The following is a 72,089-nucleotide window of genomic DNA, read 5'->3' on the forward strand; positions in this document are numbered from 1 at the left end:
TGACCCATTTCAGGAAATTAGGCATATGTCGAGTCACTACTTCACAGAGCATTTTGAACGTAAATTTTTTTTTTATCAAAATGTTTTTTGTTGTTGTTGCAGAAATGCCTTCTCTAACATATGAACTTTCATGTGCCTTAATAACAAACTTGTATGCCATCTGTAAATATGAATAAAATGATTAATTTCCAGCCTAGTTGGTTTCAGCCACAGAAAAAGACAGGAACCTTCCCGCTACCCATGATTGGCTGAGATAATGAGTGGGCTGGACATGCTTGAGAGATGAGTTTGGATTGGTCTGCCAATATAGCACACTTCTGTCTATATGAGATGGTCAGTTTGTGTAGGTAATCAATGTATCGCGTAGTAAAACTTAACAAAAGACCCAACTATGCAATTATCCATTTCAATAGAACGTCACTGCAACAACTGTTTCAGAGCAATCTCGTCAGGCAGCTCAGTGAGACACTGAAATGATTTAGGTAATAAGAGGAATATAAGGAAAAAGCCTTTACAAGACAATATTAATGCTACTCAGCATCCACTAAGTAGCTATGTGTGTGATTGATATGGGAGAAAGGCAAAGGCATAGTTAAGTGCTGCATGCATATTTTAAGATCCCCATCTAATTTCACGTAATTACTGTGATTAAGAATTTAAGGACACAAAGTTCACAGTAGTCAGTCCAATACCGAATTGACAACTGTTTTTTCAGCAGTAAAAATTTGTAAGATCTTCAAACCGCATTATGCTTATGGGTTTTGAAGTGAACCCTTGGCACATTATGTAGTTGGGAGAAAGGTAATGGGTACATTGGAGGAAGGGAGAGAATCATTTCAAATGGATATTAATTGCACCAACTCATAAAAGCAGTGTAGAGAGAGCACATCTCAGATATTCATCACACAGCCCAGTCATAGAAATCTGCAACTTGCACCAGGAGGACTATCAGGGGTGAACACTAACTTCCACTTAAGTCAAATGATCACTTAGTCTCCTGGTGACATCATTGCATGACTAAGTGAAAATACTTTTGCCCCTAAATCTACTCAATGCTGTCCCTCAATATTTAATGGGCCTGAATTATTATTATTATTTTCTAATTATTATTATATTACTACTATTATATTACTGAATGACAGGAGAGGACAGTACCTGATTTGTAACTCACAGGCCACAATAGGCATTGGAGGATTCTGTCATTCTAAGTGCTTATAGGTAACAGGGATCTGAAACAACATTATATATTGTGGCAGATGTCTGCATGGAAGCCTTATAGTACCTTTCTGAGGTAGAGTTTTCTACCACCAATTAATCACAGCTAAGTGTTTAGCACTGAGGGTGTTGAGGGTGATGCTCCATCACTTAAAACCAACATCCTCCTGCTAACTTCACACTAAACAACCTCTGTAATGACAGCACATTTTTAATATGTCTTCTTGGTCCTTTAGGTTATATACAGTGCCTTCAGAAAGTATTCACACCCCTTGACTTTTTCCACATTTTGTTGTGTTACAGCCTGAATTTGAAATGGATTCAATTGAGATCATGTGTCACTGGCCTACACACAAAATCCAATAATGTCAAAGTGGAAGCATGATTCTTATAATTTTTTTCTAATTAATAAAAAATGAAAACCTGAAATGTCTTGAGTCAATAAGTATTCAAAAACTTTGTTATGGCAAGCCTAATTAAGTTCAGGAGTAAAAATGTACTTAACAAGTCACATAAGTTAAATGGACACACTCTGTGTGCAATAGTAGTGTTTACCGCACACATACAATTATCTGTAAGGTTCCTCAGTCGAGCAGTGAATTTCAAACACAGATTCAACCATTAAGACCAGGGAGGGTTTCCAATGCCTCGCAGAGAAGGGCACCTATTGTTTGATGGGTTAAAAAAAAGCAAACATTGAACATCCCTTTGAGCATGGTGAAGTTATTCATTACACTTTGGATGGTGTGTCAATACACCCAGTCACTACAAAGACACAGGCATCCTTCCTAACCCAGAGAGGAAGGAAACCACTCAGGGATTTCAACATGAGGCCAATGGTGACTTTAAAACAGCAGGTAGGATGTGATAGGAGAAAACTGAGTAGGGTATGGAACAACAACATTGTAGTTACTCCACAATACTAACCTAGATGACAGATCGAAAAGAAGGAAGCCTGTACAGAATACAAATATTCCAAAACATGAATCCTGTTGGCAATAAGGCATTAAAGTAAAATTAGAAAAAAATATGGACAAAAAAATGACTTTGTCCTGAATACAAAATGTTATGTTTGGGGCAAATCCAACAACACATCACTGAGTAACACTCTTCATATTTTCAAGCATGGTGGTGGATGCATCGTGTTGTGTGTATGCTTGTAATTGTTAAGGACTAGGGAGTTGTTTTAGGATAAAAATAAATAGAATATAGCGAAACAGGCAAAATCCTAGACGAAAACATGGCTCAGTCTGCTTTCCAACAGATACTGGGAGACAAATCAGCAGGACAATAACCTAAAACGCAAGGCCAAATATACACTGGAGTTGCTTACCAAGACAACATTACATGTTCCTGAGTGGCCTTATTAGTTTCGACTTAAAATTGCCTTGAAAATCTATGGCAAGACTTGAAAAAGACTGTCGAGCAATGATCAACAACCAACTTGACTGAGCTTGAAGATTTCTTAAAAGAATAATATGTAAATATTGTACAAGCCAGGTATTCAACAAAATGTTGAATAATTCAAGGGACATGAATACTTTCTGAAGGAACTGTATGTGACAGAATTAAGTGAATGAGTAATGATCTTTTAGAACCACACTGTGTACGAGATGGGAGTTTCTATATGTCTTGTCAGAACAAAGTGACTTCATATATAGTGTGCACACACAGATCAGCTAGTTACGATACACAACGTCCTCACATGTACAGATGAAACCTCAATGAGGACACAGCATGGCTGTTCCACTTTATTCCCTGAGCTGAATACTATCAGTAGGCCTGCCATGCAGTCGCTGTTATTTCCCTCTGACAGACACGTGTCAAAAGGTCATTCATTTATATACTGTAGGTGGGATTAGGAGGCTGGATCCCAACATAACAGTTTCTCTGGGAAGAAATCCCTAAGGAAAAATATAATTCCCCAGATCATTCTTGGCCGGCAGGAATCTCCCACTTTGATAAGCTATCATGAGCTGGTTCTGCTCTCCATCAGTGTCTATATGTGCTCGCCCGACTCCCTCACTCCTCCATTCCTCATTCTGCGCTTCATTGAGGAGCGGCAGCATCAATACTGTTTCCTCTTCTCCCTCCTGAAGTCTGAGAAAAGGTGAGTTCTTACAGGAAATCAATAGGGAATTCCAACTAAATTGAAAATTTTAAACAACTCTGAACTCATCCAAAGAATTTCAAGCCAGTGATGTTCTTTCATTTTGCTGCTCTGTGTGTCATGTCAATTCAATATTTACTAATGTCCCTATTTCTTTCAATAGCATCCAATCATATAAGAGGTTTTTGACTTATTCTGGGTAATATTCAGTGTTTACAGAATATACTTCCAGATGGGAAGTACTGGTTCCGAAATGGCCTTGATATCCAATACCTTGAAGACAGAAAGCTAATATAGCAGAGAAAGATAAATGTGTTTACTCCTGAGAAAAATAAGACCAGGGTAATCAAATACTTTAGAGATTAGGAGGGCTAGATTGTTGTCTTCTTGAACAATAGGCATGATTGTATCCATTTGGTATGCCTGGGTTTCTCTCAGGAATGTGTGGTGATGTGTTGTGTTATATGAAAACAATTAGGCGCCTGAACTGCTGCTGCTGACATCATCATAGAACACAAATGGATAATGGGAGTGCGGCTCCAGAAATAACTACATGTGTAATAAATTAGGTCTAGTGGAAGCAAGCAGATGGATAATGATATGACTTCTGAGTGCTAGAGAATGTTTTCACTCATCAAGAAAAAAAATTCCTTATTAGAAAAGACAAGACACACTGTATGTCCTAAACAGGGAAGTCTGCACTACAATTTCCCCCGGGGCCTCCATTGGGAAAGACATCACCCAGAAATACACTGCTACAAGGAGGAAGATTCAGAACTTTGATAATCACAACACACACATACACACACAGGGTGGGGCATAAATACATATTTGATGAGGACTAAAAAAGTATTAGTTAGATAGTTTAAAAAAAAGCCAACCTCAACAACGGAAAATAAATATCCTTTCAGATTCCATACCTGAACATAGTCACACCAAGATGATTTCTGGGAGAATGAGACACTGGCTGCCTCTTGACTCTAATCATTATGAATTCAGTTTCAAGCTCACGGAGGTGCAGCATAATTTCAGTAGGCAGATATGAGAAATGGTGAAAGCTGGAGGAGTAATTATCCTGGCTTTGCTTTCGGACTGTCTGATCTTGGCTGTCAATATCCACAGTAAAAGGATGGAGGTCACAATCACACTCATAAATGGTCAGAGCACTGAAGGTCCATGGGATCCACATGCTCCAAGTGTCTCTATGGACAAAATAGGGCAAAGTAGTTTGAAATTCGATATTTGAAGGATAAACATATTGATGCAGCCTCAGAGTCTCGACATAGGTTGTTCCACCTGGACCTATCTACCATCCGAGAAGATACTGAAGTCATGTAGTTACTGAAGGGATGTACAGATGGAGGATCTTAATTTGAGCCAATTTGCTACAGCAGAAAAATAATCCTGCAGCAACAGGATATGTCAATTATTTATGTGGGTTATGAATAATCAACATTTTTGTAGGGGTCGATGCATTTTTCGTTTAGGTCAAATCAAGTCTGAAATGTTGCTGTGCAGGAAATTTCTCAGCAACAAAAGAATGATCATATTAAGATCCTACATTTGTAGGGATGGAGTTTAAAGGGGCAATCTGGGATTGATACATCCAGTTTTGGACTTGTGAATTAATGATATATAGCCATTGATTCTTGAAGAATATAATGTATAAATGCCTCATGAGCTTAGAACTGTATTCCATGGATACCAAATCTTGTTTTCTCAGTTGATGGTTCAACAAATAATGTAATGTAAGGTATATTCATGTAACAATCACTATTAAATAAACAAAAGCAACATTATGTTGAACAAATTGAATTGAATTAAACCCAGGGAAAAATCAGTTAACATACTAATAGGCAAATTCTCATTATCTGATCCGCAGCAATATTATGGCCTATGTGTTCTGCTACTGGTGGTGGTCATACTTTATACTGTAGAAATAACTTCACAGAGATAGAGTCCATGATGAACTAGCACTGTGGCCTTTACAGCCTGAGCCTGAAGCAATAATGGCTAGTGAACAGAAGATCCACTTTAATTCAATATCGCCCTCTGTGATAAGAGGTCAAGCTTATATTTTATTGGGATACACACACACACACACACACACACACACACACACACACACACACACACACACACAACAGTTATCGGCAGCCAGGTCTATATTTTGCTGCCTGTCCATCAAGCAGCAGAACTATAAAGTGTTATTATTGCAGCAGGCCATCTTCTGATTAAACTGATAAAGGATCCTTGTAATCACAGTAAATGTCCATCAATATTTTGTTTAGTGCTCAATTGCGATTCACTGATCCACTGCCCATTCTTAGGAACATACTGTTCTCTGAAAGAGGATAACTGGTGGAAGACCCTGGGTGTCACACCCTGACCTTAGAGAGCCTTTTTATGTCTCTAATTGGTTTGGTCAGGGTGTGATTTGGGTGGGCATTCTATGTTCTTTATTTCTTTGTTTCAACGCTGCGCCTTGGTCTCATCCTTTCGACGGCCGTTACACTGGGATAGTTTTTCTAGTGCTGTATTGTCTCGTAAGCCACCGCAAATTTCCCAACATTATTACTTCATATCAAATACATGTCAACAAAAACTGGAAGATCCTGGAATAATCTTGTTTTTTTTGTGTTGTCGGACTTGTTAGCCTTTACCTTCAGAAAGTGCCTTCAGAAAGTATTCATGCCCCTTGACTTATTCCACCATTTGTTGTGTTATGGATTTAATCATTTTTTTCTTCACCCATCTACACACAATACCCCATAATGACAAAGCAAAATATAATTTTGAACAATTTTGCAAGTTAAATGAAAATGAAATACGGAAATATCCATCTTACATAAGTATTCACACTCCTGAGTCAATACATGTTATAATCACCTTTTGCAGCGATGTGGATATGGGTAAGTCTCTAACATCTTTGCACACCTGGATTGTACAATATTTGCACATTATTCTTTTAAAAATTCTTCATGCTCTGTCAAGTTGATTGTTGATCATCGCTAGACAGCCATTTTCAAGTCTTGCCATAAATGATCAAGCCGATTTAAGTCAAAACTGTAACTAGGCCACTCAGGAACATTCAATGTCATCTTGGGAAGCAACTCCAGTGTATATATTTCTGTTTTAGGTTATTGTCCTACTGAACGGTGAATTTGTCTCCCAGTGTCTGTTGGAAAGCAGACTGAACCAAGTTTTCCTCTAGGATTTTGCCTGTGCTTAGCTCTATTCTGTTTCTTTTTATCACAAAAATATCCCTAGTCTTTGCCAATGACAAGCATACCGATAACATGATACATCCACCACCATGCTTGAAAATATAAAGTGTTGTACTCAGTGATGTGTTGTGTTTCCCCCCCAAAATAACTCTTTGTAGTCAGGACAAAGTTAATTTGTTTGCCACATTTTTTGAAGTTTTAGTTTTGCGTGTCATTGCAAATATGTATGTTTTGTTTTATTTTTATTCTGTACAGGCTTCCTTCTTTTCACTCTGCCATTTAGGTTAGTATTGTGAAGTAACTACAATGTTGTTGATCCATTGTGACGATATGCGCTGAGAGTCGGGAAGCAGGTTCAGGGAGTGAGCGTTTTAATAAATAAACGGAACATAATGCAAAACAAGAAACACTAACAGCACACAGACATGAAGCTGAAACAATAACGCCTGCGGAAGGAACCAAAGGGAGTGACATATATTGGGAAGTTAATCAGTGATGGAGTCCAGGTGAGTCTGATGACAGGTGTGCGCCATAACGAGCAGCCTGGTGACCTAGAGGCCGGAGAGAGAGCACACATGATAGTACCCCCTCCCCTATGCGCAGGACGCAAACCAAAATGATGATCCCGGGAATCAGGAGCGGGCCGATTACCTCTTCTGAGGCGCGGGCAACCTGTCAGTCCAGCTGAGGCGCGAGAGCAGGGCGATCAAGAGCGCCGGAGAGAGCATACATGACAGTACCCCCTCCCCGGGGCGTTCGGGCTCCAGCCACAGGACGCCAACCAAAGGGATGATCCTGGGGATCAGGAGCGGACTGGTCAGCTCTGCTGATGCGCAGGAACCTGACAGTCCAGCTGAGGCAGGGGAGCCTGGCAATCCGGCTGAGGCATGAGAGCCTGACGAGCCAGTGGAAGCAGGGGAGCCTGGCGATCAGGAGAAGGCATGAAAGCCTGATGAGCCGGCTGTAGCAGGGGAGCCTGGCAATCTGGATGAGGCATGAGAACTTGACGAATCGGCGGAGGCATGGGAGCTTGGTGATTTGTCTGAGGCATAAGAGCCTGTAGTGGCTCTCGGACCCGACATCATTCCCACCAAAACAAAAAACAAAAAAACACTCCCTGATGCTTCCCTTAGGTGAGGCGTCATTCTGTAACAATGTGCCCTGAGAGTCGGGAAGCAGGTTCAGGGAGTGAGTATTTTAATAAAATAAACGGAACATAATGCAAAACAAGAAACACTAACAGCACACAGACATGAAACTGAAACAGAAACAATGACGCCTAGGGAAGGAACCAAAGGTAGTGACATATACAGGGAAGGTAATCAGGGAAGTGATGGAGTCCAGGTGAGTATGATGACATGCAGGTGCGCACACCTGATGTTGACAGGTGTGCACCATAACAAGCAGCCTGGTGACCTAGAGGCCGGAGAGCGAGCACATGTGACATCCATGCTTAGTTTTCTCCTATCACAGCCATTAAACACCTGTAACTGTTTTAAAGTAGCCTTTGGCCTCATGCTGAAATCCCTGAGTGGTTTGCTTCCTCTCCGGCAACTGAGTTAGGAAGGAGCCTGTATCTTTGTAGCGACTGGGTGTATTGACATCAGAGGTGGGACCAAGTCATTGTTTTACAAGTCACAAGTAACTCTCAAGTCTTAGCACGCAAGTCCCAAGTCAAGTCTCAAGTCAAGACCGACAAGTCTCAAATCAAGTCTCAAGTCCTAAACTTTGAGTTTAGAGTCCTAAACAAGTCATAATGTGCTCTTTACATTTACGCAAATCATGAATGCTTTTACAAATATAAATATGTATTACTTTCCAAATAAACTTCATATTTCTATGGAAAAACATGGGTAGCCATGAGAAAGACCCGCCACCCCATAGCGATCGACTATCGAGGATTGCTATGGGTCGCAATCGGGTGATGTAGGCTTGTACACAATTGCCCAACCAACCAACACACACACACACACACACACACACACACACACACACACACACACACACACACACACACACACACACACACACACACACACACACACACACACACACCCTCTCTCTGTGTGGTTACAGTATGCTAACGTATATCAATGGTTTTAGGAACAGCAGTAACATCAGGCAGTTGCAAAGGTGTCATCAAGGCAAAGGGGTGGCTACTTTGAAGAATCGCAAATATAAAATATATTTAGATTTGATTAAAAAAAAATTGGTTACTAGATGATTCCATATGTGTTATTTCATAGTTTGATGTCTTTACTATCATTCTACAATGAATAAAATAGTAAAAAATAAAGGAAAAAACTGTAATGAGTAGGTGTGTCCAAACCTTTGACTGGTACTGTATATACAGTGCCTTGCAAAAGTATTCATCCCTCTTGGAGTTTTTCCTATTTTGTTGCATTACAACCTGTAATTTAAATTGATTTTGGGGGGGATTTCATGTAATGGACATACACAAAATTGTCCAAATTGGTGAAGTGAAAAAAAAAGAAGAAAAAAACCTGAAAGGTGGTGCGTGCATATGTATTCAGGCACTTTGCTATGAAACCCCTAAATAAGATCTGGTGCAACCAATTACCTTCAGAAGTCACATAATTAGTTAAATAAAGTACACCTGTGTGCAATCTAAGTGTCACATGATCTGATCTCAGTATATATATACCTGTTCTGAAAGGCCCCAGAGACTGCAACACCACTAAGCAAGGGGCACCATCAAGCAAGCGACACCACAAAGACCAAGGAGCTCTCCAAACAGGTTAGGGACAAGGTTGTGGAGAAGTACAGATCAGGGTTGGGTTATAAAAAATATCTGAAACTTTAAACATCCCACAGAGCACCATTGAATCCATTATTAAAACATGGAATGAATATGGCACCACAACAAACCTGCCAAGAGAGGGCCGCCCACCAAAACTCACGGACCAGGCAAGGAGGGCATTAATCAGAGAGGCAACAAAGAGACCAACAATAACCCTGAAGGAGCTGCAAAGCTCCACAGCGGAGATTGGAGTATCTGTTCATGGGACAACTTTAAGCCGTACACTCAACAGAGCTGGGCTTTACGGAAGAGTAGCCAGAAAAAAAGCCATTGCTCAAAGAAAAAAATAAGCAAACATGTTTGGTGTTCGCCAAAAGGCATGTGGGAGACACCCCAAACATATGGAAGAAGGTACTCTGGTTAGATGAGACTAAAATTGAGCTATTTGGCTATCAAGGAAAAAGCTATGTCTGGTGCAAACCCAACACCTCTCATCACCCCGAGAATACCATCCCCACAGTGAAGCATGGTGTTGGAAGCATCATGCTGTGGGGATGTATTTCATCGGGAGGGACTGGGAAACTGGTCAGAATTGAAGGAATGATGGATGACGCTAAATAGAGGGAAGTTCTTGAGGGAAACCTGTTTCAGTCTTCCAGAGATTTGAGACCTGGACGGAGGTTCACCTTCCAGCAGGAAAATGACACAAAAGATCCTGCTAAAGCAACACTTGAGTGGTTTAAGGGGAAACATTTAAACGTCTTGGAATTGGCAGGTCAACGCCCAGACCTCAATCCAATTGAGAATCTGTGTTACTACTTAAAGATTGCTGTACACCAGCAGGAACCCATCCAACTTGAAGGAGCTGGAGCAGTTTTGCCTTGAAGAATGGATACAATTCCAGTGGCTAGATGTGCCAAGCTTATAGAGACATACCCCAAGAGACTTGCAGCTGTAATTGCTGCAAAAGGTGCCTCTACAACGTATTTGGGGGGGATGAATAGTTGTGCACACTCAAGTTTTTAGATTTTTTGTCTTGTTTCTTATTTTGCATCTAAAAAGTGGTAGGCATGTTGTGTAAATCAAATGATACATCCCTCAAAAGAAATGTTTAAATTCAAGGTTGTAAGGCAACAAAATAGGAAAAATGCCAAGGGGGTGAATACTTTCGCAAATCACTACCTGTACTTTAGGTCTTGTGTGGCTCAGTTGGTAGCACATAATGCTTGCAAGACCAGCATTGTGGGTTCAATTCCCATGGGGGAATGAAAATGTATGCATTCACTCTATAATAATGTATATATTTTGGCATAACCTACTGCAGTTAAATTTTTCCTCATATAAAATAACACAACACATTTATTCTGTGATAAAATAACATTTGAATGGTGTACAGTGGGGTCTGAAATTTTTGACACCCTTGATAAAGATTAGCAAAAAGGAAATTTAAATACTGAGCTATATTGTATGCTCCAAATAAAAGGGAAATTATGTATGAAGCGAGGGCCAGCCAACGAGAGCGTACAGGTCGAAGTGGTGGGTAGTGTATGGGACCTTGGTGACAAAACAGATGGCACTGTGATAGACTGCATCCAATTTATTGAGTAGGGTATTGGAGGCTATTTTGTAAATGACATCGCCGAAGTCGAGGATCGGTAGGATGGTCAGTTTTGGCAGCATGAGTGAAGGATGCTTTGTTGCGAAATAGGAAGCCAATTCTAGATTTAACTTTGGATTGGAGATGTTTGATGTGAGTCAAGAAGGAGAGTTTACAGTCTAACCAGACACCTAAGTATTTGTAGTTGTCCACATATTCTAAGTCAGAACCGTCCAGTGTAGTGATGCTGGACGGGTGGGCATGTGCAGGCAGCGATCGGTTGAAGAGCATGCATTTAGTTTTACTTGTATTTAAGAGCAGGCATTGAAGCTCGTCTGATGTTGTTAACACAGTGTCCAAAGAAAGGCCAGATGTATACAGAATGGTGTTGTCTGCGTAGAGGTGGATCAGAGACTCACCAGTAGCAAGAGCGAAATGAGAATAGATGAGCAGAAAATAACCTTCCACTTGTCCTAGGGCCCTTGTCAAAGCAGAGAAGTTGAGCCTCGCACTTCTACGCTCTTAGTTGTTGCGGAAATTGACCCACTGAAATCTACACTCAGCGATATGACATAAACAGCATAGTGGGTACATTTCCACAACAACTAAGAGAGTTGAAGCGCTAGGCTCAACTTTTCCACTGCTTTGGTCCCATAGCTACTGTACCACGCTCTAACAGCTTGAACCAAACCTGAACGCATGCACAGATACTGTGTGTGACTGTGTGAGAGTGAAATCTTGCATCTCGCTCATCTCAATATCTGCAGTGCTGTAAGTGGCAACATCATTTAGCTGAGTCTACCTTTAAGGTCAACGGCATCATGAACTTTACCAAGAACACTTAGCCAAAAACCTGGTTGCCTATGCCAGGAGGATGAAACTTGGCTGCAAGTGAATCTTCCAGCAGTACACAAACCCCAAATACACTTCAAAATCCACAAAGAAATTAAGTTCCAAAATTCAACCAATTTTTTCACATTTTCGTTTTTTCACCAGAAATGATTGCTTATGTATATTCTCATGTGTGTGTAAAATATTAGTGTTCTCGAATGTTTAATTCACAGATTTTGTGTATTAAAATGTTTGTTTTTTGCTAAATGCTATACACTGAGTGTACAAAACAATAAGAACACCTTCCTAATATTGTTTTGCCCTTTTTGCCTCAATTAGTCAGAGCATGGACTCTACAAGGTGTCTAAAGTGTTCCACAGGGATGCTAGCCCATGTTGACTACAATGCTTCCCACAGTTGTGTCAAGTTAGCTGGATGTCCTTTGGGTGGTGGAACATTCTTGAAAAACCCAGCAAAGTTGCAGTTCTTGACTCAAATTGGTGCATCTGGCACATACTACCATACCCTGTTCAAAGACACATATTTTGTCTTGACCATTCACCCTCTGAATGTGCGACAGGTAGCCTAATGGTTAAGATCGTTGTGCCAGTAACCGAAAGGTTGCTGGTTGGAATCCCTGTATCAGGCCTTGACCATAGGGAGCTTTTATTCTCTATGTTGGTTAGGTCGGGGTGTGATTTAAGGGTGGGTTATCTTGGTGAATTATATTTATATGTTGGCCTAGTATGGTTCCCAATCAGAGGCAGCTGTTTATCGTTGTCTCTGATTGGGGATCATATTTAGGTAGCCATTTTCCCATTGTGCTTTGTGGGATCTTGTCTATGTATAGTTGCTTGTGAGCATTATATTAGCTTCGTTTGCTCGTTTTGTTGTTTTGTTGTTTAAAGTTTTCTATTCCAAAAATAAAGGATGGAAACATACCACGCTGCATCTTGGTCCACTCCTTATAACGATAGTGACACCCTGGTTGAAAAAATCTGTCAATGTGCCCTTGAACAAGGCACTTAACCGTAAATGCTCCTGTAAATCGCTCTGGATAATAGCGTCTGCTAAATGACTAAAATGTAAATTAGTTTGGCACATACACAATCCATATCTCAAGGCTTAAAGATCCTTCTTTAATAACCTACCTCCTCCCTTTCATCTACACTGATTAAAGTGGATTTAGCAAGTCATATCAGGAAGGGATCATAGCTTCACCTGGTCAGTCTATGTCATGGAAAGAGCAAGTTTTCTTAACGTTTTGTACATCCATTGTTTAGCTGGAATGGAGTGTTTGTATACTGTATTTTACTGTGTAATAACGTTGTTGTAGCTAGCTATCTTAATTAAGTAAGTGTAAGTGTATAAAATGTGAAATCACTCAAATGTTTAACATTTTAACATTTTAACATGTTTAACAGATCTCATATTACTGTATTGATTAATTCTTTACAAAACATTTTGTAATAGCAGTACTATATGTTTCTCTGAGAGTGAGGTGGATTTATAGGTTTTTTCAAAGAAACATGATTATTTGTCTCTCTGAAAGTGATTTCAAACAAATAAATGTTTGTCATGAAATAACCCCATGCAATGAGTAGATAGTTTTAAAACACACCAATCACTTTCATAATATCTTGAAACAATTCAATCTAATTTACCAACATTTCTGAAAATGGATATAGCGTTTTGGAAAGAAACTCTTCAAATGGTTAATTGGCCACAAAATCAAACTTTTGCAATGGCAATCTCAGTTTCCAGACTTGAAACCCAATCAAAACCTGTGGATTGAAATGAAGATCCTTGATATCCTTCGTCTGCACTTATAAGTGCAGACGAAGGATATATATATATATTTTTTTTCACCTTTATTTAACCAGGTAGGCAAGTTGAGAACAAGTGCTCATTTACAATTGCGACCTGGCCAAGATAAAGCAAAGCAGTTTGACAGATACAACGACACAGAGTTACGGATATATCAAGGATCTGGAAATATTATCTATGGAAGAATGGTTAAGATCCCTTCAAATGTGTTCTCCAACTCATAAAACCTTTGAGAAAAATGCTCAGTGCCATTATCCTTGCAAGGTGAGGTATTAAAAGATACTGAAAACAGGGATGTTCATCATTTTGAGCCCTACCTTTTTGAGAAAAAATATTATCACTTGTCAAACAAAATCTGTTTCTCTGAGCAATTGAATTAGATATAAAATATATAAATAAATAAAATGAGCACACAATATAGCTCAGTATTTGAATGATTTATGTTTATTATTTCTCATCTTTATCAAGGGTGTTAATAATTTCAGACCCCACTGTATGTGTTATTCAATGTCTATATATTCTCATGGTAATTATTACCAATCCCCTGCTCTGTTCTGGATCTGGGATCTGAGGGTTCATTACAGGTGCACAGAATGAAAGGCTGGATCAGCTCATCAGTCATGCACACATTTCAATGAAGCAAACGCTGCAGACAAACATCTGTGAGGGAAAGGAAGGTGTTTCTCTGAGAGCAGGCAACTTCAATTAATGTGACCCGCAATAAAAAATAAAAGAGTGCTCTGTCATTGTAATCTAGCCAGATAAAACCAGTCTCATATAAAATAAGAAAAATTCAATTTTCTCTACAGGAGGAAATGATCGTTGTCTATGATTAAGAAAAAGGACAGCGAGGGTGAAGGTTCTCCGAAAAAAATCTAACAGCAATAAAATGAAAAACCTAGTCCTGAATCTTGTCTCTCTGCACCAGTGATATTTTTAATTAAAAAGTTCCAAAGGTAAACATTGCCAGATCTTTTGGGAAAGTGGCAGTAACACAGTAAGATGCTATGTTGAAACTGAGCTATATTACTTTTCCATTCCATTTCAGGATATACAGTATGAATAGAATGAGCACAAGTCTGAACATTGCTGTACGGTCAACAGACTACAGGAGTTGTGGCTGAGGCCAAAGTTCATCCAGCCCAGATATGGCAACAGAACCAGGAGGCAGACTTAGGCTCCACATAATGTAAATCTAGTAGGCTAGTGACGGAGGAAGCAGTCAGTGAGCAGCCCAGCCCTGGGGCATAGTGACAAGCCCATACGGAGGTCTGTCCAAACCAGTCAGAGAGAGTCAGGACGAGAGTCAGGACACATGCTCGGTCGCAGGGAGGAGGGTCTCTCAGCCTGTGGGCTGTTCCCAGGGAACTGCTCATCTCCTGGATGCTGCCTCCACTTCACAAACTGCAGGCTAAACAGGTGTGGGAGCGTGGTCCAGAATGGGAGATAATATAAAAAAAGAAAACATCCGTAACACATACAGTCAAAAGTTTGGGCACACCTACTCATTCAAGGGTTTTTCGTTATTTTTACTCTTTTCTACATTGTAGAATGATTGTGAAGACATCAAGACTATGAAGTAACCAAAAAAGTGTTAAACAAATCAAAACATTTTATATTTTGAGATTCTTCAAAGTAGCCACCCTTTGAATGCTTCACAGAGTTCAAGTAAAATACACATCTCAACATCAACTGTTCAGAGGAGACTGTGTGAATCAGGCCTTCATGGTCAAATTGCTGCAAAGAGACCACTACTAAAGGATACCAATAAAAAGAAGAGACTTGCGTGGGCCAAGAAACACGAGCAACAGACATTAGACTGGTGGAAATCTTTGGTCTGATGAATCCAAATTGGAGGATTTTGCTTCCAACCACTGTATCTTTGTGAGATCAGAGTAGGTGAACAGATGATCTCTGCATGTGTGATTCCCACGTAAGCATGGAGGAGGAGGTGTGATGGTGCTTTGCTGGTGACACTGTCAGTGATTTATTTAGAATTCATGGCACACTTAACCAGCATGGCTACCACAGCATTCTGCAGCGATACACCATCCCATCTGGTTTGCACTTAGTGATACTAGCATTTGTTTTTCAACCGGACCACCTACAGGCTGTGTAAGGGCTATTTAACCAAGAAGGAGAGGGATGGAGTGCTGCATCAGATGACCTGGCCTCCACAATCACTCAACCTCAACCCAATGCAGATGGTTTGGGATGAGTTGGACTGCAGAGTGAAGGAAAAGCAGCCAACAAGTGTTCAGCATATGTGGGAACTCCTTCAAGACTGTTGGAAAAGCATTCCAGGTGAAGCTGGTTGATAGAATGCCAAGAGTGTGCAAAACTGTCAAGGCAACGGGTGGCTAATTTGAAGAATCTGAAATCTAAAATATATTTAATTTGTTTTAACACTTGATTGCTTACTACATGATTCCATACGTGTTATGTCATAGTTTTTATGTCTTCACTATTATTCTACAATGTAGAAAATAGTACAAATAAAGAAAAACCCTTGAATGAGTAGGTGTGTCCAAACTTTTGACTGGTACTGTATGTTGCTGTATCATACTGTCACTAATTACATGTTTACAGCATAATCACTTAGTGCTTAGCTGAAAAAGCGCTATCTCATATTGATGATGTCTCCATTGTGTCCTCCTCCCAGAGCGCTAAGAACCTTGGCGTGATCCTGGACAACACCCTGTCGTTCTCAACTAACATCAAGGCGGTGGCCCGTTCTTGTAGGTTCATGCTCTACAACATCCGCAGAGTACGACCCTGCCTCACACAGGAAGCAGCGCAGGTCCTAATCCAGGCACTTGTCATCTCCCGTCTGGATTACTGCAACTCGCTGTTGGCTGGGCTCCCTGCCTGTGCCATTAAACCCCTACAACTCATCCAGAACGCCGCAGCCCGTCTGGTGTTCAACCTTCCCAAGTTCTCTCACGTCACCCCGCTCCTCCGCTCTCTCCACTGGCTTCCAGTTGAAGCTCGCATCCGCTACAAGACCATGGTGCTTGCCTACGGAGCTGTGAGGGGAACGGCACCTCAGTACCTCCAGGCTCTGATCAGGCCCTACACCCAAACAAAGGCACTGCGTTCATCCACCTCTGGCCTGCTCGCCTCCCTACCACTGAGGAAGTACAGTTCCCGCGCAGCCCAGTCAAAACTGTTCGCTGCTCTGGCCCCCCAATGGTGGAACAAACTCCCTCACGACGCCAGGACAGCGGAGTCAATCACCACCTTCCGGAGACACCTGAAACCCCACCTCTTTCAGGAATACCTAGGATAGGATAAAGTAATCCTTCTCACCCCCCTTAAAAGATTTAGATGCACTATTGTAAAGTGGCTGTTCCACTGGATGTCTTAAGGTGAACGCACCAATTTGTAAGTCGCTCTGGATAAGAGCGTCTGCTAAATGACTTAAATGTAAATGTAAATGATGGTGGTGACCATTGCAGGAGCTTCAATTTCTCTCACAGCACACTCTACCGTTTCAGGCACCATAGCTGCATCTCACACATCATAGCTACTTGTTTGGTTGAAGATTAGCATCAGAAACCCACTTATGGTTGAAATTTCACCTTTACCCCTGATTAGCGACGCTATAACGTGTGAAGTGGTGGCCGCTTTGTGCTTAAATGTAAAGCCCTTATGCTAATAATGGTGGCAGCCGTGTACCAAGGAAACTGAGGGGACTTGCACCTGTCAATAATAATAACACTCATATCCAGACCTGGCGGCCCTGCTGCAGACAAACACACACACACACACACACACACACACACACACACACACACGCACACACGCACACACGCACACACACACACACACAATCAGAACACACATCTACTGCAGCCAGCCCACACTGATCACACAGACATGAGGACTCCTTGACATTTGGTTATATATCTACCGACCTTTGAAGAAGGTCATTTACATTGTATTCTGAGGAGGTCAAGATCAAGAGTCACCAATACTATTGAATTGACCCTGTGACCTCAAATTATGATGACACTTACGGGTAAGGACAAGAGGACACTCAGAGGTTACTTCAGAATGTACCATTTTAGGGTTAGAATTTATTCACACATTTAGTTAACAGTAAAATGAGTGCGACATGATTGTCATGTTGGGTTGGTGGTCGAGAGATGTGTTGTTGCATAGCTCCAATAGTCCCACTCTAACTGGCCAAGCTCCAATAACAATTATTACAGCAATTTGATGGATGAATCACTTCACTCGCTACACAAACAACAACCGAGGAGTAATTTCAACTGGATGAGTCTGTCCACTTTATACATAGTCCGTCACTATGATGTGCTTTCTATTTGCTGTTATTCATAATGGATCAATAAAATTAGGATAATTCCCAATGTAGTAAAAGTTTGGCATGTTTTGTTTTACGGCATAGAAAACAGTTTAAGTATCTCTGGTTGTTTTGTTCTATGTTGTGAGAAATAAATAAATAAATCAACCTTGGAGACACACACACACACACACACACACACACACACACACACACACACACACACTGTAGACAATTGATACAATGAACAAACTCAGAAGAAAAGTGAAAGTGTTTATTTTAGAGGAGAATGACATGCTTCAGTAGAAATAAGTAATTAGTAATTTTACGTTCTCTGTAGGTAATTACCTACTGTGTTAATATTGACATCAAAGCAGTTTCATACAGTTGTTTGGATAGTGGATAGTCACAATGCAACACAAAGCAAAGTTAATTATACTTACACTGTTGTTTAACTAACCAGATAGGTCATGTGTGATTGGGGACAGAAGTTGACTGAACTTGAATTTTGAAGCCCTTAGGGGTTTATATACCACAAACCTCTCAACATGTTATTTCGATTTAAGATCTCACACACGCTGTGATGCATGCATATTGCTTTTTTATTTATTTTGATTTCATTATGCATAATCTTATGCAATATCCCCTAATTCCATGTCAACACCATGTCATTGTAGCTCCACACAGTCCCTGACCGTGTGGAGCAAGGACAACAACCTTTCCCTCAACGTGATCAAGACAAAGGAGATGATTGTGAACTACAGGAAAAGGAGGACTGAGCACACCCCCATTCTCATCGACAGAGTTGTAGTGGAGCAAGTTGAGAGCTTCAAGTTCCTTGACATCCACATCACCAACAAACTAACATGGTCCAAGCTTCCTGCCATCCAGGGCCTTTATACCAGGCGGTGTCAGTGGAAGGGCCTAAAAATTGTCAAAGGCTCCATCCACCCTACATGTAGTCATAGACTGTTCTCTCTGCTACCACACTGCAAGCGGTACCAGAGAACCAAGTCTAGGTCCAAGAGGCTTCTAAACAGCTTGCACTCCCAAGCCAAAAGACTCCTGAACAGCTAATCAAATGGCTACCCAGACTATTTGCATTGCCCCCCCACCATGTATAATATCTATGCATAGCAACTTCAATAACTCAATTACCTCAACACCGGTGCCCCGCACATTGACACATTGACTCTGTACCTGTACCCCCTGTATATAGCCCCATTTAAGTTATTTACTGCTGCTCTTTAATTATTTGTTATTGTTCTCTTACTTTTGGGGGGGGGGGGGGATTTTCTTAAAACTGCATTGTTGGTTCATTTAAGGGCTTGTATAAGTAAGCATTTCACTGTAAGGTCTACCTACACATGTTGTATTTGGCGCATGTGACAAATACATTTGATTTGATTTGTAAATTAGTTTCAGTTTGACTGCCCAGAGGGGGGTCTAGTAGACTAGAGGGGGGTCCAGTTCAGCCCACTACTTTGCCCCTTAGGACCACCTTAGCGCTCAGATCTCTGAGATGAGATTACTTTATATTGCCTACTAGGTTTTATCACCATCCATCCACCTTTGCAAATGATGTAGCCTAGTTCCAATTATTCAAATGGTCTCCTGTATCTACCTGTATTACTACTGCACCCAGGGCCGTCTTAAGGCTATTTCAATTACTCTCTCTGGCATACATCCCCTTTGATTGGCAACAAATTGAAGATGTGTGCCAGAGGCAATACTGTGTCTTTGGATATGAATCAGGCCTGGTAAATACCCCTCTCTCTCTCCCCTGGCTGGAAGGATGGTGAATTTCCCCTCATTCAACCACTGATTGAGATGAAACAGCCAAAGGACATAAACATCAGATACTGCCAGACCTTGGTCCTCTCATCAAGCCACATCTGTTCGCCATCCCATTGCTAAAATTGTCCCTAAAATTGTTCAAAAAGTGTTGCTTTCCAAACTACAGGGTCGGTCCACCCACAAGTATACACTCCCTCCCATTTCACCCCCGACAGACACACTTATCCAATCGATTCAGGCCATGGTGATGTTGTCGTGGCAACCATGCCATCCTTTTTCTTGACGTCTCTGTGACAACCCCAGCTAGGCTACTCTAGGCGGTGGCAGACCTTCATGGCACCTTCCCTTCCAGAGGCTGTAGCAGTGACACACACACACACACACACACACACACACACACACACACAGACACACAGACACACAGACAGACAAACAGGGCTCTTCACCAGCAGCGTTGCTAGCTGTCTGGTTGATATATAAATAGGTAATTATCTGACTTGTGTGAGCCGGAGAGGAGAAAGGCAGCCAAAGCACCACTTGGCCAGCCTAAAACTAAACCTTCCTCTCAGCACAGGAATATTAATTGCTTCTGTAGTCAGTGCCCGGGAGTCTTTGTATTCTTGCATTCAGTTATTTCCTCACCAAATAGCCCAAATAAGGTAATCTCCTACTCTTCCTTTATACATCCTCCCATTGATTGTTTACTTCTTTTAACAAGGTTAACATTTGAGGGTGTTTTCATCTCACACATTAATTGAGCCCCTAAAGTGACAGTGTAGTGAATGCATATTATTCTGCCTTTCTCTCAGTCTCGGTCTCTGCTGCTGTTGTGATGAGTTGTTCCTCTTTGTATTATCCTCCTGGCCAGAAATGGATCTGCCTGTCTGTGGTGCCTGGGTGCCCCCTATAGGGCTCTGCACTGAACAAGGACTAAGAGAGGAGTGCTTGGATTCAGCCATCACCACTTTCAGAATGTATTGTGGAACAAATCTAATAGGAGAGAATGAGAGAATATCAACGAGTGGTGTTTTTGCAGTAAATAATGGGGGTAAAATCTGTGTATGTTTAAAACTATTATGGTGGGTGTTGTGTTGTTAAATTAGCGAAGTAGTCCATAGGTTCTAGTTCATCTCGCATTAATAACAACAAATAATTTGTTATACAGGTCTCACGGCTCAACGCCATTCTAGTTCTCTCATTCTAGTCACGTCTTCACTACTATAATAGGTAGATAATCTCGTGAAATAGTCTAATTAACTATACTGCAATAGGGGCTTTATCAGAATTGTGCAGAGAATTTGATATTCTATCCCTTATTCTATGACCTTTTAATATTGCCTTAGCCGAGATGCTTGAGATCTCTGGACAAAGATTAAGGACAAAGAAGAATGTCTGGTCGGTTTAAACAGAAAAGTATACTTTTGCTACCTTTAAATCTAACAGAGGTACAGACAGGCAAGGATTGGGTAAATTAGAGGTATTCAGACACTGGGAGGCTGATAGAAAAACCTTTCTTCATTCTCAAAACCTTTTAACAATAACAGCAATAATGTCGAACAAAGAAAGAAAAATGTTTCTATCAACTTCCATTTGTCCTCCAACAGTGGCTGAATAGCTGTCACCTCTTCGGTATGGTCGAGAGACGCTGGCTGACTGATTGGTAACAAATGATCCTGCTTCAGGCAGCTTAGCTCAGCTTACTGCAGCAGCACAGCTGAAATAGCCTGCAGTCAGTGGCCTCTATTCAAAGGGACAATTGTAATGGGGAGGACTAGAGAGGCGACTGTCTGAAGATGAATTTCCTCTGGCCTCCACTCAAGCTTTGCAGCAACAGTTGACATTTTCTGAGAAATAAGGCATGTTTCAATTTGAGCCACTAATTAGTGCTGTACTGTATGTTGTGTCGGCTGATATTGTACTTCAGAGCCATATATAAATAAGAGAAAATTCTGTAGGCCTAAGCCAGAAGTAATAATGGAGTCTAGTCACATACAGTATAATGTGCATAGAAACTGCAAACACTCTCAGTTCAAGGACTGCTTTTGTCACAGTGTCCTGTATAAATGGGACCACAGTATTTCTTTCTAAGGATTTGTAAGTATGCAAATTGTGTTATATATATTCAGAAAGCCTGGTGAGAGTGTGTCCCCACAATGAGAGAAACGCCAGAGAAGTGGGTCCCTGATGATTAAGAGCTTCATCTTTCCCCAGGCGACTCTCTCTCTCTGTCTCCAGAGACACATCACATTCCTGATGGTTTCCAGGGTCTAATGCTGCTGCTGTGGACCTCATACAGATGAGAGAGAGAGAGAGAGACCAGGCACCTCTGGATGGATCTGGCCTTATTTATCTTACAGATGAGTTTATCATAAAGCTTCTAGATGTCTAACTGCAAAGCTGCTAGTACAGCAGAGGGAGGGAGCTTCTATGTTGCTGGGAGGCAGCTTCATGCTGTAGCTCTGTTTTCATAAACTTGCTGTAGCTACTAGCTATTATCCACCAGACTGCTTAATCTTTGTTCCAAAGGCAGAAACTACACAAACAGTGTTTGACTGAGCCTACCTCTCAAAGAAACACTACACTAATCATATTTGATCCACTATGATTTCATTTCACTGCCTATAAAAAATCATCTCTCTGTGATGAAAAGGCCATATTTCTGTTTTATTTTTAGTAGAAGAAAAACAAGTTCCTACCTCCACTAATTAGCTAACACAGGAGCTCAGAGAGAGAAAAAAGAAAATAGCTTGAATTGTCCTCTCCTCTGAGTCTGGTGTAATTAGCACCTTTTCTTCAAACCACACAACATCACAGGTTTCCTAAATAGTTGTTTCTCTGCACCCAGTGGATTTCTCGACTCTCGCCTTCTATGGAGTGACCTATATGTAAAAGAAAGGTCAAGCGTGAGACAGAAAGCAGATGAGAGAAACACAGGGAAGGTAGAGAGAGAAACACAAAGGCAAAGGCAGACCCACACCAACTCACCAATACACACTCAGATTCACTCAAGCAGGAAATGGAAGAAAAAAATCTTTGGTTTTCCCCCATGAGAATTCACCTCCTCACAGTTACATGTCAGAGCTGGTAGGTGCACGTAGGGTGTGGGATCCTCCGCTAATTTTAGCGAGATCAAAGCCCAATTACCAACCAAAGAGAATATTTAAAGCCGTGCACTACCAATGACATTATTATGTTTTCGAATTCTACCTAGTAAACAAGATAGTAGCTTTACCTCTGTGGGTTGTGCTTAGAGATTTAGATACTGAATCTGCCTTTACAAGCTACTGCTTGTGTTGCCTCAGCCTGTGAGATCCTGCTGGTTTGCTATAGTAAATTCAATAGTTTAAAGGGAAATCAAAACGTAACTTTCTACATTTACCAGAGGCTCTTATCCAGAGTGATCAGGGTTAAGTGCCTTGCTCAAAGGTACATCCACAGATGTTTCACCTAGTCATCCCGGGGATTCAAACAAGCACACTTTTGGTTACTGGCCCAATGCTCTTGGTTACCCTTGGTTGTTTAGTTTAACTCTTCATTTGGTACACTGTGGGGGAGTAGTAACTTACCATTTCTGAGCACCTCCAAGACGTATGATACCTACTAATGGTCTAGTATATACTTGAGACAGAAATTAAAGTAGGGAGGACTGGTGGGCGGAATTCGCACAGTCTAGCAATCCAAAGGTTGTATGTTCGAGTCAAGTCGGAGACAACTGTAGTATTTTAGCTAACCCTTATTTGAAAAAATAACCCAAATCACCTAACCTGCTACCTAAATTCACCAAACTGTTGTGATTAGTTCCCCTAATTAGTTCTCCCAGTAATTCTACTTTGCTGTTATGGTGTTACTGTACAGCGTTGTACGAGATCTTCAGTTTCTTGGCAATTTCTCACATGGAATAGCCTTAATTTCTCAGAACAAGAATATACTGACAAGTTTCAGAAGAAAGTTCTTTGTTTCCGGCCATTTTGAGCCTGTAATCAAACCCACAAATGCTGATGCTCCCTATACTCAACTAGTCTAAAGAAGGCCAGTTTATTGCTTCTTTAATCAGACAACAGTTTGTGCTAACATAATTGCAAAAGGGCTTTCTGATCAATTAGCCTTTTAAAATGATAAACTTGGATTAGTTAACAGAACATTATTTTACCTTTATTTAACTAGGCAAGTCAGTTAAGAACAAATTCTTATTTTCAATGACGGCCTAGTCATTGGGTTAACTGCCTGTTCAGGGGCAGAACGACAGATTTGTACCTTGTCAGCTCAGGGGTTTGAACTTGCAACCTTCCGGCTACTAGACCAACACTCTAACAACTAGGCCACCCTGCCAGACAACATGCCATTGGAACACAGGAGTGATTTGCTGATAATGGGCCTCTGTACGCCTATGTAGATATTCCATAAAAAATCAGCCATTTCCATCAAACAATATTAATTTACAACATTAACAATGTCTACACTGTATTTCTGATCAATTTGATGTTATTTTAATGGGGGGAAAAATGATTTTCTTTCAAAAACAAGGACATTTCTAAGTGACCCCAAACTTTTGAATGGTAGTGTATGTTTTACTCATCTGAAGAGATGAGCTAGAGGAAGATTTTATGAAGATGGACAACTTGTTTGCCATAGGAGTGGCTTCAGATTGGGTACAGTTTTTACATCACCAATGAAATAGGCCCATATGCATTCAAAGATGTGTCTAACTCTTTATAAGACATGACTAATGTTAGAAAATATGTTTGCCCTTCAAATGCAAACAGAGAGATGTTTACCTAGCAAATATTTATCGAAACAGATCGAGGACATTGATATCTGAAATAAAAGACACATTTATATTTTCTGAAATTATCTTTCCGTTTCTCCATAACAGTCTTTGATCGTGTGGCTTTGATGCTGAGTGTACACATTGATGTTTACAATCGCAGAAAGCTTCTGCAATAAACATTGAAACTTGTTGTACCTGTACTACCTTATATCTTACAGTGAAAACGAAGAATAACAAATGTGCAATGAAATAATCATGCGTTCTGCCTCCCCAAAATTCCTTCCTTGATCAATGTGTAATTTCTCTGGAATTCCAAACCCACAGAACATTCTATCAAAGAGTTAGTCTGGTATGTTGGTGTATGTTGTAAAATATAATAAACTAAAGTTGAGTGCCACGTACATGTTTTAATTTCGTGTCCTGAAACAAAACGTTTTATCAAAAACGAGATAAACCACATTGACAGTACAAAGCATCTTACTTATCGACAACTGGAGGCCAGTTGACGCTTAATTTCAGAGAATTCACACATGCACACTTCTTAGTGAACTTTGACCTCATATGCACTCCTCTGAGTGACCTCTGCCATATCCATTAATCAGTTTTGCCATGGTCAACCACCAATGTCACCTTTCCTCCCCTTGTGTGACACTCCAGCTACCCAGACCACAGCTGTGGGACCTCAAATTTCATGGAGGCAATATGTCACGATCATAAATAACTAGTTCTAACTCCATCGAGGCACCATGCATCATAGGCCAACTACAGCAACTGTCAGAAATAAATTATTCAAACCCATGGCAGTACCTCAATGAGGTAGTGAACAGTGAATCCCAACGTTTTAGACTGTCCTTCTAACACCAAAAGGTATTCTGGTAATAATGGAACAAATAACCTCTCTCTGAAAAAGCATCAAAGTCATTTAAAAAATAGAGTTCCTGGATACAATATGTTTTGCTGTTGTTTGTGTTTTTATCGAAACTAACTTCTCATCTAACCCCATGCTATTCAACAACCTCAGGTCTCCTGGCAGTCCCTCGACTACAGAGATGTTGGGTTCTGTGTCCCACTCGTACCTCTTTAGGTTTCTTCTCCCAATGATAGAACAAACTTTCCATGACTTTTAGATCCCATTACCTTCAGTCCTTGGCCAAACCTCAGCTGAAAACAGAAAGCCCATGACATTCATTACTTCCTCTCGGTGTTCACCACTGCTCAACGGAGATTTCACTGTAACTCAGACTGCAAAGCAATGAGTAATCACTATAACTTATCTTAAGAGGGCTCTAACTAAACATGAGCCATACAAGGCCCGGAATCCTTTCTTCAGTCTCAGGGAAAACGATAAACGGACTTGACAAGATGCTAAAGCACATTGGTCCTTTTCGCATTTTCTTGAACACAATTTGACACCCATGTCACAATTAAATTATGTTTAGAGGGCAATTAAAAATAGATAGAACACGTTTCTTAATCTCTGTTTTATAGAATTAAATAATTTCCTTGCAGGCTTGTTGTAACATCATAACAACATGGCAACATGACAGATTCGGAGTTCTTCTTCAAATCAAATCAAATTTTATTGGTCACATGCACGTGATTAACAGATGTTACTGCGGGTGTAGCGAAATGCTGAATGCCTCTCTCTTCTTGCAAAGATTTAAAAACAGGAGCCTAAGAACACATGTCAAACGTCAGAACAGCTTGCATCCCTCAATGCTTGAATAGATCACATCTAAGGAAATTGTATGTGCTGTACCTGATCATAAAGGAGGAGTTTTACTGCAAGTGTACTATAATATGAAGCAATATGTCTCAAAGACTACTCAAAGAAAAATAACTGAATGAGATGAACAAAAAAAGTAGAAAAACTTTCAATGACCTTGCACGTGGAGCAGTGTGTGGGGCAAGCATTGGAAGAGGTATCAGTTCAAGCAGAAGCAATTTCAGGAGTAATAACTGGTAGCAGACATGAAAGGTCTCAACCACAGGCACACACGGACGCACACACACAAGCTTATTAAGCCTGATCATAATAATAATTGCTTGGTCAAGTTGTTTCCAAACATGCAAATGTATTATCATGGCTATAAAAAGACCAAATCTGCAAAAGAAAATACTCCACAAATGTTATTTATTTAATATGCAGGCAACCATGTAGAGGAACTTATAAGAACACTTCTCTGTACATACCGCCTGGAATCCCTAATCATAGTTAATACCGCTTAGCATCTGTAGAACTGTGAAACCGGATATCATCTCCCAACATGAAAAGAAAGACAAATTAATTTGGATGTTAATGCATATGTCATGAATAACAGACTTAAAATTATTTGCCACTGCTGTTTAGTTATGCCAAATAGTCATTCATTAATTCACTTTCATAGTGTTTGTTTTGACTTAATGAGTGGAATTTATAATCTTCATGATCACAAAGCTACAATGTTGTCAGCCAACCCAAGACATAATAATATATATATACAGTGGCTCAAAAAAGTATTTAGTCAGCCACCAATTGTGCAAGTTCTCCCACTTAAAAAGATGAGAGAGGCCTGTAATATTCATCATAGGTACACTTAAACTATGACAGACAAAATGAGAAAAAAAATCCAGAAAATCACAAACAAGCAAGATTTCTGGTTCTCACAGACGTGTAACTTCTTCTTTAAGAGTCCTCCACTCGTTACCTGTATTAATGGAACCTGTTTGAACTTGTTATCAGTATAAAAGACACCTGTCCACAACCTCAAACAGTCACACTCCAAACTCCACTATGGCCAAGACCAAAGAGCTGTCAAAGGACACCAGAAACAAAATTGTAGACCTGCACCAGGCTGGGAAGACTGAATCTGCAATAGGTAAGGAGCTTGGTTTGAAGAAATCAACTGTGGGAGCAATTATTAGGAAATGGAAGACATACAAGACCACTGATAATCTCCCTCGATCTGGGGCTCCACGCAAGATCTCACCCCGTGGGGTCAAAATGATCACAAGAACGGTGAGCAAAATTCCCAGAACCACACGGGGGGCCCTAGTGAATGACCTGCAGGGAGCTGGGACCAAAGTAACAAAGCCTACCATCAGTAACACACTACGCCACCAGGGACTCCTGCAGTGCCAGACGTGTCCCCCTGCTTAAGCCAGTGCATGTCCAGGCCCGTCTGAAGTTTGCTAGAGAGCATTTGGAGGATCCAGAAGAAGATTGGGAGAATGTCATATGGTCAGATGAAACCAAAATAGAACCTTCTGGTAAAAACGCAACTCGTCGTGTTTGGAGGACAAAGAATGCTGAGTTGCATCCAAAGAACACCATACCTACTGTGAAGCATGGGGGTGGAAACATCGTGCTTTTGGGCTGTTTTTCCTGCAAAGGGACCAGGACGACTGATCCGTGTAAAGGAAAGAATGAATGGGGCCATGTATTGTGAGATTTTGAGTGAAAACCTCCTTCATCAGCAAGGGCATTGAAGATGAAACGTGGCTGGGTCTTTCAGCATGACAATGATCCCAAACACACTACCCGGGCAATGAAGGAGTGGCTTCGTAAGAAGCATTTCAAGGTCCTGGAGTGGCCTAGCCAGTCTCCAGATCTCAACCCCATAGAGAATCTATGGAGGGAGTTGAAAATTCGTATTGCCCAGCAACAGCCCCAAAACATCACTGCTCTAGAGGAGATCTGCATGGAGGAATGGGCCAAAATACCAGCAACAGTGTGTGAAAACCTTGTGAGGACTTACAGAAAACGTTTGACCTCTGTAATTGCCAACAAAGGGTATATAACAAAGTATTGAGATAAACTTTTGTTATTGACCAAATACTTATTTTCCACCATAATTTGCAAATAAATTCATTTAAAAATCCTACAATGTGATTTTCTGGAATTTTGTTTTCTCATTTTGTCTGTCATAGTTGAAGTGTACCTATGATGAAAATTGCAGGCCTCTCTCATCTTTTTAAGTGTGAGAACTTGCACAATTGGTGGCTGACTAAATACTTTTTGCCCCACTGTATGTATATATATATATACATTTCCTATATATATATATAATACGAATAATAATAAAAGCAACATGCAATGTTCCCTCTAAGCTGCACGCTGGCACGCAGTAGCCCGAGACTGCCCGAGACAGTAGCCCGAGACATTGAACTTCACTCAACTTTCTAGAGTTTTTCCAGTTAGTTAACACTATCCACGTTTCCCTTTACTGTGGCAATTGTAAACACAATATTAGCCACTTTCAATGCAACATACCAAAGCAATACCATCTATGCAAGACTTAGTATGCATTTTGTTGCATAAAAAAACTTAGTATGCATTTTGTTGTAAGCAGAAAGCATACTCTTCACAGACCGGTGCAGCAAAACCATTGCGATATATGGATCTGTGCCAATTACTTTGAACTGGACTGTGTTTACAGCATGATTGGTCGTGAGTAGATGCACTTGTTGGGGCAACTGGTATCCTAGTGGTTAGACCATTGGGCTTGTAACCAAAAGGTTGCTGGGTTGAATCCCTGAGCTGACAAGGTAAAAATCTGTTGTTCTGCCACTGAACAAGGCAGTTAACCCACTGTTCCCCAGTAGGCCATCATTGTAAATAAGAATTTGTTCCTAACTGACTTGCCCAGTTAAATTAAATTTAAATCAAAGCGAGAGCTGCATGTAGCCACGTGTGCACATTTTGTTCATATCCTTTGCTAGTTAGTGAGTTATAAGCCCAGTTATAGATAATGTATAGTCAGCAAAAGGGGAGTGATTGCTTCCTACAAGATCAGAAAACATGTATCTTTGAAAAGCGAGTCAGGTAAAGAGCTTTTTTTGTCTTAAAGGGGCAGTGTTGTATTTTGAGTTAGGCTTGAATAAGATAAGTAGCCAATAGGCAGGGTAGCATAATTTGTCTAATTCTCTGTAATAATGGTATGGGAATAATAATGCATTTTATTTTGTAAAGTGGTTTCATGTTCAGTCACCTCCTTGTCTGAAAGACAAGTGGATAAACAAGTTAATGCCAAGCCCTGCATGTTTATTTTTTTCAAAAGTCTCATGGAATGTAGGCCTACATTGAACACCACACATTGGCCACATACATTCTGTATGCTGACTTATATAACAGCTACTTCCATGTTAAAATGTTATGGGATGCATTTTCTCCATTGTTTTTTATGGTAGGCCACGCTAGTGGGCCTACATTATGATCAAATAGGTCACAGTATCCTACTTTGCCACTGTTAAAACTGTAACTTAAGCGGGTACAGCCTCAGTGTTCACAGGAAAAGTGCACTGGAAGTTGCACAGAAATTTCACGAAGTTTGCATTTGTACTCAGCAGACCTGAAATTTGCTCAGTGGCCCAAAAGGGAACATTGGCTACATGTGCTGTGTGTAGCGTTGGTTGCTTTTTGTATTTGTTGACAAAGATCTCATTAGACTGCTTGTGATTGGTCCTATACTAAGCCATTAGACCAACATGTTCCAACATGGCACTGATGTTGTTTTGTATTAGGGGAGCGCTAGGTCCTACAGTAGAGCTCTGCTTGACCCGAGCCAAACAGGCCCCGACAATATACATCGGGTAAGGCCTGTTTTTTCATCAATAATTAGGGTACGGGCAGGACTCGGGTATCACTAAATTTATCTCTAACATTTTTAAGCTGAGCCATTTGTTCATGCTCTGCTGTGCAGTACATTCCTATCTGACTAAGATCATAACATGGTGTCAGAAGTGCTTTAACCTCATCAAACATAAGACAGCAAATAATAATGTTCCTTTGAGTTTCGTCTGAGTTTAGAGTTACAAAAAGTAGCTAACAGCTAACTGCTCTCTCATCTTTCTTCCTTGAGCAGAGCAGCCCAAGCTGAACCATTGCTATGGATATTCACAGACTCAGAGCTGCAGTGTTGCTGATTTAGTGAATTTGTTGCTATATTTAGTACGTTTTCAGACCCCTCCAGTGACTTTTATTTGTAAAAGGTTCTAGCGACAAATTTAGCTCCTTTTCAGGTTGCCTTTGGGGCGTTTTGACACGGAGGGTTTCTATGGTTTTGATAGCATTTAGCGACTTTTCCAACTCAATTCCGCTGCAAATGAAAGTGGGAAAATCTGTCTGTGCAGCAACGCACACAGACGGAGAAGCACAAGTGGCGAGGGTGTGCTACATAAGAGGGGGCGAGGGAAGGGAAGGGAAAATTGGGAAATTAGTGCTGTGACGTTGTCATGGCAAGGCAAAACGTCATCTAACAACTTCTAGCGACAAATCAAGGAACCAATAGCGGATCTCACAAAAAAATAGTTGGCAACACTGGCCGCCATGAGCAGAGAGCATGTATAGCGACAGTGGTCACTAGTTATTGCAGCCACAAAGTCAGAAGGCCCGCCTACTCAACCAATCAGATGACGGAGTGTGTTGACACATATACCGGTTTACGGTTAGTTGGAAACGACCAATCAGATGAGGGATTTATGCAGACGAGAGACGCATTTATTTTATTTAGTGATCCATCAATGATTTGGTTATTTATTAGCTATAATAAAACCAACCATTCTAAATGCAAAGTGGTAATCAGATGTCTTATTCAAACTCCGCTTGCAAGCCTATCATGATGTTTGCACTTACTCATAGTTACTTGTCTTAACCCAATGTAGGTTTACTCCAACATCTACATTGTTTTTAAAATGGCATGTAGATAAACAAATTGACATCTTGATTTGAGTTTGTTATTTTCAAAATCCACAGGTAAAACGTTCACAGTTTCACATTTCACAGAAGAAAAAAAAATGTAAACATGAAAAATGTATTTGGCACCTAGGCACCTACTATAATAATTGACACGTATCTATTTAACTTAGCATAGCCCTGCAGTTGAACGTTTTGGTATTTTGTACCTGTTTCCCTCTCTGTTCAAAGGTATGGTCTTCATTTGAGTTTTTTTTACATGTACGGTATTCATACACTTTACATACATGGTACTTTTATACACAGCATTACACATAAAATGGTACTCATCATTACATACATACATTACATCTTGCAATAAGTACCATGGGATCTTTAGTGACCACAGAGTTAGGACACCCATTTAAAGTTCTTATATCTTCTTCAATGTTATTGAGGAACATTATATTGTTAGTTAGTACTTAAACATTATTAAAATGAAATGAATGTTGTAAAAGTGTATGGTATAAAACATAGTGATCCGTCTTTGAAGGTACTGCCTTCTTGTTCATTTTAGCAGCATATTTCTCTTTGGCTTTTGTTTGTCTGTCTATCCCCTGGTGGCATTCATACATATTTGTGCCCACAACTTGAAGTGGAACACCATTGAATGGGAGACTTTTAATCTCCCAACTGAGTTTTTATTCTTGCCACTGTGCATATGTTGAAGGTCAAGAATATGACATATTGCTATTAGAATGAAAGGCTTGTATGAGAACTAACAACTTTGCTCTATCAAATAGAATAACTCCTTTGTGCTTGGAATTGGATCCCTTATACTAGCTAGATGATTTTAGACGAGAGTGGCAAAACGTAGCTACTAGTTGGAAGCACAAAATCATCTAGAAGGTTGTTGTATGCTGTAGCATTAAGGGGAAAGAAATCCAAAAGTAACTGAAAATAATTAGATTACGTTACTGAGTTTGGGTAATCCAAAAGTTACGCTACTGATCAAAATGTGGACAGGTAACTAGTAACTGTAGCAGATTACATTTAGAAAGTAACCTACCCAACCCTGATTAACATCAAGGGACATACTATTTTCACTGTAACATTGTCGTCCCTTTTGCTCCTGTGACTTTTCTTCAGATAAAAACAAGCAACAGCTCTCTTTCTATATTTCTTTACTAAAATATATTCAACACGAAACTGGAAGTAGAAAAACAAAGAGAGAGAAAAAACTAAAGACCTAGATAAAACGTATTTGCAGAAAGACACCTGGACTGTTTCTATGGAGCCAGACAGATGTATGCCATTGTTCACATGCTACTGCGGCTCCATGCTGATCCAAAGACTCTTAATATTATGTCCCAGATGGTACCCTTTTCCCTATATAGTGCACTACTTGTACAGGGAATAGATTGCAACTTAGCATTCATCCCTATACCATTCTTCTTATGGAACCTGGTGCTCCCTGTTGCTCAGGCTCCTCTTATTTTTGCAGGCCAAGGGCATAGCTGTATAATGAGGAGAATCCAGTCATGCTCTCTGAGTACTTAAGTATGTATATGGACTTTCAAATTCAAGAGAAGACAATGCAATAAAGAACCCACCAGGCACATTATCTTGAAGAGACCCATTTTCATGAGCAGGACCATATGAGAATTATACTTTATTATGACTGTCTTGAATTTCAAAACATTTTAAGCATGCAAATGTTGGCTCAACATTCAAGGATCCTAGCGGCTAGGAGGAGTATGGACCTTTTTAGAGGGAAAAATAAGACATAACTGGGATGTCGCATTAACTAGCGTGTGTGTGCATATATTCATGCTTATGTGTCAGTGTGTGTTATGTAGGTATGTTTTACAGCCTTTCATTTCTGAATATATTTTTATTTTACTTGTAGAAACAGCAAGGAAATTACATTTTGTTTTCAGTGTTGCAAATTATTAATGCTTCCAGCAATTGCAGCAGCTCAGTCTGGCTTCACCTCAAATTCTCTTCATTCTTTATGCAGGTCCTGTTCTGCTCAGATCTGTTTGATTACAAAGACTCCCTCCCTGTGTCTCACACAAAACACCCAAGGAAATATAATCTAATGGTTGTTGTATGATCAACTTCATAATAAAAGCGGTAAAATGTAAAAGCACAACCCCAAGTGAGGGCTAGAGGCGTAGTAGACAAAAAACTTTGTTCAAATACATTCTGTGTGTGTCCCAAATGGCTCCATGAGCCCTGGCCAAAAGTAGTGCACTACGTAGGTCATTGGGTGCCATTTGGAACATTACCCCTGTCTCCCTGTGTATTCTCTCAAATAATTCCAGATGGTGTTCCAGGGAGCTGAGAGATGTAATGTATGCAGATTGATATGCAGTCCGGTCTTTGAAAACCCCTCTGTTTTCTTTTTGCTTTGTGGATCGGCAAAGTCATCCGGCTCATATGTTCATTAAAATACATTGCATGTGTGCAGCACAATATAAAATAGAATATATGTTAAATATTATGGACTCTTTACGCTGTATTTACAAATTCACATCAATAGTATTTCAACTATATGCAAGAAAATGAAGAAAGTTTAATGTCTAAAATCTACTCTTGTAAGCTGTATGATGTCGGGCCTAATGTACGGCAGGGTAGTGTAGTGGTTAGAGCGGCGGACTAGTAAACGGAAGGTTACAAGTTCAAATCCCAGAGCTGACAAGGTACAAATCTGTCATTCTGCCCCTGAACAGGCAGTTAACCCACTGTTCCTAGGCTGTCATTGAAAATAAGAATTTGTTCTTAATATCCCAGAGCTGACAAGGTACAAATCTGTCGTTCTGCCCCTGAACAGGCAGTTAACCCACTGTTCCTAGGCTGTCATTGAAAACAAGAATTTGTTCTTAACTGACTTGCCTAGTTAATTAAAGGTAAAATAAATGTACAATGCATAGGCTAGACCATGAACTTTGTTAAAACTCATGCAGCCTAAGAGCAATGTAATTGCAGTACCAGTCAAAAGTTTGGACACACCTACTCATTCAAGGGTTTTCCTTTATTTTGATCATTTTCTACATTGTAGAATAATAGTGAGACATCAAAACTATGAAATAACACATATGGAATCATGTAGTAACCAAAAAGTGTTAAACAAATCCAAATATATTTTATATTTTGGATTCTTCAAAGCAGCCACCCTTTGCCTTGACAGCTTTGCACACTCTTGGCATCCTCTCAAACAGCTTCCCCCTGGAATAATTTTCCAACCGTCTAGAAGGAGTTTCCACATATGCTGAGCACTTGTTGGCTACTTTTCGAATTAAAATACTAAATTAATTCTAAATTAATCGAAGACAGTGTCACCAGCAAAGCACCCCCACACCATCACACCTCCATGCTTCACGGTGGGAACCACACATGCAGAGATAATCTGTTCACCTTCTCTGCATATCACAGACACAGCAGTTCGAACCAAAAATCTCAAATTTGGACTTATCAGACCAAAGGACAAATATCCACCTGTCTAATGTCCATTGCTCATGTTTCTTGGCCCAAGCAAGTCTCTTATTATTGTTGGTGTCTTTAAGTAGTGGTTTCTTTGCAGCAATTCGACCATTCAAAAATTTATTAAATGTTTTTTTTCCATCATCAACATACAAACTATACCCTATAATGACAAAGCAAAAACAGGTTTTTAGAAACGTTGCTAATTTATTACAAATAAAAAAGTGAAATATCACATTTACATAAGTATTTAGACCCATTACTCAGTACTTTGTTGAAGCACCTTTGGCAGCGATTACAGACTCGATTCTTCTTGGGTAGGATGCTACATTATTGGCACACATGTATTTGGGGAGAATCTCACATCCTTCTCTGCTGATCCTATCAAGCTCTGACAGATTGGGTGGGGGGCGTTTCTGCTCAGCTATTTTCAGGTCTCTCTAGAGATATTTGAAAGGGTTGAAGTCCCTGCTCTGGCTGGGCCACTAAAGGACATTCAGAGACTTGTCCCGAAGCCACTCCTGCATTGTCTTGGCTGTGTGCTTAGGGTCGTTGTCCTGTTGGAAGGTGAAACTTCGCCCCAGTCTGAGGTCCTGAGTGCTCTGGAGCAGGTTATCATCAAGGATCTCTCTGTACTTTGCTCCGTTCACCTTTCCCTCGATCCTGACTTGTCTCCCAGTCCCTGCCACTGAAAAACATCCCCACATCATGATGCTGCCACCACCATGCTTCAGCGTAGGGATGCTGCCAGGTTTCCTTCAGAGATGACGAGTTCTAGCTTCGTTTCATCAGACCAGAAAATCTTGTTTCTCATTGTCTCAGAGTCCTTTAGGTGCCTTTTGGCAAACTCCAAACAGGCTGTCATGTGCCTTTTACTGAGGATTAGCTTCCGTCTGGCCAAATAGTTCAATCACGGTTTCATTAAACCAGATAATCTTGTTGCTCACGGTCAGAGTACTTGAGGTGCCTTTTGGCAAACTCCAAGTGAGCTGTCATGTGCCTTTTACTGAGGAGTGGCTTCCGTCTGGCCACTCGACCATAAAGGCCTGACGGTGGAGTGCTGCAGAGATGGTTGTCCTTCTGGAAGGTCCTCCCATCTCCACAGAGGAACTCTTGAGCTCTGTCAAAGTGACCATCAGGTTCTTGATCACCTCCCTGACCAAGGCCCTTCTCCACTGATTGCTCAGTTTGGTCAGGCAGCCAGCTCTAAGAAAAGTATTGGTGGTTGCACACTTCTTCCATTTAACCTCTCTAGGGTAGGTGAGACGCTCACGTCCCACCAGGCCAACATCCGGTGAAACTGCAGAGAGCTAACATTTTAAATACACCATTCGTTGTATTAAACATTCCTGTAAATACATGTATCTTACATCATTTAAAAAATGAACGTCTTATTAATTCAGCCATTGTGTCAGATTTCAAAAAGGTTTACTGCAAAAGCAAACATGCGATTTTTAGCGTTACAAAAGTCAGAAATAACAATAAAATAAATCACTTACCATTGAAGATCTTCCTCTGGTGGCAATCCCAAATGTCATAACTACACAGTGAATGTTCGTTTTGTTTGATAAAATCCATTTTTATAGCCTAACACGAAACATTTGTAAACCGGTTGCGTCGTGATTTCCGTCTCATTCAACTTGGGACGAAGCGTTCGTAATAATTACACACACTAAACAAACGTTTATCCAGTCATGGTTGGTTTCATTTCAATCCTCTGGTTGTTACTACCACAACCATACCATATGATGGTTCTTTTCCCGGGACGTATTGACCGAAACCAACCGATTGAAGACACCAATCAATGACCTCATTGCGCACCAATGGTAGGACCGGTCTATCGTTGATTGACTGTATTTTGGCCCAATGACCACTGATCATCTTGAAATCTAGCTTGGAAGATAGCCAATGAGCTGAGGTAACCGGCAATATGTAATGGTTATACGTTCGAAGACCAGCCTTTGTCGTAAACTCTGGCGTAAAAGAGGTTCATTCGCCATTGCAAATCCTACTTGACGGAGCCACGAGTGTTACGCATAGCAGTACATATTCAATAGCATTTTCAACAAGTTTATATATTTAAATTATGGCGAATAAATCAGGAAAATCTAACAACAAAGTCTAGGTATACACATTTAACCCAAATTATAGAGGAAATTGATCGAGACAGTGAGACCAAGTTTCTTCAGGAAGATGAATCTTTCAGCGAAGCTAGTTTTGCTAGTTTTGACTCCCAGGCGGAAGAAATGTTTCTGCACGGCGAGGATGCCATGCTGGATTGGTAAGTTCTAATGCTAATGTCATTGTTTGAAAATAATATGAAATATTATTAATTTGAGATTTTTTTAAATATATTTTTGTTTTGCAATATATAAAAATATCATCTGTAATAAAATGTGTAAAGTACACATTATATACTGTGTGTGTGTGTGATATAATTTTTACATTTATTTTACATAAACATTTATTTTACATAAACATGGAATGGAACAGCACTTCACCATAGTGATTATGTTCTCTGTACTCTACGTATATACAGTGGGGCAAAAAAGTATTTAGTCAGCCACCAATTGTGCAAGTTCTCCCACTTAAAAAGATGGGAGAGGCCTGTAATTTTCATCATAGGTACACTTCAACTATGACAGACAAAATTAGAAAAAAAATCCAGAAAATCACATTGTAGGATTTTTCATGAATTTATTTGCAAATTATGGTGGAAAATGGACCACAAAAAAATTCCCAATTCCAGCTGCTGTGAAGGACTACAACAGGAGAATGGGAGGTGTGGACCTGTCAGATGCGCTGATAGGATACTACAATGTTCTTCACAAGACCATGAAATGGTAAAAAACATTTTTCTATCATTTCATTGACATTGCTGTGGTGAATTCCTTCATCCTCCAGAAGGAAATGGCCAAGACCTGTGGACAGCCCCCCATCTCACAGCTAGCCTTCAGGGAACTGCTCATCCAGGAGCTTGCTAGCTACAGCAAGTCCACTGCAGCACCTTCTGCTCCAACCAGTGGTGTTCACCTGCCCAGATTCATCTCTGCAGGCATGGATGTGCCCCAGGGCAAAAAGGGCACAGTAGGGAGACGTCGTTGTGCCCTTTGTCACAGGAAATGCCCCATCACCTGCACCACCTGTTCAGTAAGCCTCTGCTTTACAGCAGAAAGAGACTGCTATGGGCCATGGCACCAGCAGCACAATATTGTGTAGAGGACTGAGGGTCTTCACAATATTGTAAATAGAAAATGTGTAAATAGTTACCCTTGTTATTTGTTTGTTTATTATTATTTATTTATTTATTTCATATATAAATATTAATTTTGGGGGGGGGGTGTGTTAGAATAGCATTTATGTATTTTGTATATAGTTCTTTCCTTCAAAATGTATCACTGTACCAATTCGGCCACTTGGGTACATTTGGGTACATTTGTGTGGGACACCTGGGTGACTTCATGCTCAATGTCATGTAGCTTGCTCATTTTTGAAGTTATCTGTCTAAAACTTTGCTCAGCTATTGTTGCTATCTTATGTTCTTCATTCAAACCATCCGCAGCATCCTATCTGTATGTTTGGCTGTTCTTGGTCATTTGAAAGATGATGCAGCAACAATAAAAAACAGAAAACGTATGTTTATTTCCTTCCTGTATTTTATTCTACCAGATCTATTGTGTTATTCAATTCACATTTCCACAAAATTCAGAGTGTTTCCTTTCAAATGATACCAAGAATATGCACATCCTTGCCTCTGGGCAGTTAGATTCGGGTATGTCTTTAGGCGGATATTGAGAAGAAGGGGGGGGTACCCCACAGAAGTTCATTCAATTAATAAGCTGTATTAGTCACAAAAGATTTCAAACATTTACATTTGACATGATATACATGATTAACACAGAGTAAATTACCATCAACTACATAAGGCTTAACGTGGTTACACACTCAAAATGATCTCTAAGATCCCAAAAATATGTGTCTGATACACACAGGACCTTGCTAATAAGTTCTCAAAGTATGAGCGAATTCACTGCCCTTTGAATCAAATTCAAGCAGGAACTCACCGCCAGCCTGAATGAACATTTCTTTGCACTTTGCTAGTGAAAACAATAGGCAGAAACAACACACTCAGATTCTAATCTAATCAACTAAAAGTGACTGTTATGACTGAAGCACAGGAATGTGCCTGATAACCAGTCAAGCCAACATGCAATGTAATAAGACATATCAAAACGTTAGCTCGTTATGAACTCTTGAAACTTACGAAACATTACAATTTAATTCACACTATAACATTAATTTATTCTCTTAAAGTTTTAATCAGTCTTCACACCTCTCCTGGCATCAGTGACCACAGGACTTCCGTGGGAACGTCTCGTCCCCGGAGATTGCCACAGTACAGGTGTGACTCTTCTGTGAGATTGAAATATACAGCCATCCATCCAAACAATGTATTGAGTCCACATGCTGGGCCTCAGCACCAGCAAGTCGCTGGTCGTGAGTATCACCTTCGCGAGTATCACCTTCTGTCATACAAGATGAGGCAGGACATTCTAATAAACTACAAAACCCATAATCTATCATCGTAGTGAGATGGGAGAGAATTCTTCACACCAAGGTCAAAGGGAAACGTGCCATTTATATGCCATGGGACCCTTATTCAAATCAAATCAAATCAAATGTATTTATATAGCCCTTCGTAAATCAGCTGATATCTCAAAGTGCTGTACAGAAACCCAGCCTAAAACCCCAAACAGCAAGCAATGCAGGTGTAGAAGCACGGTGGCTAGGAAAAACTCCCTAGAAAGGCCAAAACATAGGAAGAAACCTAGAGAGGAACCAGGCTATGCGGGGTGGCCAGTCCTCTTCTGGCTGTGCCGGGCGGAGATTATAACAGAACATGGCCAAGATGTTCAAATGTTCATAAATGACCAGCATGGTCGAATAATAATAAGGCAGAACAGTTGAAACTGGAGCAGCAGCACAGTCAGGTGGAAGTTGAAACTGGAGCAGCAGCATGGCCAGGTGGACTGGGGACAGCAAGGAGTCATCATGTCAGGTAGTCCTGGGGCATGGTCCTAGGGCTCAGGTCAGTTGAAACTGGAACAGCAGCATGGCCAGGTGGACTGGGGACAGCAAGGAGTCATCATGTCAGGTAGTCCTGGGGCATGGTCCTAGGGCTCAGGTCCTCTGAGAGAGAGAAAGAAATCTCACAGAAGAGTCACACCTGTACTGTGGCAATCTCCGGGGACGAGACGTTCCCACGGAAGTCCTGTGGTCACTGATGCCAGGAGAGGTGTGAAGACTGATTAAAACTTTAAGAGAATAAACATGTGCCTTGTGTAGCTTTGTCTAGAAAGGTCGTTCACAGTATCACTTTAGAGTTTTCTGACATCAGAAACTTAGAGATAATTCTACTGTCAGTATATATCAGTATCAACAAGGAATTTCAGATACATTTTAGACATGATGCCTTACTCTGTCATTCAACACCTTTCATCAGTAATTAGCTCACAAACAGGATGATCATTGGCTGAATGTATTTACCTCTGTCTAGTACATATGATCAAATAAATGTCTGATTATCTGATGTACATTGACGTATGTTGTGATGTTCTATGCATAGCCTATTGGTGTGTATCTATTGATATAAGACTGGATCTCTATGTACTTCACCCAACTCCTCAGATACAAGTCAGGACCAGACTAATTGATGTATATAAATTACATTGCTTAGATGTATTATTTTGAATATAGTGTATGTCATGGTCGGGGGGAGAGAGCGAGAGGGGTATGGTCAGGTATTGCCGATGCCATCCACTCCTTTGATTGCTTAGTATTCAGCCTGGGTTGCTAAGAGCAAGGGGAGCAGGGGAGAATGAGTCTTGGATTTGTATTTTCAGTCCTTGCTTCCACACAGCTCTTTCTCTCCCTCTCTCTCTTTTGTTCTCTCTTTCTCTCTACCACACCCTCTCTCCCTCTCTCTCTCCTTCTCTATCCCCCCTTCTCTCTTCCCTCCATCCCTTCCCCCCTCCCTCCCTCTCTTTATCACCCTTTTCTTTCACTCTCTCTCTCTCATCTCTCTATTACGCTGATAAGGGTGATAGGGAAAACTATTTGATCCTGTTATCTGCTCTCCTTGCTCCAACAGCATGGTTAAAAGACATTAGCGAGGGGGCCAGTCAGGTGTGAGGTGTTGGAGGTAACCTGGACTTGAGATACTCTGTCTGGTGTGTATGAGCAAGACAATAACATACTTGGTCCCATCTGTGTGAGCCTGTTGTCTTTATGCCCCCCTTGAATAAGAATGACAAGGATGATGGTACTATCTGGAGCATAAAATGATTCTCCCTTTGAAGAATGTTTTTGTTTCCAGGTAGAAACCTTTTGGTTCCAAGTATAACCCTTTTGGGTCCCATGAAGAACCCTTTCCACAGAGGGTTCTACATGGAACCAAAAAGGCTTATTCTATGGAGGCAGCCAAAGAAACCCTTTGGAACCCTTTTTCTAAGAGTGTAGAAGCAGGGGCGGACTGATCATTGGTGTGAAAATTCAGTACCGAGAGAGACTTTATCTTTATTTAATATCGATTAATTGTTGCAATAATGAGACTAGTCAACCCAAAACTCTTGACTGTTGGGCCGAGCAGCCCAACCTTTACAGACAATGCAGAGTTTTTATATAGCTGACACTAAAAATGCTTAGTCATGGCTGGTTCCACCCCTATCCAAGCAAGGAATAAGGCAAGGAATAAAGCCTTTAAAAAAATGTAAGAACGCTCAAGAGCAGCATGATTTTGTCCTATATAAACGTCACAGAAATGAAGCACAGAGCAGAATGGATGAAGCTTACTTTGATTTTATGATTTTCAGTTGGGTTTTAGAAAAACATACTCCACTGATTCATGTCTACTTTACTTGACTGACTTCATCAGGAAAGAGATTAATGAAGGAAATGTCTGTGGAATGGTACTGCTTGACCTACAGAAGGCCTTTGATACAGTTAACCACTGTCTCCTTATCTCCAAACTGGGGGCACTGGGGTTAAGCAGTATCCATCTAGGCTGGGTAAAGTCCTACTTATCAGGAAGGGAGCAAGTAGTAGAGGTTAATGGTTCACTGTCTCAGGCAAAACCAATGAGTTGTGGTGTTCCGCAGGGGAGCGTGCTTGGGCCTCTAATGTTTTTATTGTATATTAACGATATGAAAGATGCTTGTCTTTGCCATCTTTTTCTTTATGAGGATGACTCTATACTTCTGGTGTCTCACAAAAGTAGAACTATGTTGGAGAGCATACTTAGCACAAAGCTTACTAACATTAGCAAATGGCTTGGAGATAATAAGCTATCTCTGCACTTAGGGAAATCTAAAGCAATTATAGATCCAGACCTAAATTGAGTAGGTCCTCTGAAATCAGAGTGGAGTTAGGGGGTGAGGTGCTGACTACTAAAACCTCTGTTAGCTACTTGGGATGTATCCTTGATGGAAGCTTGGGAGGTGTGAGCATGGCCAATACATTTCTAGGGAAGGTTAATGCCAGGACTAAGTTTTTGGCTGCTTGATAAGGACTCCATGAAAGTGCTAGCTACTGCCCTCATTCAATGCCATTTTGACTATGCTAGTACTTCCTAGTTTGGGTGACTATCTAAACTTATGAAGAGGAAGCTCCAGATAGCTCAGAATAAGCTGATCGGGGTAGTATTGAATGGGAGTCCATGTACTCACATAGGCAGGAGCTGCTTTCAGGAACTAAACTGGCTGCCTGTTGAGGCTAGTGTGTCCCAGATTAGACTAGGTTTGGTTTACAGGAGTATTTATGGTTCTGTCTGTTGAGGCTAGGGTGTCCCAGATTAGACTAGGTTTGGTTTACAGGAGTATTTATGGTCCTGCGCCCAGATATCTAAGAGATTACTTTCCTTGTGTTAGGGATGCACACAATCCCAGCTCCAGATCAGGTTTTGCTGATGTGTGCTCATACAGGTTCAGGAGTAATGTTGGGAAAGGTACTTTCTTGTATACTGGAGCCTCAGAATGGAATGAGTTGCCTCTGCCCATAAAAACAACGTCCTCTCTGGGCAGCTTTAAAAATGAAGTAAAAATATGTTTGATGTCTTCTGTTCCCATATGAATATGATGTACCTGGAATGATGAGATAGATGTTCTTCTTCTCTGTTTTTGTTTTATTATTTCATACTGTGTTGTCTAGCCATCTTGTCTCAAGAGGACCACAATGGAAATAAGTCCCAGACTTTATTGTGTGTTATCCTCGAGTGTCACGACATCCGCCGGAGTCGGTCTCTCTTCTCGATCGAGCGCATTCGACGGTCGACGTCACCAGCCTTCTAGCCATCACCGATACACTTTTCATTTTCCATTTGTTTTGTCTTTGTTTTTTAAGTATAATAATTATTGTATCTCTCAAATATGAACATTGACAAGTGTGAAATGCATGCACCAAGACAGAAGTTAATTTGTGTGTCGACCCACCTTGTTACCTTATGGTATAATGGCGCAGGGAGGAGTGATGAATATGTGTGTGCGTTAAAGAACCAAATGCTGCCCGCGGCCAGTGACGGACTTCTACGTCACATTACCTTCCTCCTCTCCTGAAGCGACCATGTTCGGGAGCCTTGATAGGTAGTCCACAGTAACGTTCTCTTTTCCTGCCTTGTGACGGACACAGAACCTGAAGGGCTGGAGCTCCAGATACCACCTGGTCACACGAGAATTCCGGTCCTTCATGGTCTGGATCCAGGTCAGTGCTCTGTGGTCCGTGTGCAGGTCAAATTCCCTCCCAAGAAGGTAGTAACGGAGGCTATCCAGGGCCCACTTTATAGCCAGGCACTCCTTTTCGATTGTGGAATACCTGGTTTCCCTGGGCAACAGCTTCCGACTCAGGTACAGCACAGGAAGCTCTTCTCTTGGCTCCCCTTGGGCCAGTACAGCTCCAATTCCTACAGCCGAAGCGTCCACCTGCACGAGAAATCTCTTCTTAAAATCAGGGGTCTGGAGAACAGGGAATGAACACAGTCGTTTTTTCAGTGTCATGAAGGCTTCCTCACACTCCTCAGTCCACTTCACAGGGTTGCTGGCCCCCTTCGAAGTGAGGTTCGTCAGAGGGACAGCGATGGTCGAAAACTGTGGAATGAATCTCCGGTACCACCCTGCCAGACCTAGGAAGGACTTCACCTGTTTCTTGGTTCTGGGTTGAGGGCTATTCCTGATGGACTCCACTTTCTCCACCTGAGGCCGAACTTCACCCTTACCCAGCTGGTAACCCAGGTACTTTGTCTCCTGTTTCGCCCACTCACACTTCAGGAGGTTAAGCGTGAGGCCTGCTTCATGGATCTTCCCCAGGACTCTGCTAAGATGCTGTATGTGCTCCTCCCAGGAGTGGCTGTAGATCACCACGTCGTCCAAGTAAGCAGCACAGTAATCGTCACAGTCCTGGAGGACCTTGTCCATCAGCCTCTGGAAAGTCGCAGGGGCCCCATGAAGGCCAAACGGCATGACCTTGAACTGGAACAGGCCCATTGGCGTCCGGAATGCAGTGTAGGCCTTGGATTGTTCATCCAGGGGCACCTGCCAGTACCCCTTTGCAGAGATCCAATGTGGTGATGTAATGAGCTCTACCTATTCTCTCCAGTAAGTCGTCAATGCGGGGCATGGGATAGGCATCAAACTGGGAGATGGCATTCACCTTACGGAAGTCCATGCAGACGCGCAAAGAGCCATCCTTCTTTGGGACAATGACAATAGGGCTGCTCCATTCACTTGAAGATGGCTCGACAACATCCATCTCTATCATGGTGTGGACCTCTTCCTTGAGCGCTACCACCAGCCTCTCAGGCACACGGTAAGGATGCTGGCGGACAGGGTTCTGGCCAGGTTTCAAACGAATGACGTGTTCCAGGACTTTGGTTCTTCCTGGTCTCTGACTGAAGAGGGCCGGATACTTGCCAAACAGCTGCTTCAGCTCATCTTGCTTGTCTTCTTCCAGGTGAGCCAGTATGACTTCTGCTCGTTCTTTCCATGCCTCTGTGACCCCATCCGACTCATCCTCTTCTACTCTGCGGACCAGAAAGGACTTTCCTTTGGAGAGTTCCTCTTTCTCCTCCCAGGCCTTGAGAAGGTTCACATGGTAGGTTTGCTTCTTCTTACCCTTGTCCGGGTGCAGCATCTCGTAGGTCACTGGGCCCATCTTCCTCCCGATTAGGTACGGTCCTTGCCATTGCGCAAGGAGCTTGCTGGTAGACGAGGGAAGGAGGAGCAGGACTTTCTGTCCTGGCTCAAACTCTCTGTGGCGAGCGTGCTGGTCATAGCCTCTCTTCTGGGCTTGCTGAAGGTTTGCTCTAGCTTCCTCTCGGTACCGTTCCAACCTGTCTCGCATCTGGAGGACATACTGGACAATCCCCTGTCCTGAGGTAGCTACTGGGGAACCTTCCCAGCACTTCTTCAGCAGGTCCCGTGGTCCTTGCACTGGCCATCCATAGAGGAGTTCGAATGGCGAGAAACCTGTCGATGCCTGAGGCACCTCCCTGTAAGCAAAAAGCAGAAAGGGTAACCACTTATCCCAGTCTTTACCAGTGTCAGCCACAAACTTCCTCAGCATGTTCTTGAGCGTTTGATTGAATCTCTCTACGAGCCCATCCGTTTGGGGATGGTAGGGAGTAGTCCTCAAGCCTTTAATGCCCAGCTGTCGGTGGAGTTGAACCATCAGTCGCGAGGTGAAGTTTGTCCCTTGGTCCGTCAGGATTTCATCTGGGATTCCTACACGAGAGAAGAGCTGAACAAGAGCACTGATTATTTTTGGAGTGGTTATGGAACGGAGTGGGAAGGCTTCTGGGAACCGGGTGGCATAGTCACAGATCACCAATATATACTTGTAACCTGCACTACTCTTCTCCAAGGGTCCAACAATGTCCATTGCAATTCTCTTGAATGGGGTAGAGATAACTGGCAGTGAACATAGAGGAGCCCGTTCAGACCTACGGACAGCACTGGTTTTCTGGCACGTGGGGCATGATTTGCAGTATTTTTGTACATCAGTATACATGGAGGGCCAAAAGAAACGGGAGCCTAAGATAGGTCTTATGTTGCCCTAGATGGCCTGCCCATGGAACTGTATGTGCAAGGTTGAGAACAAGTGGTCTACAGGTAGATGGCACCACCAACTTCCTGCTATCTGCCTCTGACCCAAGGTAGAGTATGTGGTTGTCTACTGTGTAAATCCCCCACATGAAGATTGACTGTCCCCAGCTAAGGCCTTGTCAAACAAACATTTCAAGGTTGCGTCAGACTTCTGCAGTGTAGCAAAATTTGTGGAACATCCCATTGCACCTCTAACCCAGACACATCAGCAACAGGTACAGGGGTTCCCACATACTTCTCAAGACGCCGCTGGCGGCATGACTTTCTGGGCCCTTTGGTTCCCCCCTCGCACAGACTATCACACAAGTCAGACAGAGGTTGTAAACCAGCTTTGGCCTGGGCACGAGTGACAACTGAACATGCCATCTGAACATCAGACTGGCAAACTGACTGCTCATATAGCTGACCCCCCACACTTCCCAACAGATCAGAGAGTACAGGCACATCCCTCCCCAAAATCATCTCAAAAGGTAGCTTCTCCATTACCCCAACTTTGAGGAGGTATTTCTGACCCTGAATCTCAACTGTGAGCTCAGCTGTGGGCTGCTGTGACTGGTCACCATGGACACATTGGATCAGTGTCTGATGACCATAATCAATGTCATTAACAGGTACATTACCTTTTCTGATCAATGACAGGGAACTGCCGGTGTCAATCATTGCAGTAAGACTTTTACCATTCACTTTTACAGGTACCAAGCATGACCCTTCCCGAGTCTGTCTATTCTGAACACCATCCCCCTCTCTGGGTACATAACAGTAACCTGAGAGCTTGGATTTACGTAGCGGACACATTGAAGCTTTGTGCCCCTGCTGCCGGCAGTAAAAACAGGTCAGACCCCTCCCATCAGAGCGAACTGCATGATCCCTTACCTCCCTCCCAGACACATAACCCCCAGAGTTACCTCCACCATCTCTGGCGTTTCTGATGTCCCTTGTGTCTCTGAGACTCCTTGGAGCGGGTGCTGCAGGTTGTGGTGGGCCCCCTTTACGTGCATTAAGATACTGCAGTGCAAGCTTGGCCGCCATAAGCCCGTCCTTGGGCTCGTGCTCTCGGACCCAGGTTCGAATGTCGTGTGGTAGAACTTGTAGAAGTTGCTCGAGGATGATGACCTCCCCCGATTTCGTCCTGTGTCTTCTCCCCCGGTCGAACCCATCGTCGGTAGAGACCCTTGAGGCGGTGGTACGTCTCTGTCGGCGACTCACCCGATGGCGTTGATGCAGCTCTGAAGCGTTGACGGTAGGTTTCCGGTGAGATGTCAAACTTCACCAGCAGCGCTTCCTTCAAGCCCTTGTAGACATTGGACAGCCCCTCATCCATTGCTGTGTAAGCCTCTAAGGCCTTGCCCGTGAGCAATGGGACAAGCCTGCAGGCCCACTCTACCTCAGGCCACTGCCACGTCTTAGCCATGCGCTCAAACCTCAGCAGGTAGTTTTCAATGTCCTCCCCCTGCTGGTATGAGGGCATCTTTGGCTCCTTCCTCAGGAATGCTGGAAGATGGACGTTAACACTGCTGGACTGGTCTCCTGGTGCTGGCCTCATTACTGCTTGGGGTGCCTGCTGTGGAGTTGAAGTCCCTTGCTGCATCGAGCCTTTGTCGTCCTGGTGTTGGAAGACCCAATCTTGGGCTCTCACTGACGAGTTCCGCCTGGTGGGGAGCTGTGAGGATAGATTGGCGTAGGCCACGTAACTCCTGCTTGAGGTCTTCGTCCCTCCTCTCAAGGCAGGTGAAAAGTTGCTGAAAAAGGGTTACCATGGTTGGGTGTGGTTCTGGTCCCCCAACTGCTCCTTCAGTCAGCAGCTCACCCAGTTCTGGTTGTCTTTGGCCCCGCGGTCGGGCTCCTAGTTTCTCATACTTGACCTCTTCTTCACCAGACGATTCCATGGTATTCCACCCCGGTTCAACTTCAGGTACCTTTTCTGACAGTTGATGCTGTTGCTGAGAACGCAATCCTGTACGCATTCCTTTACCTCTCTTGTTGGAATTCACTGATTTGCGGTACGCCATCCCACCACTGCCACCATATGTCACGTAGAGTAGGCCAGAAGGCTAAACTGGATAACCTAACCTCTATCAAAATAAAAAGATGGCGGAGCCGCAAAAGTTCTTCTGTGCAAAGGTGTTTATTCACAAGTGATTCCGGAACAAAAAACAACAGTACTGCCATCAACGTCTACCTTATGGGACAGCTTAAAAACAATGCTGCCCCATCCACAGCTCAATCCAAAATGCCTCTCCCCGACTGAAAGAGAGGCTCCTTTTTGTAGGGCTAGCCCCTCCCCTCAGAACAATTAACCCTAATTAATTAATCAATTAACAATACAAACCTACATTTTCCATGAACTAAACATACTAAAGGATATACATTGCAACACGGTTTTAAACAATATCACAACATAACATTTACAACATTACATCACTACTGACAATATCTTTCAATATGCCCATATGCATTAATGAGCCATTTGGGACAGGCACTATAAAGCCAACCCAATTCCCTTAGCTCGGGTCCTTTTCCAGCATACCCGGAAGCTACAGAGATGGAGAGAGAGGAACAGAACAAACAAACAAAGCGCTCATCCACAACATTGATAAGTATAATAATTATTGTATCTCTCAAATATGAACATTGACAAGTGTGAAATGCATGCACCAAGACAGAAGTTAATTTGTGTGTCGACCCACCTTGTTAACTTATGGTATAATGGCGCAGGGAGGAGTGATGAATATGTGTGTGCGTTAAAGAACCAAATGCTGCCCGCGGCCAGTGACGGACTTCTACGTCACAGATGTTCTTCTTCTCTGTTTTTGTTTTATTATTTCATACTGTGTTGTCTAGCCATCTTGTCTCAAGAGGACCACAATGGAAATAAGTCCCAGACTTTATTGTGTGTTATCCTCGAGGGTCACGACATCCGCCGGAGTCGGTCTCTCTTCTTGATCGAGCGCATTCGACGGTCGACGTCACCAGCCTTCTAGCCATCACCGATCCACTTTTAATTTTCCATTTGTTTTGTCTTTGTTTTTTACACACCTGGTTTCAATTCACCCATTACATGTTCATTATTTAACCCTCTGGCTTCCCCCATGTTTGTGTGCGTGTTTGTTTTATTATAAGGCTGTATCTGACGGCTGGTATATTCTTCCCGGGTTTTGTACTTTACCCCCGTTTATTTCGTGGTACCGGTGTTTTTCCAGCACCATAGTATTGTGTTTATACTGGTGTTTTCTTAAATTAAATACTTTGTCCACACATCTCAGCTCTCCTGCACCTGACTCCTTTCACCAGTTTACCCACAGCATTGACAGAAACACGCACCCCTTCAGAATGGAGTCAGCAGGAGCAGGTGCCCCTGCAGTAGGGGTTGAGGAGCGAGACCAGCAGCACGATGCCATGCTGCAGCATATCGGCAGCGCCATGGATCACGTTCTACTAACCATGGAGTGCTGGGAGAGAAGAGGAGCCCCTCCAGCGTCTCCACCAGCTCCACCACCAGTCTCACCATCACTCACCCCTCCTTCACCCGGGCCCAGAGAGATATACCTGCTGGAGTGTGTGCTACAGGTGGGAGATGCTATGGTGACCAGCGAGCTGAGATAAGGGGGGACTTTACCGAGCAGGGTCTTGTAGATGACATGGAGCCAGTGGGTTTGGCGACGAGTATGAAGCGAGGGCCAGCCAACGAGAGCGTACAGGTCACAATGGTGGGTAGTATATGGGGCTTTGGTGACAAAACGGATTGCACTGTGATAGACTGCATCCAATTTGTTGAGTAGGGTATTGGAGGCTATTTTGTAAATGACATCGCCAAAGTCGAGGTTTGGTAGGATGGTCAGTTTTACAAGGGTATGTTTGGCAGCATGAGTGAAGGATGCTTTGTTGCGAAATAGGAAGCCAATTCTAGATTTAACTTTGGATTGGAGATGTTTGATATGGGTCTGGAAGGAGAGTTTGATGGAACGGTGGCGGGTTGACAGGGGTTCTTGCTCCAGCTAGAGCTCTACCTGGCAACCGTCCACCCGGCTCCTTCGGGCCGAGAGAGCTTGGCCGCCCTCGTCTCCTGCCTCTCAGGGAAAGCCCTGGAGTGGGCCAACACCATATGGGGGGAAGAAGAAGCGGTGTTGGACCACTTCGAGGATTTCAGTCGCCGCTTCCGGGCAGTCTTTGACCATCTGCCTGAGGGTAGAGCGGTGGGTGAACGTCTCGTCCACCTGAGACAGGGGATGAGGAGCGCATAGGAGTTTGCATTGGAATTCCGGACCCTGGCCGCCGGCGCGGAATGGAACGTCAGGGCCCTGATCGATCCCTACCGGTGCAGCCTGCGCGAGGACGTTCGTCGGGAGTTGGCCTGCAGGGACACCACTCTCACATTCGACCAGCTGGTGGACCTGTCCATCCGACTGGATAACCTGCTGGCTACCTGTGGACGTCCAGATCGGGGTCTGTCGGTTCCATCCCCCAGCACCACCACACTGACGCCCATGGAGCTGGGAGGTGCTGCACTTAGGGCGACCGGAGGTGGGGCCATTCCATGCACCATCTGTGGCCGCAGAGGGCACACTGCCGGTCGGTGCTGGGGAGGTTCCTCTGGGAGTTGAGGCAGCAGGCAGGGCACTCTCGTGTCACCCCAGGTGAGTCGGCACCAGGCTCACCCAAAGCCCCCTGCTATTTTCCCCGCATTCCCAGCATAAGGCGCTCGTAGATTCAAGCGCAGCTGGGAATTGTATTGACAGATAATTTGCCCATAGTTTAGGGATCCCCATTGTTCCTGTGGATATGCCCTTCCCTGTGCACACCCTAGATAGTCGACCATTAGGGTCAGGGCTAATTAGGGAGGCCACCGCTCCACTGGGCATGGTTACGCGGGAGGGTCACAAGGAGAGAATCAGTCTATTTCTTATGGATTCTCCTGTGTTTCCCGTGGTGCTGGGCATACCCTGGTTGGCCTGTCATGACCCCACTATTTCGTGGCAACAGAGGGCTCTCACGGGGTGGTCACGAAAGTGCTCGGTTAGGTGTTTTGGGGTTTCCATCGGTGCTACTACAGTGGAAAGTCCAGACCAGGTCTCCACCGTGCGCATCCCCTCTGAATATGTCGATTTGGCTCTTGCCTTCTGTAAAAAGAAGGCGACTCAATTACCACCCCATCGACGGGGGGGATTGTGCAATAAATCTCCTGGTAGACGCAGCACTTCCCAGGAGTCACGTGTATCCCCTGTCGCAAGAGGAGATGGAGGCTATGAAAACATATGTCTCCAAATCTCTGGGGCAGGGTACATTCGGCCCTCCATTTCACCTGCCTCCTCGAGTTTCTTTTTTGTGAAGAAGAAGGATGGAGGTCTCCGCCCGTGTATTGACTATCGAGGCATCAACCAAATCACTGTGAGGTACATTTACCTGCTGCCTCTCATAGTCAGTGCGATCGAGTCAATGCACGGGGCGTGCATCTTCACAAAATTGGATCTCAGGAGCGCTTACAACCTGGTGCGTATCCGGGAGGGGGACGAGTGAAAGACGGCATTTAGTTTCACCTCAGGGCACTATGATCCCACTATGGATCCCACTCCCATACTCCCGGCCTCTTGCCTGGTGGCACCGGTAGTGTGGGAGCTGGACGTGGACATCGAGCGGGCGTTACGTACAGAGCCCACTCCCCCCCAGTGTCCAGCTGGGCGTCTGTACATTCCATTTGCTGTCCGCGACCGTTTGATCTATTGTGCCCACACGTCACCCTCCTCTGGTCATCCGGGCATCGGTCGGACAGTTCACTGTCTTAGTGGGAAGTACTGGTGGTCCACCTTGGCTAAGGACGTGAGGGTTTATGTTTCCTCCTGCTCGGTGTGTGCTCAGTGCAAGGCCCTTAGTCACTTGCCCAGAGGGAAGTTACAACCCTTACCCGTTCCACAATGGTGGACTTCCTGACGGATCTGCCTCCCTCACAGGGTAACACCATGATCCTGGTCGTTGTGGATCGGTTTTCTAAGTCCTGCCGTCTCCTCCCTTTTCTCCAAATCTCTGGGGCAGGGGTACATTCGGGCCCTCCATTTCACCTGTCTCCTCGAGTTTCTTTTTTGTGAAGAAGAAGGATGGAGGTCTGCGCCCGTGTATTGACTATCGAGGCATCAACCAAATCACTGTGAGGTACATTTACCCGCTGCCTCTCATAGTCAGTGCGATCGAGTCAATGCACGGGGCGTGCTTCTTCACAAAATTGGATCTCAGGAGCGCTTACAACCTGGTGCGTATCCGGGAGGGGGACGAGTGGAAGACGGCATTTAGTTCCACCTCAGGGCACTATGATCCCACTATGGATCCCACTCCCATACTCCCGGCCTCTTGCCTGGTGGCACCGGTAGTGTGGGAGCTGGACGTGGACATCGAGCCCACTCCCCCCCAGTGTCCAGCTGGGCGTCTGTACATTCCATTTGCTGTCCGCGACCGTTTGATCTATTGTGCCCACACGTCACCCTCCTCTGGTCATCCGGGCATCGGTCGGACAGTTCACTGTCTTAGTGGGAAGTACTGGTGGTCCACCTTGGCTAAGGACGTGAGGGTTTATGTTTCCTCCTGCTCGATGTGTGCTCAGTGCAAGGCCCTTAGTCACTTGCCCAGAGGGAAGTTACAACGGTGGACTTCCTGACGGATCTGCCTCCCTCACAGGGTAACACCATGATCCTGGTCATTGTGGATAGGTTTTCTAAGTCCTGCCGTCTCCTCCCTTTGCCCGGTCTCCCTATGGCCCTACAGACTGCGGAGGCCCTGTTCACACATGTCTTCCGGCACTATGGGGTGCCTGAGGACATAGTATCTGATCGGGGTCCCCAGTTCACGTCAAGGGTCTGGAGGGCGTTCATGGAACATCTGGGGGTCTCGGTCAGCCTTACCTCAGGTTTTCACCCCGAGAGTAGCGGGCAGGTGGAGAGAGTAAACCATGGTGTGGGTATGTTTCTGCGATCTTATTGCCAGGACCGGCCGGGGGAGTGGGCGGCGTTCATACCCTGGGCAGAGATGGCCCAGATCTCGCTCCGCCAGTCCTCTGCCAACCTCTCCCCTTTCCAGTGCGTGCTGGGGTACCAGCTGGTTCTGGCCCCGTGGCATCAGAGCCAGATCGAGGCTCCTGTGGTTGACGACTGGTTTAGGTGCTCGTAGGAGACGCGGGACGCCGCTCATGTGCACCTTCAGCGGGCCGTGAGGTGTCAGAAAGCCAGCGCAGACCGCCACCACATTGAGGCCCCGGTGTTCGCACCGGGGGACCGGGTCTAGCTCTCGACCCAAAACCTGCCCCTCCGCCAGCCCTGACGGAAGCTGGGTCCGTGGTTTGTGGGGCCATTCAAAGTCCTGAGGAGAGTGAACAAGGTTTGTTACAGTTTACAGCTTCCGCCAGATTACCGTATTAACTCCTCGTTCCATGTGTCTCTCCTCAGGCCGGTGGTAGCTGGTCCACTCCAGGAGTCTGAGGTGCAGGAGGTTCTTCCGCCCCCTCAGGACATCGAGGGGGCTCCGGCGTATGCAGTCCGATTCATACTGGACTCGAGGCGTGGGCGAGGGGCCTTCAGTACCTCGTGGAGTGGGGGAGGGGTACGGTCCGGAGGAGAGATGCTGGGTGCCCATGGAGGACGTATTGGACCCTTCGATTCTGCGGGATTTCCACGGTCTCCATCGGGATCGCCCAACGCCTCGCCCTCCGGGTCGTCCCCGAGGCCGGTGTCGGCGCACTGCTGGAGCTGCGCGTAAAGGGGGAGGGGGGGGGGGGGGGGGTACTGTCACGGCTTTCGCCGGAGTCGGTCCCTCTTCTTGTTTGAGCGGCGTTCGGCGGTCGACGTCACCGGCCTTCTAGCCATCACCGATCCACTTTTCATTTTCCATTTGTTTTGTCTTTGTTTTTACACACCTGGTTTCAATTGTTCATTATTTAACCCTCTGGTTTCCACCATGTTTGTGTGCATGTTTGTTTTATTGTAAGGCTGTATCTGACGGCTGGTATATTGTTGCCGGGTTTTGTACTTTACGCCCGTTTATTTCATGGTACCAATATTTTTCCAGCACCATAGTATTCTGTTTATACTGGTGTTTTCTTCAATGAAATACCTTGTCCACACATCTCAGCTCTCCTGTGCCTGACTCTTTTCACCAGTTACCCACAGCCTTGACATTGAGGATTTTATTCATGTGCATGTATGGCTTATTCAAGTTTTATTTGTACTTGTTTTTTTAAATGGTGGAATTAATAATCTAAACTAATACGCCCATGCAGATTGGGTGCACCATAAGCCACTTTGGGTTCATTTCCTGGTTATCTGCCTGTGATGTTGTTTTAACCCCACCTCGGGTTAGTTTCCCAGATGCCAGGATGATTAGAACAATAAGGGATTGTTCCAAACTCTTCCAGGCTATCTCTATCTCGGGTCACACACACCACATCTTGTCTATGGAATGCCGGCTGTAAATCAATTGTCAGCTCAAGCTACCCCTAGTGATCCATACGCCCAGATTAGATGCAGGGAGTGGAGACCATAAAGACACAGCATTAGTAGAACATAAATGTCTTACTGTTAGTTAAAAATAAATTGTTAACCATTAATATAAAATAAATCAGGGAAATACATAATTTTTCTATCACATTATCTAGAATTTCGGGCAACATTTTTGACCAAGTGGTCTATTTTTAGTCAAGTAGGCCTGTCTAACTTGTTATTTTTTTGTGCAAAATGTGCATAATCTGTGCATCATTTTGTGTATAATCTGGCTAATAGTGAGGGCCTCAAGGAAAAAAATGGGGAGTTGGAGGGGCCTCAAGGACAAAAATGGGCCGGTGTGTTAGAAATGCCAGAGACAATTTATGGTTCCAGTCTGCCCCTGGGTAGAAGGTAGTGAAGTTGTGCAGTATGTAGGAGCAGTAGTAGTAGTAGTACTGTGTCCACCCACTCTGCCCAAAATTTATATTTTTATATATATTTTTAAATAATTTACCTTTGAAGAACTTCGGATGCTTTCAATGAGGAGACTCTCAGTTAGATAGCAAATGTTCAGTTTTTCCAAAAATATTATTTGTGTAGGAGAAATCGCTCCGTTTTGTTCATCACGTTTGGCTGAGAAAAAACCCCGAAAATTCAGTCATCAAAACGCCAAACTTTTTTCCAAATTAACTCCATAATATCGACAAAAAATATGGCAAACGTTGTTTAGAATCAATCCTCAAGGTGTTTTTCAGATATCTATTCGATGATAAGTCATTCGTGGCAGTTTTGTTTCTCCTCTGAATCACATGGGAAAATACATGCAGCTGGAGATTACGCACCAATTTCGACGGAGGACACCAGGCGGACACCTGGTAAATGTAGTCTCTTATGGTCAATCTTCCAATGATATGCCTACAAATACGTCACAATGCTGCAGACACCTTGGGGAAACGACAGAAAGTGTAGGCTCGTTCCTGGCGCATTCACAGCCATATAAGGAGACATTGGAACACAGCGCCTCAAAAATCTGGCTCACTTCCTGTTTGAAGTTTCATCTTGGTTTCGCCTGTAGCATTAGTTCTGTGGCACTCACAGAGAATATCTTTGCAGTTTTGGAAACGTCAGAGTGTTTTCTTTCAAAAGCTGTCAATTATATGCATAGTCGAGCATCTTTTCGTGACAAAATATCTTGTTTAAAATGGGAACGTTTTTCTATCCATAAATTAAAAGAGCGCCCCCTATATCCAAGAAGTTAAAGATATACATTTTTTATATATTTTTTAATTTCGTCGTGGGGGCCTTGCAGTTGGGCACACATACACAATCCCATGTCTCAATTGTCACAAGGCTTTAAAATCCTTCTTTAACATGTTTCCTTCCCTTCATCTACACTAATTAAAGTGGATTTAACAAGTGATTTATTTATATTTTTGGGAACATACTGAACATACTATTGACAGTAAGAATGGTAGAATATACTAGCTGCAATTTCGACATTTGGTTGTGCATCAGGAGTTTTTCAGATGTAATGTCAGTCACTGACAATCCCTCAATTAGCCATGTCAGCTAACAATTTTTAGATTGGTAGTTAGTCTATTTTTATTTTTAATTTAAAAATAGGCCAGTCAGTTAAGAACAAATTCTTATTTACAATGACTGCCTACCCCGACCAAACCCGGACGATGCTGGGCTAATTGTCTGCCGCTTTGTCACTAAAATACATTTAAAAGGCTATGGCTGGCCCAGACAATCAAGGGTATGTCCAGCCCTTCTGCATACCAACCTAAAGACATTGAGTTATGTCAAATAGTTTTTTAATCATTGTGTTTGTAAATGAAAACCAATAAATAAAAAATTGTACATTTCGGGAACTCAATTGCCATTAATTAACCAGTGTTAGGATCTGCCTAACATTGGGGAAACTTAGGCCTACTCATATCCACTATGGTTCCTACTGATGGTAAGTATACTTAAGTCTTAATGATAGTCTATCCAATTTGAAAGATTATTACTGATTCAGTCAACACAAAGGGGACGACGAAGACGTTGTTCTTTCTTGTGAGATGGTTTAGTATGTATTAAAAGATTAACAGGAACACATTTGTGTGGAAACGTTCTATTGCAGAGTATTGATTATACAGTGGAATTAAGTTGGATTTACGAGCAGGATTTAAACCCTGTATTCCTCCACATTACAGACACGCTCACAGTCTCCAAGGATTTGATATGGCATTTACATTTGGCAAGTGAACAAAAGCGTTTTTGAGTCTCAACTGTAATAACTACCACACAATGACATTTCTGCATGGGGGGGTGATGGAGTTCCTTAGAGCTTTCCATTCAAAGCATAGTCGTTTGGAAATCACAGTGTGACTATTGCTCGTCAAGGGATGGAAGTACTTCTTGCTGCTTGAGCTTTGCTTAAATTAGATTTGACATGCAAAACATACATTTAGAGAAAATATTAAATTGTCAAGGATACTGCATTGACATTGTAAGTAGTGTAACTTTGGTAGTTATAAATCATTGAAATGCAATTTTCAACATTAGAGTCCTTTGCATCTAATCTGTACGGATTTAAATTCATGTCATCTTTACTTGTCATGAAATCATTTTAATCTTGCATCTACATTTAATGCATAGAGAGGGTATAGCTATGAATTTCACTTATTAACATAGTTCAAGCTTGGGAAACCACCTGAGAAAATTTCACATTTGTAATTAAAATGGAGAAACCACAGACTGTGGGGACATTTTAAATGCATAACCCTGAACATCAATTTCCGGACTTAACACAATATTCTGTGATGACTAACTGGGGCTAGTGGATAGGGTCTTGAAACTGTGAGAAAACTCATTACTCACATATACAGTAATTATGTCGCTAGTTAAACTGTAAGTATCAGTTACCATATATTATTTATAGGTACACTCACCTTAGAATTTCTTCCAATGGGGTGAGGGTCAAGGTAAGGGTAAAGGTCAGTATCACCTGATATCTGAAAATGTGTGAAGAACAGAATCAAGGAAGACGTGGGGGAGAAATTGGTTAGACCAAAACATAAATCTCCATCCATGGCCATTTTCCATGGTTCCCTTTTCAATCATATGATTGCTTCTCCAGATACTGACCTGTTATTATGTAAAGCAAGGATAGGAATCTGTATGTCATTTAGCCCAGTAAGTTCTCTATTTCAGGAGGTCATGGATATTAATGCAATCAGGAAACTGACACACACTGGTATTTCTATGCTATACTATTAAATGCTAATATACTGTATATGGGAGATTTTTTTTTTTTTACTAAGTACTATGTTCTTATTATGATACTGAAAATATGTTCCAAATTTATGTTGATTGTAACACCTTTTCATCCTTCATGCTTGGATCCTTTATTCACATAACATTGGCATGTTGAACAATACAATGAAACTGAAGCGCTGAAACTAATTCTAATACTGTAAATCAATACACATTAGAGCTTATCACTTTGCTAGACGTTTTGTTTGAATGTTATCCTAAAAGAGTATAAAAGCCATATTAAATCCATCCTCTTTGTTTAAAGTCACGTCTTCTCCCTGCAGAAATAAATAAATATATCCCCTCATGTAGTAACAAGAAAAAGACAGAGTGTGTCCTAATTAGAACCCTATTCTCTATATAGTTCCCTATTGGGCTCTGGTCAAAAGTAGTGCACTAAGTAGGGAATATGGTGTGAATTTGGGACGCAGGCACATTCAAAAATATATATTCAGCAAACTGATTCTGTAATTATCTCAGGATTGGTCCACATTACCAATCTAGGCAATTCTGACTCCCTATTAGCACAGCAATTAATTCAGAGAAAAAGAGCAGATAACATGTTCATAGGATTTCAAAGTCACCTTACATTTTTGTCATTAAGCAGACGCTCTTAGCCAGAGCGACTTACAGGAAGAATTAGGGTTAGGTGCCTTGCTCAAGGACACACCAACAGATTTTTCATCTAGTCAGCTCAGGGATTCGAAACCAGCAACTTTTCAGTTATTAGCCCAACGCTATTTACCAGTAGGCTACCGGCTGCCCTTTATTGATCTCCCACAATGCTTTGAGGCAGCAAGACATGCTAAGTTGATGATCAGAAATGTGCCTCTGTCTAATAGCATATTGCATTGCCAGAAAGCCATTACCACATTGAAGCCCCATTATAACGTAGCTATTTATACTGGCTAAATAAAACTGTTTTCGAATGCAGCTAAACTGGTTTACACAGGGAATAGACACAGCTAAACTGTCCTTACAGGGAATAGAAAGCATATGATGCAAGTTCTATCTTCAGATGCTTTGAATATGCAAACTGAATGTGTACGAAAATATTAACTACCATCTGTTTCAAAAATAAATAATTCAATGAGGCTTTCAATGAGAAACATCGACAAAGAAACAAAATACTTAAAATAACACATTCTTTGGCGCCAAATAAGACAAATCCAACTCTAGCTGCAAACTCTTGTTTTCTACATCTGCTCCGCTGGCTTCCACGTCTCTCCTAGCACAGTGGAAATACATTTCTTAGTTGCGTATCCCAATGAAGTTTACCCCTAGGAAAACAAAACTATTTATTCTGACTCATTTGTTATTGACCAGTTATGTTCAACAGGGACTTAGGCTGTTTCCCACATAAATGATTCCCACATAAATTATGAAATGTACTGACATTCTGAGGAGAAATGTATTGCCATCCACAAAAATACAGTTATACAATTAACCATTATACTGTTGATTGTCTCTCCAAGCACTCAGAGCTGGATTGTGTAGCCATTCCTCACCTTTGGAGACATTGGTATAGATGTTGACTGTGGTAGTGCTCCCACTATAGCAGGGTCACTCCTGTGTTCTTAAACATTGCATGTTTTAAAGTAAGTCATAATCACACAAACCACATTAATTATTTTTTAGAAAAACAAGATCCTGACCTTATTTTATTCTGATGGAATATTTAAGGATATGTTTATACTCTAGCCTTAGGTGAACCTTGGCTTGTGTGGAATTTTTTTCTATTGAATTTTCAAGGGGGGAGGGGCCCACATACCTTTTGGACTGTGTATTTTCTTTTGAATGCCGTTGTAAAATAAATAGTTATTGTGTGTGTGTGTGTGTGTCAGAGCCGTGCACAGACCTTTTGGGGGGGACAGGTGAGCAAACAAAAGACAGGGCACCCCCCCACAACAACAAAAATATCCGCAACCACGGTCACAGACTCGTTGAGCAATTATGACTGACTATTTAGTTACATAAAAGCAATAGAACATCTTAATGGCTAATTAAATAAGATATTTAACATGAATTTAACGACAACTTGCAGGCAGTGGGTTCAGAACAATGACAAAAACTGTATACAATTTGTATTTTTTTACCCAAAACAAAAGGGCACTTTAGAGACGGAAAGGGCAAAGGGTCATGGTTGAGCTATGCTGTATTTGTTATATGTGCCTGGTGTGTGTTGTGTTTGTGTGTGTGTGTGCGTGTTTCGTGATTACGAGTGTGAGTGTGTGCCATGCTTGTGTGTGTGTCTCTATGTTAAAGCTGTCAGGAGAAGGGTCACTATTAAATTCCCAGCTAACAGCACATACTTGAAATTAAATGATCTGGTATGACCACTACACTCTTGTACCCTGACCCCCACCAGGTATAAAAGGAAGTGTACGACCATTCCAGTCCTGGAGGACTGTCAGTCAATCCCTCCCTGGGAAGGCAACCTTGGAGAGGAGAGAAATATTTATGTATGGAAATGAATATGCGCCTGACTTCCAATGAATCTGAAAACCTTCTCCCTGTTGTTCCCATTTGTCCCAGCTGTCAAAGGGAATTGATGGAGTGCCGGGGTGTGCAGTTTGAAAACGGAGGGAGGAAATACAGCTGATAAGAAAACGATGCAGTTCCAGCGAAGCAGAGAGCATTCAGTCTCAGGAGAGAATACATGGAGAGGATGTCTTGCCCAAAATAAATTGAATTCTATCTTTCCCACTTTAGAATTCCAATTTGGAAAGAATGTTTTCCCTATATGGTTTGCTGATGATCACTTCAGGAGACGAGTCAATGGCTATAAAAATGATTAAAAAGAAATTTGACAAACATCTTGACTTTGTGTTCTCTTCCTCACATGTGATGCTTCTCTTCTCCTCATGCATTTGTTAGACTTGGAAGCAGTCAGTCGTGTGGTAAGGTATTCCTACAGAGAACTTGACTGTAGGTAAGGTATTCCTACAGAGAACTTGACTGTAGGTAAGGTATTCCTACAGAGAACTTGACTGTAGGTAAGGTATTCCTACAGAGAACTTGACTGTAGGTAAGGTATTCCTACAGAGAACTTGACTGTAGGTAAGGTATTACTACAGAGAACTTGACTGTAGGTAAGGTATTCCTACAGAGAACTTGACTGTAGGTAAGGTATTCCCACAGAGAACTTGACTGTAGGTAAGGTATTCCTAGAGAGAACTTGACTGTAGGTAAGGTATTACTACAGAGAACTTGACTGTAGGTAAGGTATTCCTACAGAGAACTTGACTGTAGGTAAGGTATTCCTACAGAGAACTTGACTGTAGGTAAGGTATTCCTACAGAGAACTTGACTGCAGGTAAGGTATTCCTACAGAGAACTTGACTGTAGGTAAGGTATTCCTAGAGAGAACTTGACTGTAGGTAAGGTATTACTACAGAGAACTTGACTGTAGGTAAGGTATTCCTACAGAGAACTTGACTGTAGGTAAGGTATTCCTACAGAGAACTTGACTGTAGGTAAGGTATTCCTACAGAGAACTTGACTGCAGGTAAGGTATTCCTACAGAGAACTTGACTGTAGGTAAGGTATTCCTACAGAGAACTTGACTGCAGGTAAGGTATTCCTACAGAGAACTTGACTGCAGGTAAGGTATTCCTACAGAGAACTTGACTGTAGGTAAGGTATTCCTAGAGAGAACTTGACTGTAGGTAAGGTATTACTACAGAGAACTTGACTGTAGGTAAGGTATTCCTACAGAGAACTTGACTGTAGGTAAGGTATTCCTACAGAGAACTTGACTGCAGGTAAGGTATTCCTACAGAGAACTTGACTGTAGGTAAGGTATTCCTACAGAGAACTTGACTGCAGGTAAGGTATTCCTACAGAGAACTTGACTGTAGGTAAGGTATTCCTACAGAGAACTTGACTGTAGGTAAGGTATTACTACAGAGAACTTGACTGTAGGTAAGGTATTCCTACAGAGAACTTGACTGTAGGTAAGGTATTCCTACAGAGAACTTGACTGTAGGTAAGGTATTCCTACAGAGAACTTGACTGTAGGTAAGGTATTCCTACAGAGAACTTGACTGCAGGTAAGGTATTCCTACAGAGAACTTGACTGCAGGTAAGGTATTCCTACAGAGAACTTGGCTGCAGGTAAGGTATTACTACAGAGAACTTGACTGTAGGTAAGGTATTCCTACAGAGAACTTGACTGTAGGTAAGGTATTCCTACAGAGAACTTGACTGTAGGTAAGGTATTCCTACAGAGAACTTGACTGTAGGTAAGGTATTACTACAGAGAACTTGACTGTAGGTAAGGTATTCCTACAGAGAACTTGACTGTAGGTAAGGTATTCCTACAGAGAACTTGACTGTAGGTAAGGTATTCCTACAGAGAACTTGACTGCAGGTAAGGTATTCCTACAGAGAACTTGACTGCAGGTAAGGTATTCCTACAGAGAACTTGACTGCAGGTAAGGTATTCCTAGAGAGAACTTGACTGTAGGTAAGGTATTCCTACAGAGAACTTGACTGTAGGTAAGGTATTCCTACAGAGAACTTGACTGTAGGTAAGGTATTCCTACAGAGAACTTGACTGTAGGTAAGGTATTCCTACAGAGAACTTGACTGTAGGTAAGGTATTACTACAGAGAACTTGACTGTAGGTAAGGTATTCCTACAGAGAACTTGACTGTAGGTAAGGTATTCCTACAGAGAACTTGACTGTAGGTAAGGTATTCCTACAGAGAACTTGAATGTAGGTAAGGTATTCCTACAGAGAACTTGACTGCAGGTAAGGTATTCCTACAGAGAACTTGACTGCAGGTAAGGTATTCCTAGAGAGAACTTGACTGTAGGTAAGGTATTCCTACAGAGAACTTGACTGTAGGTAAGGTATTCCTACAGAGAACTTGACTGTAGGTAAAGTATTCCTACAGAGAACTTCAAAAAAATTAAATTTGATTGGTCACATACACATATTTAGCAGTTGTTATTGCGGGTGTCGCGAAATTCTTGTGTTCCTAGCTATCTAATAATTCACAACAATACACACAAATCTCAAAGTAAAAAAATGAAATTAAGAAATATATAAATATTAGGACTAGCAATGTTGGAGTGGCATTGGCTACAATACTGTAGAATACACTATATACATTACATATGAAATGAGTAAAACAGTATGTAAACATTATTAAAGTGACCAGTGTTCCATTATTAAAGTGACCAGTGATTCAATGTTTATGTACAGTACATAAGGCAGCAGCCTCTAAGGTGCAGGGTTGAGTAACCGCACCACCCTCTGTAGAGCCCTGCGGTTTGCGGAGGGTGCAGTTCTCATACCAGGCGGTGATGCAGCCCGACTGGAGGCTCTGAATGGTGAATCTTTAAAAGTTTGTGAGTGTCTTACGGGCCAAGCCAAATTTCTTCAGCCTTCTAAGGTTGAAGTGCCTTCTTCACCACACTGTCTGTGTGGGTGGACCATTTGAGCTTGTCAGTGATATGTACGCAGAGGAACTTTAAGCTTTTCACCTTCTCCACTGCGGTCCTATCGATGTGGATGTGGGCGTGCTCCCTCTGCTGTCTCCTGAATTCCACGATCAGCTCCTTCATTTTGTTGACGTTGAGGGGGAGGTTATTTTCCTGGCACCACTCCGCCAGGGCCCTCACTTCCTCCCTATAGGCTGTCTCGTCATTGTTAGTATTCAGGCCTCCTGCTGCTGTGTCGTCTACAAACTTGATGATCGTGTTGGAGGCGTGCGTGGCCACTCAGTCATGGTTGAACAGAGAGTACAGGAGGAGGCTGTGTTGAGGATCAGTATAGTGGAGGTGTTGTTTCCTACCTTCACCACCTGAAGCGGCCCGTCAGGGAGTCCAGAACCCAGTTGCATAGGGCAGTTTTCAGACCCAGGCCCCGAGCTTAATGATGAGCTTGCAGGGTACTATGGTGTTGAAGGTTGAGCTCTAGTCAATCAACAGAATTCTTTCATAGGTATTCCTCTTGTCCAGATGGGATAGGGCAGTGTGCAGTGTGATGGCAATTGCATCGTCTGTGGATCTATTGGGGCAATATGCAAATTGAAGTGGGTCTAGGGTGTCAGGTAAGGTGGAGGTGATATGATGCTTAACTAGCCTCTCAAAGCACTTCATGATGACAGAAGTGAGTGCAATGGGGCAATAGTCATTTAGTTCAGTTACCTTTGCTTTCTTGGGTGCAGGAACAATGGTGGACATCGTTATTTATAATGGCGCCGGAGGGGATGGCTGACGTTTTATGGGCTCTCAACCAACTGTGCTATTTTGTTAGTTTTTTCGCATTGTTTGTAACTCATTTTGAACATAATGTTGCCGCTACGGACTCTTATGACCGAAAAGAGCTTCTGGACATCAGAACAGCAATTACTCACCTCGAACAGGATGAAGATCTTTCCTTTAATGAGTCCGACGCGAAGGATGTACTGCTTTGTCGAGACAAGGCCCAAATCCACATCATCAGCATGAAGAAAAGGGGGAGAAAAGGGGAAGGAGAGCAGGGTGCCTTGTAAGAGTTTGACGACGAGTAGGTAAACCATCACTTCCCTCCGAATTATTGGCCAACGTACAATCAATGGAAAACGAACTGGACTATCTACAATTAAGACTATCCTACCAACAGGACATTAAAAACTGTAATATCTTAGGTCTTACCGAGACTTGGCTGAACCACAACACATATAATATAGAGCTGGCTGGCTTCTCTGTTTTTCAGCAGGACAGAGCAGCTACGTCTGGTAAGACGAGTGGAGGGGGTATGTGTGTCTATTTGTCAATAACTGCTGGTGCGCAATATCTAATATTAAAGAAGTCTCAAGGTATTGCTTGCCTTATGTAAAATAGCTCATGATAAGCTGTAGACCACACTATCTACCAAGAGAGTTCTCATCTATATTATTCATAGCCCTCTATTTACCACTACAAACTGATGCTGACACTAAGACCGCACTCAACGAGCTGTATAAGGCCATAAACAAACAAGAAAATGGTCATCCAGAAGCGGTGCTCCTAGTGGCCGGGGACTTTAATGCAGGCAAACTTACATTTGTTTTACCATTTTTTTTTTACTGCCTTTATTGTCCCAATTGGGACATTTTGTTGCAGTGTCATGTACACGTTGAAAGTGGTGTTTAAATGCAAAACAAATTTACATGACAACTTTCATAACAGTTACATACCAATAAAAAGAGACTAGCCTGTTGGCCTTACTGGTTTGATAGGAACATTAGCCAGAGCTATTTAGGAGGGATATCACATCTGGCACAAATTATTGTCTAGTTCTGTTTTTCCTGCTGAGGGGTGCCCTATACCTGCGCCCAGAGGGGAGTAGTTCAAAGTCCGGGTACAGAGGGTGTCTTGGGTCTAAAATTATTTTGTGAGCCTTGCGGAGGGCCCTGACCTTAAAGATCTCATCCAGGCCTCACTGTTTGACTCCAATTACCTTGCTTGCTGTGGTGATAATCCATCTCAGCATAGTTCTCTGGTTGACAGTGGTATTTCCAAACCAACAAACAATACAAAAAGTTAAAATACTCTCAATGTAAGAGAGTATTTTAACTTTCTGGTACGCTAATAGTTGTACTTGTTCCCATCCTGACAGACACCACGTTAAGTTTGCGGATGACACTACCTTGATCAGCCTGTTGCATGATGACGAGGAACACCATGACCCAGTCCTAAATAACTTTGTAGAGTGGTGTGACACTTGTTCCTCAGTACCAACAAGACCAAAGAGATGTGCATAGACTCAGGAAGCATACAACACCTACCTCTGAAACATCTATCAGAGGTCAAAACATAGATATTGTAGAGGAATACAAATATCTGAGTGTCCTTTTGGACAATAAGCTTCAGTGGAGTAAATGTACAGACCTGATCTACAAAAAGAGTCAACAGAGACTGTACTTTCTCAAAAAGCTGGGATCTTTTAATGTTGACTGTACTATACTGACTCTGTTTTACAAAGAGACACCAGCTTCAACAATAAGTGCATCGACGACTACGTCCCCACAGTGACCGTACTTACATTTCCCAACCAGAAGCCATGGATTACAGGCAACATCCGCACCGAACTAAAGGTTAGAGCTGCCAGTTTCGAGGAGCAGGACACTAACCTGGGTGCTTACAAGAAATCCCGTTATGCCCTCTGACAAACCATCAAACAGGCAAAGAGTAAATACATGACTAAGATTGAATCCTACTACACTGGCTCTGACGCTTGTCAGATGTGGCAGGGTTTGAAAACTATTACGGACCAAAAAGGGAAACCCAGCCGTGAGCTGCTCCGTGACGCAAGCCTACTAGATGAGCTAAATGCCTTTCATGCTCACTTTGAGGCAAGCAACACTGAAGCATGCATGAGAGGACCAGCTGTTTTGGACGACTGTGAGATCACGCTCTCCATAGCCGATGTGAGCAAGACCTTTAAACAGGTCAACATTCACAAAGCCGCGGGCCAGATGGATTACCAGGACGTGTACTCATAGACTGTGCGGACCAACTGGCAAGTGTCTTCACTGACATTTTCAACCTCTCCCTGGCCGAGTCTGTAATACCTGCAGTTGAATTTGGAAGTTTACATACACCTTAGCCAAAGACATTTAAACTCAGTTTTTCACAATTCCTGACATTTAACCTCTTGAAGTTAGTTTACATACACTAAGCATTCCTACAGAGAGAACTTGGCTGCGGGTAAGGTATTCCTTACAGAGAGAACTTGGCTGCAGGTAAGGCATTCCTACAGAGAGAACTCGGCTGCAGGTAAGGTATTCCTACAGAGAGAACTTGGCTGCAGGTAAGGCATTCCTACAGAGAGAACTTGGCTGCAGGTAAGGCATTCCTATATAGAGAACTCGGGGGCAGGTAAGGTATTCCTACAGAGAGAACTCGGCGGCAGGTAAGGTATCCCTACACTACATGAAAAACTTGGCTCACTTTCATTCATTTCTCATGCAAATATGATATTCCCTCCTCACATAATAAGTCTGTTTTCACACCCTGATTGTGCTGACTATGGTTGCTTCCCAAATTGCACGCTATTCCCTATAAAGTGTACTACTTTCGACTAGAGCCCTATGGGCCGAGGTCAAAAGTAGCACACTTTATAGGAAACAGGGTACCATTTGGGACAGAGCATAGATGGAGCCAGTGTCAACATGTTGATTACTTTGAGAGAGTAATTATTCTGCCCTAATTACATGAAGCGTATGAAGAATCCTGCTTCTATATTTAGGGCTTTGTGGAGGTAAATATGAACAATGGGCCATTCAAACAGGCACCTCCATATAACACCACAATTCATTTTTCTAGTTGGAAATAGACACAAAGTAACATCATAAAAATGCATGTAGTTAATTTGAAATCCTTTTTTACAGTGAGAGGATATTTTAGCATCCAATTCCAGGTGCTTGGAATATGTCATGGAGTGATAAGCATTCAGCTTATTCCTGTGAGCACACAGATGTTCTAAACTTTTGTTCTTACAGTTCTGATTCTGTTCTGACAACACTATTCTGAGGTGATTCTAACGGAACACTTCCCAATTCAGGAAAGGTCTGCAAACAAGGGTTATGCAGGCAGAGAGAATGATCCCACGCTTGCCTAATTTTTCTCTCAATCCCTCAGAAACGCCCAGTGATTTCAGCCATAAAGAAAAAGAGAGAGAAAGAAAGAGAGAACCTCTCAGAGAGCAAGAAAGGGGGAATTGACAGAATGAGAGAGAGAAAGCGAAAGAATGAGAGCGAGAGAGAGAAGCGGTCGGTAAAGAGAGAGAGAAAGAGAGAGAGTACCTCTCTCAGTAATGAATCTGCACATTCCCGTTCAGGTCACATAAACATTGACAGCAGGTAATGAGGTGCTGATGAAGGGACCTGACCAAACACTGAAGTGATTGCTGCGACAGTCAGGCTAATACCTGGGATGAGACTTCAAGATGGTGGCCAGGGCACCGCTCATGTAAACACTGACAGAATTCTGATGGGAGACTCTCTCTCTCTCCTCAACGTTTCAACTCTTACCTGCCTCATGGTATAGGTGTAATACTGTGGTCTCATCTCCTCACACACTCTCTCTTGTAAATACTGAGACAGACATTAAAAGACAAAAACAGGGAGGCAATGCATTCTGAGGTAGGCCTTTCAGGTTTCAGTTCCAGAGAGAATGAAACCCTATTTAATAAAAACTGGTTACTTGAGTTCTGGCATAGCCCACAACATTGTTTTTGCGCAGTTGAATTGTGAATTGCTGTAGTTGAGTTTCTTATATTCTCACTGTAAATATATATTTTTTGAGTCCATGAATCCAACCCGGTATTCTTGCATTGTAAGAATGATCTTATTTGTTGGCTTATCTCTTGAAACTAACCATGTTCAATTGACTACACTCTTAGGAAAAAAGGTGCTAGAACCGAAAATGGTTCTTTAGCTCTTTAGCTGAACCCTTTGAAGAACCCTTTTTGGTTCCAGGTAGAACCCTTTTAGTTCCAGGTAGAACCATTTTGGGTTCCATGTAAAACCCTGTCCCCAGACTGTTCTACATGGAACCCAAAGTAGTTCTACCTGGAACCAGAAAGGGTTCTCCTATGGGGGACCCTTTTTTTCTAAGAGTGTACAGCCTTAAATATAAACTTGAGTCTGTGTGATGTCCATTCTCCAAAACACATTTGGATTGAATTCAAAAGATCCCAACTGAATATTTGAGGCTAGCATGAGTCAAAATTACTAGTGTTTGAAGATGAGGCTTACAGACAGTGCAGTAATAGAGCTGTCTCTGAATCCCAGTCCATGGTTCTGAAATCCCAAATCCCCTCTCCGTCTACCACATGGGGACCTCTATCCTCCAGATTGGTTGAGCAGAGCTCCACAGGTGCAGAGCCCCAGCCTGAGCTTCATTAACTGATGGCAGCAGGATAGCTACAGACAAACAGACAGATAGATAGAGATATCAGCAAGGGAAAGAGAGAGAATGGGATGGAGGGATAGAATGATGGAGTGATGGAAACAGAGTCAGACAAAGATCGGGACCGGCAGGGAAAAGAAAAAGGCTTGGATGGAGGGATGAAGGGATGGAGGATAGAAACAGACAGTCAGACAGAGAGGATTGTCAGACATAGTTGGGATACCATGGTTCAGTTGGGATCTATAATTTATGTATGAAAGGTCTCTTTTCAACTCCTTATTCGATGAAAGTCATTGGAAGTTGGATAAGTAACCCATACTTTAAAATTCTCAGGGCAAGGCAAGCTGGCTGCATACTGTAATCATAATAGGTGATTTTCAGTGTAAATGTATTTTTCCCTTACAGCAGGCTGCAGCCAATTATTCTGAAGGATTTGGAACCATCCGCTCTCAAGACCACTTTTCAAATCAAACTAAACAGTAATAATTATGAGAGAGAGAGAGAGAGAGAGAGAGAGAGAGAGAGAGAGAAGACAGTCAACCTCCTAGACTGAAAAACAGCGGTAGTCCTCCTTATTATCAGCGGTATTGAATCCAACAGATAATGACAACAATTTACTGTGATGTAGGGAAAACCTGAAAAATAAACAACCAATCGTACATACACAGCCTGTGTTGCACATACAAGGGTATGAGCTTCTAAACAAACATGTAAAAATGCAGCTCTGCACAATGTTTACTCTGCCAGATTTGGACTAATGGACATTATTCCATGAACTGGACAGGGCTGTTGATGTAATTGAATCAATACTATGCATGATGCTGGCTTCCTAAGGCCATTATACCATATTAAGGATCACCTTCACCAGCGGTGTAATTTCATATTCAATGCATTTAAATCAAGTCATTCTACCTAGTCCAGCATACTCACTATAATGCTGTAATATAATAAGAGTGTTTGTAATGGCGTTAATCTTCTTTATTCAGGATTTTGTTGTTGTTTATTGATTGTTGTTGCTTTCATGAATGAAATAACCCAGCGGCATGTTTGAGTGAAAGAGCTTGATATCCAACATGAACTCACAACGAACGATCACATTGGTGGTATTACACAGCCAGATAAATCAATGGTATATTCTCAGAATTGCAAAATGTGTGATATTTACATCAAGCAAGTTAGTGAGTGGTTAAGCAAGGGTATGGTTGGAGGTATTTAAGTAGAAGGTGATCCTAACTTCAACGCCATGCTCTCTATTGTTCTGAGGAAAAGAGGATATAATTATCAGAGCTTAATGGTGTCTTTTCTCTGGCCTGGAGGGGATCCTCCCTTCCTACTGCTGCATATTCATGATCCTGTCTTATTTTGTTGGGATGACTAAGAAAGGAACATCCTGAGGGGTAAACTACAAAGCAACATCAAGGAGTTAGCCCTCTAACTTGCCAAAATATTCTGAAATATAAGCTTGAAATGGGCATGGTCTACTCAACAACCAAAAACACTTTTATTATGAACCAGAAAATACATATTTTTTTCTGGTTGTTTATCAAAGTTAGCTGGCTAATTAATTGATCCTACTTTGTAGTATACCCCTCTGATTGCAGCTCTTGGAGCTCAGCCTTGTTCATCTATCCCTGTCCCTGTGTAGAGGTGGTACACTGGTAATTATTCAACCATTTATAGAGGCACACTGGTGGTACACTGGTAATTATTCAACCTTCTATAGAGGGACACTGGTGGTACACTGGTAATTACAAAACCATCTGTAGAGGTACACTGGTGGCACACTGAAGATACACTGGCAATTATACAGAACAATCGATCAAACAGGAATACTCTAATATAAGACATCCTAATAAAAACCTTAAAGCTGCAATGTGTAACTTTTGGGCGACCTGACCAAATTCACATAGAAATGTTAGTTATAGATCTGTCATTCTCATTGAAAGTAAGTCTAAGAAGGTGCAAATATGTTCTATGTGCACTATTTCTATGCTTCCCGTTATTATGTTTCATTTTTACATATTTTAATTCCAGTTTTGTACATATAAACTGAAGTAAGGCGAACTATTAGAATTTTAACAAACAGGAAATGGCAGAGTGATTTCTGCATATCACACCTTTAATAATATATATCTGATGATTCAATGTTACCATAAATGATGTTAAAGGGGAAATGCATCTGCTGATTTGGCCTTGTTTTTGGCTTGCTCCTCAAGAAATTCTGGTGGCCATGACAGAAGTTAAAAGTGAGTTGGCTTGGTGGTGTGGTTTGATGTGGGTGTTGCCACCACCAAGACACACCCATCTGTCAGAAACTTGACCGCAGCTGTTTCCCCCACTCAATCACAACCAACAAACCTCCTGCAAGTTGAGTTCAATAACTACAGGCAGATGTATGGGGAGATGCCAGAGGAAGCTTTGAATAGGTCAGTAGCCTACAGAGTAATATGAGAAGAATGCAATTTCTGAATTTATTAAGATATTCTAAACTAAGTGTTTTTATAACTTTTAAATGTAGTAATAGGTCTATGTAGAATAAGAAGCCCTATAGATCATATTATAGAAGCAGTGTTCTGCTAATAGAACCATGTGCACCTTTTCCCTTTGATTGTCATTCCAGGCCGATACAGATATTGCGCCTATCGGAATTTTGTCTGGTGGTAATGGGGTTGCCATGGTAACATGTCAGAGTGGTCATACAGTACCTTCCTGTGTGGTGGTAATGGGGTTACCATGGTAATATGTCAGAGTGGTCATACAGTACCTTCCTGTGTGGTGGTAATGGGGCTGGCTCCAAGTGCTGGCTTCATAGATGTGAACACATACACAGTCACTGTACTATTACCAATGGCAGTTAAGATAGGTGATATCTGACAAACAAACATATACTATGTTGAAGTTTGAACAAGTCAGACTAAACCTACCTAATTCTGGTCTCCCCATAGACAACTGTTGGTGAGCGGGCAAGATGTGAGGCTGGAGGTGAGGTCTTTGCCAGCGCTCCATTGATGGGCATAACAGCATAGATCATCTCCTGGCCCCTCATCAAAGATACTGGTCGGTTACACACAAACAGATCACTGATTATATTATCAATGGTGATTATGATCAGCATGGTGGAACCAACCTGATCGCTACATTCACCTTTCTATTTCACGTCAGATATCATATGTGAAGTGAAATAGAAAGGTAAACGGTGATCAGGCTGGTTCCACCAGGCTAGGTTATGAAGGTGAATTGGGACAAAACTCCAAACTGTTTTGACCTTTGACCATGTCAAATGTCACCAACCTGATTCAAGTGTCCTCATTGTTCTATTTATAGGAATGCTCCCCTTGCTGGTCTTGTTTATGTTGCATGTTCGGCTGAAAACTGGACATCTTTGAACAACTGCAGCAGGCAATCCTCATAAACAATGTACTTCCTCATCTTATGAGGTGATGTTGACTGGGAGGGCCTGTGATGCGGTGAAACAATACACAACCAAGTAGTGAATTACATTTTGTTCTAAAGAAAGGACATAGCTTTTCAGTAATGTACTTCACAACAAAAATGACTCTACTACGTGTATCTGCTTGGCTGAGTAATTAAGCTACTAGTTTATCAAACTCATATCGATGCCACATAGGCCGTTTTAAAAGGGATTAGTTGCTTTTTAGGGGAAGTTGCTCTTTAATAATGGAGGTGTATGTCGAACACTAAAGGAAAAT

The sequence above is a fragment of the Oncorhynchus nerka genome, linkage group LG3 (assembly GCF_034236695.1).
Source record: "Oncorhynchus nerka isolate Pitt River linkage group LG3, Oner_Uvic_2.0, whole genome shotgun sequence".
Taxonomy (NCBI): domain Eukaryota; kingdom Metazoa; phylum Chordata; class Actinopteri; order Salmoniformes; family Salmonidae; genus Oncorhynchus; species Oncorhynchus nerka.